Source organism: Nansenia antarctica (genome assembly GCF_963989245.1).
Source record: "Nansenia antarctica genome assembly, chromosome: 3".
In the NCBI taxonomy this organism is placed as follows: domain Eukaryota; kingdom Metazoa; phylum Chordata; class Actinopteri; order Argentiniformes; family Microstomatidae; genus Nansenia; species Nansenia antarctica.
The window spans coordinates 75,588,506-75,660,594 of NC_137688.1; the positions used below are offsets into that span (position 1 = coordinate 75,588,506).

At 44.7% G+C, this 72,089-nt stretch overlaps 1 protein-coding gene across 1 annotated transcript; it reads left to right on the forward strand.

Annotated features, from left to right (window-relative positions):
* Positions 1-11,075: 11,075 nt before the first annotated feature.
* On the forward strand, positions 11,076-46,018 carry LOC308154417 (hydroperoxide isomerase ALOXE3-like; the record flags this gene model as incomplete). The annotated part of the gene is made up of 14 exons (XM_080527579.1): positions 11,076-11,222; positions 24,821-25,025; positions 28,701-28,782; positions 29,211-29,333; positions 32,477-32,580; positions 33,011-33,183; positions 37,281-37,424; positions 40,797-41,000; positions 41,526-41,612; positions 42,653-42,819; positions 43,941-44,062; positions 44,655-44,755; positions 45,557-45,727; positions 45,839-46,018. The coding sequence occupies 14 exons, from the start codon at positions 11,076-11,078 to the stop codon at positions 46,016-46,018; spliced, it is 2,010 nt and encodes a 669-aa protein (XP_080383705.1).
* Between the last annotated feature and the right edge of the window lie 26,071 nt (positions 46,019-72,089).

The window sequence follows — 72,089 nt, forward strand, 5'->3', positions numbered from 1 at the left end:
CACCTAATCGCCGCCTTGCGTTCACTAGCAGTCATCCCAGTCGCCACATGCGTCCTGCGCACCGAGCTGCTCCAGCTACGCCAGGAGCGGGATGAGACATTCCGCGCCTTCACTGCCAGAGTACGGGGGAAAGCGGAGACATGCGCCTATGTTACAGTATGTGGGTGTGGCGAGGATGTGGACTATACCGACCACATCATCCGCGACGTTCTAGTCAATGGCATCTCTGATTCGGACATTCGCCGAGAGGTACTAGGGACGCCAGACATCCTTAAAATGCCAGGGAATGACGTGGTTGCACTCGTCGAAAATAAAGAGATGGCCCGCAACGCGCTCCCATCATCCGCCCTTTCGGCCATGTCGTCACTCCAGCGCTTGACAAAGAGTCCACAGGCGAGCCCCACCCCGACCCCAGGCCCAGCGGACGTGGCTAAACGAGCCCCGTGCCCAGAGTGTAAGAGAACCTTTAATGTCTTCACAGAGGGATCCCGCGGATGGAATACCAAGCCCCACCAGCTTTGTATCGACTGTTATAGGGCCCGCCGACGCAAGGGGCGACCGCAGCCATCTGCCAGCAGTCAACAGGCCGCCGTGGAGTCAGAACCGATCTCCCAGATCTCGTCGGTTCAGTCTGATGCCCGCCCTGGCCAACGTCGTGGGAGTCACCACCAACGCCACGCCCCCACGCCCATCAGACTTGAGCACCACATTTTCTCCAAGGGCGAATGGAGAAGGGCCAGGCTGAGAGACCATCCCCGAGCGCTGATCACTATCTTGGTTGACATGCCTGTCGGACCGAGTGCAAGCACCGGCGACCGTGGCTCGGTCAACGGGGCGAGGGTATCCGCCATCGCGGACACTGGTGCACAGTCGGACCTTTGGTCCCTAGAGGAGTTCATTGCCTGCGGATTCTCACGTGACGACCTGCGTCCCGTCCATCTCAGCATGTCGGCCGCCAACCGCTCCCCCATAGCTGTCGAAGGCGCATTCTTCGCTAGACTCTCGACAGCCTCCAGCAGCGGTGGAGTGGCGTCCTGCCGCTCCATGGTGTACGTGAGCAGCTCAGTCCGGGCCATGTACCTATCCTACGAGTCGCTGCTCAACCTCGGCCTCTTGTCTATGGACTTCCCATCAGGTGACATCGTAGGGGGGCCCAACGACGAGCGTGGGTCTTACACGCCAAACCAGCCCCTGTCCGTCAATGCTACGAGGTCCACCAACGGCGGCTGCGGCGACCCGAGTAACCCCCACAGCGCCCAGTGCTCATGTCCCCAGCGTACGGTCCCTCCGGAACGCCCTACGGCGCTACCTTTCCCTGTCACACCAGAGAACAACAGCCGGATGAAGGATTGGCTATTCGGGAGATACGCCTCATCCACATTCAACACTTGCCCTCATCGGGCGCTGCCGTGCATGGAATGGCCACCCATTGAAATGCATGTGGACCCCGCAGCCACGCCAAGAGCATGCCACACCGCGGCCGTTGTGCCTCTACACTGGCAGCAGAGAGTCCACGATGACCTTCTCCGGGATGAGGCCCTCGGTGTCATTGAACGTGTGCCATACGGCGAACCAGTGACATGGTGCCATCGTATGGTGGTCACTCGGAAGCACAATGGTTCCCCCCGCAGGACCGTGGACCTCTCACCTCTCAACAAGTTCTGCCTACGTGAGACTTTCGCCACCGAGTCCCCATTCCACCTCGCACGTCGTATCCCAAAGGACACCTGGAAGACTGTCACGGACGCCTGGAATGGCTACCACAGTGTGCCCCTGCGTGAATCGGATCGTCATCTGACCACATTCATCACGCCCTTTGGCCGCTGGCGTTACACCAGGGCGCCACAAGGTTTCCTATCGTCGGGGGATGGCTACAACCGCCGTTTCGACGCGGTCCTCTCGGACTATGAGCGTAAGGAACGTTGTGTGGATGACACCATCCACTATGACACCGACCTGGAGCAGCACTGGTGGAGGACCATCGACTTCCTTACTCGTGTCGGCCGGGCAGGCATCGTGTTGAACCCGGACAAGTTCCAGTTTGCGGAGAGGAACGTCGAGTTCGCTGGCTTCAGGGTGTCGGACACTACTATCGAGCCACTCCCCAAGTACTTGGACGCTATCCGAGACTTCCCCACCCCGGACTCCACGACGGATGTCAGGAGCTGGTTCGGCCTTGTCAACCAGGTGTCGAACTATGCCCAGCTGCGCGACACGATGGCTCCATTCAAGCCATTCCTCAGCCCACGCTGTAAATTCTTATGGTCACCCGAACTGGAGGAAGCCTTCCAAACGTCCAAAAGTGCTATTGTCGGGGCCATCCGTGAGGGCGTGGAGATCTACGACATGCAGAAGCGCACCTGCCTCCGCCCTGACTGGTCCAAGCGCGGTATTGGTTACTTCCTGCTCCAGCAACATTGTAGCTGTGCCTCGGGCATACCAGACTGCTGCCCGGGAGGATGGAGGATCACCCTCGCTGGTTCACGCTTCCTGTCCCCGGCCGAACAGCGCTATGCGGCCATCGAAGGAGAGGCCCTAGCCGTGGCCTGGGGTCTGGAGCAAGCACGGTACTTCACGCAGGGGAGCGACAACCTCGTCGTAGTTACAGACCATAAGCCCCTGGTGAAGATCTTTGGCGACCGTACGCTGGATGAGATAACGAACTCACGCCTGTTTAGACTCAAGCAGCGTACCCTCCCATGGCGCTTCGACATTGTGCACCTGCCTGGAAAGAGCAACTATGCCGCTGACGCAACCTCAAGACATCCGTCTCCATCAGGCTCAGCGAACGGCCTCTCACTGGGATTGCCGGACGTGCCTGACGCCGTGGAGTCAGCACTTATGGCTTCCATCCGCGCCGATGCACAAGAGCTCGGAGCCGTCTCTTGGACCGTCCTTGCACGAGAAACAGCAAGTGATGCATGCCTCAGCCACCTTCTGCACCTGATCGAACATGGGGACAGGGTTGATATGAACGACCCCGCCCTGGCGAGTCTATCACCAGTCTGTGAGTCCATTTACGCACAGGACGGCGTCCTGCTATATCATGACCGCGTCGTGGTCCCTACATCCCTCCGCGACAGCGTCCTTCGACACCTCCATGCCGCCCACCAAGGGATCTCGGCGATGGGGCAACAGGCCCGCGCCATAGTCTACTGGCCAGGGATGTCAGAGGACATCCGAGCCGCCAGGTACGGATGTGCGGACTGTAACCGGAACGCTCCGTCGCAAGCAGCCACGCCCCCCCTACCATCCTCGCCACCGTCCACCCCATTCGAGGCGGTGTTTGCTGACTTCTTTGACTATGGAGGTCATCACTACCTAGTTATCGGAGATCGACTATCGGGCTGGGTGGAGGTCCTATGCTCCACAGCAGGCACTGATATGGGAGGCTCAGCTGGGCTGGTTTGCCACCTCCGTGCGTTCTTTGGCTCCTTTGGCGTGCCGGAGGAACTTTCGAGCGACGGTGGTCCGGAGTTCACAGCAGGCCAGACACAGGACTTCCTCCGTTTGTGGGGCGTCAAACACCTGTGCTTTCCCACAGTCAAACGGAAGAGCGGAAGTTGCAGTGAAGTCTGCGAAGCGCCTCCTGATGTCCAACACTGGCCCGACTGGCAGTCTCGATCATGACCGCTTTCTGCGTGCCATGATACAGTTGCGCAACACGCCTGACCCCGACTGCAACCTCTCACCGGCGCAGATTATCTTCGGTCACCCCCTTCGAGGTTCGCTTTCCTTCGTCAACAGGCTTGAGAAGTTCTCGAACCCACATATCCGACCGCTCTGGCGCCAAGCATGGGCGGCAAAGGAGGATGCCCTTCGGACCCGGATGTCCCGTACCACTGAGTCCCTGCAGGCTCACTCGAAGCCACTCCGCCCATTGGCACTTGGTGAGAGGGTGTTCCTCCAGAACCAGCAGGGCCCTAGCCCTAACAAGTGGGACAGGTCAGGGGTGGTGGTGGAGTCGCGTGATCACGATCAGTATCGGGTTAAGGTTGATGGGTCTGGACGCCTGACTTTACGCAACCGGTGGTTCCTCCGTGGCTACACCCCCTATGCTCCTCAGCAGCCAGCTGCTATGTCCCCTCCACCTGCGTCCCTGGTACACCGCTCGCTACCTGTCCAACCGTGCCCGGTGGTGCCCCAGGGGATCGTCCAGCAGCTGGCGGATGGACCCTGTGGCGCGGCCCTGGGTTCCTCCTTGCCTGCGTCTGCTGGTGAGGCGGCCCCTGGCCTCGGGTCCCAGGGCGACCCTGTACCCACTGATGCCACCCCGAACGCTTCGCTTCTAGTGTCGCAGTCGCCACTGTCGCTGCCCCGTCCTACGCGGCCTAGCCGTACAAGGGAGCCACCCAAGCACTACGAGCCCGAAACAGGCCGTTGGACGCGGGACTGAGTCCGGTTACCTATTTCAGTTTATAGCTTTCCGGACTGGGGGGGATGAAGGGTATTCCGCCGTCCACTAGGTGGCAGTATCTCGTTTGTTATGCTGTCCGGCTCAGTCAGGAGTCGGCCATGTTATTATTTGTTTAGTTTCAGACGTTCATGTTACGGTGGCCGTCTATTGAGCTGTCCACCTAATTCCTGTAAGTTGGTTATTCAAATGTTTCTGGTTAAGTTATATATATTACATTTACCCTGCTTATACTTTATCTCAATTCATGCTTCTTTGTTTGTATTATTGCAGGGCGTTTTCATCTGTGTCATTAAATACTTCATTGACATTGAGGAGCGTATTTCTTCACACATCACTTTCATGGGACAGTCGTCTGCAGACAGACCTTCTGCTGTGTTCTTGGGTAAGTTATAGTGAGTTACATGTGTTGTATACTAGGATTTTGTGTTGTTTACTTAGGAAAGCCAAACAGTTATTTGTTGTTTTGTGAGTAAGGTACCGTAGATAGCGCTGTTGTTAGCATCAGTTATCAGACCACTGAAACTGCTCACCACAATTATGCCACCCCTCTACAAAACTAATGAGATGGTGGGAGGAAGAAATACGTTGTCAAAGATAAAACATAATGAATAAATACATTTGTTGCAGACCTACTAAACATGCAACATACTGTACAGTATGTTTCATGCACCATTTTAGTGTGTTTGTGTGTACCAGCTAGCCAAACAAGTGTTAGCTTGTTAGCTAGCTAGCTAGCTAGCTAGCTGTGTTAGAGATGTAATAGATTATAGAAAAAGTAAATGCTTTTGTAATGAACGGTAATCAGAGTTTTTCCTGCATAGAGAATTTTGAGGCTCAATCATATTTCTAGCAGCTCTCGACAAAACTCTGACAGTTGTATTTTCTACGGTGGATTTATGTCATTTCTAACTGCAATTGCGGCACTGCGCCGACGAGGTGGCGGGGGCGCTGTTTCGCAAATAAGTTAGCTTTCGTTTTTGCTAGCGAAATAGCTGATAGTTGATATTGACTGCTCAAGGAGAATACATATTTGAAAGTACAGAATGCCTGAGAGCCTTATATTGCATTATATTACATTATATTTTGATTGGTCATCTGGTGCCTGAATATTGTGTTTTCCTTTACATAAATAATGAAATTTCCACCATAAGTTGATGCAGAAAGGTCACAAATTGGTGCATATCAATTCACCAGAATGCAAGAAATTAAGTGTTTGATGCTCGTGGACCCCCAGACAGCCCCGCTTCATGGGTCCCCCCCGATGTCAAACACCACTGGTACCACCTCTGCCTCATTTTGAGCCAGGAAAAACCCTGGTAATGTTATGTGGAATCAAAAAGAATGATTAATTCATTGATATGTAGATTTGCTGTAGAATAATAATGTGAATTGAAATGATTTCACTAGCCTACAAGTACAGAATCAGAATCAGAATCAGAATCAGAAGACTTTATTGCCATGACATGTAAACATGTTAGGAATTTGGTTTGGGACAATGGAGCACGGTTTACAGGAGGACAGGTGCAAGACAGGACAAGACAGTGCAAACCAACATCAAAGTGCAAGAGTCATAATTAATATAAATATAAAGTGCAGAGATCAAGTGTTCAAGTGTTCATATCCAGACAGTCCAAAGCTCTCTGGGTGGGGGTGGAGGGAGGGTAGATAGATAGGAGTCAGGTCAGGGGGGGGGGGCCAGCGGCATTAAGGAGCCGGATGGCTGTGGGGAAAAAGCTGTGTGCATGTCGGGCCTTCATAGTTTTTAGGGACCGCACCCTCCTGCCTGAGGGGAGCGGGGCGAAGAGACCGTGTCCTGGGTGTGCGGGGTCAGCCATGATCTTCCTGGCCCTCCCCAAAGCCCTACTTTTAAACAGGGCCTCAAGGGGGGGGCAAAGGGCAGCCAATCACCCTCTCCGCCGAGCGTATCACCCGCTGCAGCTTGGCCTTGTCCTTGGCCGCTGCAGCGGGGAACCAGATGATGATGGCGGAGGTGACGATGGACTCAATGATGGCCGTGTAGAAGTTCACCAGCGTGGTCTTTGGTAGGTGGAATTTCCTGAGCTGCCTCAGGAAAAACAGTCTCTTCTGGGCCTTTTTTGTGAGGGCGTCGATGTTGGGCCCCCACTTCAAGTCCCGAGAGACTGTCACCCCAAGGAAGCGGCATGACTCTGTAACCGGCTCGGTCTGTCTCGAGTCGACTACCTGCGTTGTGTTCTGTGCTGACCGATGACAGGACGCTGATGTGTACTTTAGGCACTTTTAATCTGTACAATGCACACAAAAATAATGTTGGAATGAAACATCAAAACATGTAAGTGTCTTCTCAGCACGAGTCAACCTCTCTCCGTCTCATAGAATGCAGACTGAGCTCTAATAGTAATAATAATAATAATAAACAGAAAATATTTAGATTTGGGCTTTTACACTTTTCAACACCAAATAAACCACCCTCTCTTCACCAATCACCTTCCCCTCGCATACAGTGACATGCATGATACAAAATGCCCGCCCCACATCTAGCAGCTCAGTGCCACTGAACATCGAACAAAAGAAAACACCTCAACACATTACATTTTGAACCTGGTATTGGGAGTAGCAACATACCTGTACAATGCACACAAAAATAATGTTGGAATGAAACATCAAAACATGTAGGTGTCTTCTCAGCACGAGTCAACCTAGCACAAAAGAAACATTTCAGCTAACTGACACAGAGAACAGTGATGAACGCTAGCTGACACAGTGATGAGCGCTAGCATACAGAAAAATGAACCACGAGGTTAGCTAAATTAAAGTCTCTAAAACGCTCAAAACACCAATGTTTTTGATACAACATGACAGCATTTATGTGCACTCATCCTTAAATGCATGTACAACTTCTCATGTGCACTCAAATTAAAGTTATGATAGGTATGTTATAAGTTTCCATTGCACTGCTGTAGACACGTACCTCTCTCCGTCTCATAGAATGCAGACTGAGAGAGAAACGCGGAAAATGCAGACTATAGCCACCACTGTCCTCTAGGGGCGCAATTACACACAAATCTCCCAATACCTACAAACTACAATGAACAACACCAGATTTTGGTTAAATAAAACTTACCTAACCACAAAATATAAAATGAAAGGTTACAAAAACATTACTCATTCCTTAACCTGTTACAACTCCACTGTGGTGACTGGAGTGCCTCCCAGTATGATTGGAGAGGGAGGGGGTGGGTTCCTCCTGAAGTCCACTATCAGCTCCACTGTCTTAAGTAGGGGGGTGGTAGAGGGTGGTATAGGGTGGTAGGGGGTGATAGGGGGGTGGTATATGGTGGTATAGGGGGGTGGTAGAGGAGATGGGACCGCCCAGGACGCTAGAAAATTTCCCTTATTTTCAAATAAATCCAATGTTGACAGGTAAACATGCTTCAGCCTGTCACACACCGGAGAGGAGGAAACCAGACTTTCCCGCTAGGCTTGGTGTTGGACACAAACGTGTCATCACATCTGTTAGGCCTCAGGTGAGGTCTAAGGAGAGAGAGGCACCCTTGTCTTCTAAACGAACATGCGGTCTAAGAATATAAATAAAACTGGCCCTTTTTCGTTTCTATTTCCTAGTGGTTTTATTTTATTAAATCAAATCAAATGTATATATCAATTATTTTATTAAATCAAACCATTTTTTAAAAAAAATCGTTCATCCCTTTTTGACCATAAAAAAAAATGCCGTTGTTTTTTTTAATATACGTTTTTGAAAGCAAATTTCTGAAAAATTATGAATGACCAAGAGATACAACGAACCAAGACGCAATCTGATGCAATCAATTTGACTTTATATACTCAAGACACACTATATATACAGTACGAGTGAATAAATATACTGTACAACTTAGTGCAAAAACGTGAAGTGCAAGGTGCGATGATCAGGAGTTATCGATCACTTTGACCAGAGTGAGACTGTTATCCCTCTCTAATCTGGGGAATCTTTCTGACATTGCTGTTACATCAAATAGCATGGATGTGTTGAAATCCTTTCAACCATTTATGTTTGTGTTCTATCAGGTGCATACAAACGATGTAGGTTGAAATAGATACGAGTATTGGTATCATGAAGGAGCTGGGGAGCTTTATGACAGTGAGTAATGTCCACTGTCATGTAAACTCAACCACACGGGTCCAACACACACACAAACACACACACACACACACACACACACACACACACACACACACACACACACACACACACACACACACACTCCTTCTCAGAAGATGTTGAGGAATGCAAAGTCTGCCACATTTAAGTCAATACACATATGATTGGATGCTTTTAAACGAGGCCTTAAAACCTACCTTTTTAATAGAGCCTTTTTTTTGCCTTTTAATTGAAAATGTTTATTGTTTTATCTTATTGTTTTAATTGTAGCACTTTGAGATTCCCTATGTAAAGTGCTTTTACAAATAAAATGTATTATTATTATGCCCCGGATCTAGAGACTTTCTAGAAAACCCACTACTGTCATTAATAGGCTATACTGAGATGTTCCTGATGTGTTACATATAGTATGAATGTCTGTCTCTAAATGTGCGTGGTTATGAATGTTTGACGTCCTCCATGTTTATGTTGTTTGTTTATCTTGTTGTCCGTCTGTGTTCCATATCCCATATTCTCTCTGTTTTAGAGTCCGCGCCCAGGGCGCCCTAAACCGCTGTAGTTTTGTGCGTGTTTAAATAAACGGACTGTCTATGACTATGTAAATAACAGTGCAGTAATGTGTAAATGAAAATATGTAAGTGAGGTGTCAAGTAGTGTATAAATAAATGTGCTGAATTGATTACATTTCATGTATATAATGCAGAGATGTTCAAAGTAGGTATTCGCTTTCAACCAGGTATCTGATTCTGACCACCTGTAGCCTAATAGTCACTTACATAATGTAGGAACGAGTTAGCCACATTTTTGTTGCACTGAAAGGGGGTATCATGGACAGTGGGACGGCCCAGGGCCCTTAGGCTAATCCCACACCGACATGCCGCAGCCCGTCACACCAGATAGTCAAAGTCAAAAAGTCACTTTATTGTCCCATCACTGGGACATTTGTATTGGGCTTACACCCCAGCCAACAAAGAGCAACAGACAATACAGAATGTTAAAACACAAACAGAAGGCAGCCCTGATTAAGACAAGAGTGGAAATAAAACGATAAGCAAGATATGTTCACATTCATGGAGCAGTTTAAAAGTTTAACAGAAACCGATGATAGATGTGCGTATTGAGGATATCAGGAAGGATGACAGAGAAATAAGCATTCCTCCTGTCTGAGACATCTTCTGACCCTCACCACTACGTCTCCTAAAGACACCCGCTTTCCCCTCTACTGTGTCCCTAAGAACTTCTATTGCCCCCCTTGTACTGTTTCTCAGTTTCTCCAGAAAAAGAAAAAGAAAGTTTTAGAAGAAGGTGATAGGGAGAAGGGTTTTCCTTCTATCAGTGGCCCCGGGCCCGAGCTAGATTACTCTTCCTGCAACGAATGGTGGATTGCTGATTCACATGCTTAGTATTCAAATGTATTGATTGTAAGTCGCTTTGGAATAAGGCGTCTGCTAAATGCCAAAAATGTAAATGTAAATGTAAATGAGCAACCTGGAGTCAGATAACTATCAACAAAGCCCAACATTCAGTCTGTCAACACAGACAGGAGGAAACCAGAGATTCCTGCTAGGCTTGGGATATAAACGCGTCCTACGGGATTCTCTGTCAGTTCTCAGCTGAGGTCGAACGAGAGAGACAGAGAGACACGTTTGTGATAAAGGTATGTTCTACTACAGCCAAAACAATTGTGTATAGCAATATTTTAGAAAAGCTTGAACTGTTTGAAAACACGTGACGTTAGAATTATAAGGTTCTTGTAAAAATGTAGTTTTTTTTATAAGGTTCTTGTCAAAATTTAGTTTTTTTTTTACAGAATCTGATCCATTAGGTGTTTATTAATGCCTGTGTGGTGTTATTTTTTTAAATGTTTACATTTTTTAGTTAGTAATTAATAAAATACAAAGGTTCCATCTCACAAAACATAATGGAATGTAAAAACGTTGACGCTCAATATCTCTGAACTACCCTAGACGGAGATAGAACCTTATCATTCTAAATTAATTAATTTTAATTAATTAAAATTAATTAAATTAAATTAAACGGAGATAGAACCTTATCATTCTAAACGGAGATAGAACCTTATCATTCTAAAGTTAACGGAGATAGAACCTTATCATTCTAAACGGAGATAGAACCTTCTCATTCTAAACGGAGATAGAACCTTATCATTCTAAACGGAGATAGAACCTTATCATTCTAAACGGAGATAGAACCTTATCATTCTAAGGGGATTCTTCGTTTCAGGGATTAATTGACTGTACAAACAATACGTGTTGTATGGTAATGATGGTGTATTAATTATGAGGAGTGCTGTGATGGTTGATTATTATTGGGTTATTTTATTTAAAACATTTTTACTAATCAGCTGCATCCTTTTTAGACTCTGTTTCTCAATCATTGGGTGAATTCTTAAAAACATAATAACGTGACAACGCTATCAAATGACTAATAATCTTGTAAGAAAGAATCTTTATTGGTACTTTCTTTGTGATTTTTAAAGTGATTTGACACTAAACCGCCATGGCTGAGTACAAAGTGGAGGTGACTACAGGTGACATGTCCCTCGCGTGCACGTCTGACTACATCTACGTCACGCTGGTTGGAACCGAGGGAGAGAGCGAGCGCACCTGCCTGGACGGCTACGGCAGAGACTTCAGATCTGGGACGGTGAGATGATCTCTGCGGGGAATGAATGCGGGTTTAAATATAGTAGTTAGTAGTAGTAGTAGACTTATTATTTGATGAATGAATCACGCAGGGGCGTATAGTAGCTGGGGGAAAGGTGGACCTGACTACCCAGCAGGGAGAGGGGCCCTTGAAGATCCTGGAATTAAAGTTGTGTTTTGTTTGTAATGTTTTTTTAAATATATTTCGAATGAATTAGTGTCATAACTTATTTAAATTTGTTTGACTACATCAATTGAGAGAATTAACTTTGTGCAACAGTTCTCCCAAAATATTGGAAGATCTGTGAGACCCCTCTTGTGGTTGGTACTAAACAATGGTTTAGTCCAGGGGTGGCCAACCCACGTCCCGCGAGCCGTCCGCAGGCCTTGACCTGTCTGTGTGCGGCTCTTCAATCTATTCATCAAGGCCCAATCCCAATTCACCCCTAGCCCTTCGTTTTCACCCCTATGGCTCGATTTGCGCGTTCACGTTTAGGGCGAGGGCTGTCTCAATTCATATTTCGTCGAGGGCTAGGGGTAAGGGGGAGGGCTAACTATTACTTCGTTTCGAGGGATTTCAGGACCAGACTAGCTTCGAAGGGCTAACGGTACGCTACCCCTTGATACCAGGATGCATTGCGAATCATCTACAGAAATCTTATGTCGCTCTATTCAATGCGGAAATGTCATTTTAATTCTCTGTAATTACTTATTAATAAAGATTTGAAAAATTATGATAACCATCTTATTGTCTTAGTTTAATGTCATTACAATGCATTATAGACCTTTTATTTATAACACGCATAACCCAAAAATCGCTTTTATGTCGGTGCTGTGTCTAACGTTACAGTAACGCAACGCTGCATGACAGTCGAGCATTTCAGAGATGTACAGTCATAAATCAATTATTACCTGTGGCGTTTGACAGCGGATGATGGTACACATATGTAAAGTTATCTATCAAACGTTCGGCTGACTTGTACATGATGCGCATTTTGACCTATTTCCACCCGCAATCTAATCCGAGCAGTTGTTATTATGTAATATTATTAATGGGTTGTATCATTCATTTCAATGCATTATAGACCTTTTCTTTATAACAAGCACAACAACAACAAAACGTTATCATGCCGATGTGCTGTGTGTCTAACGTTACAAGCTGATTTGTGCATGACAGCCGCGCATTGACATTTCCATGTCTGATGTCTAATGTCTGTTGTACTAATGTCATTTCAATGCATTATAGACCTTTTCTTTATAACAAGCACAACAACAACAAAACGTTATTATGCCGATGTGCTGTGTGCTGTGTGTCTAACGTTACAAGCTGATTTGTGCATGACAGCCGCGCATTGACATATTTCCATGTCTAATGGCATATGACACGCGAAATGTAACTACAGTTAAGGATACGCGTAAAGGATGATGATATATCACCGTTCGACTCTACTGAGAAATGTTTCCGCTTATTTGTCATCTCTCCTTCACAGGCAAATGTGGCCGCGTCCCCAAGAGATCCTCTTTCTACGTTTTTGACCACCACTATGATGGATTGATTTTTGGATTCTAGACGACGAATTGTTCTGAGAAAGGCGCTTGGTAACGTGATTTTTGGACAACGCTTTATGACTATTGATGGACTGGTTGTTTTGGTTGGAGTCATTCATTGTCATTAAATTCATTGTCATTATTGCGATGTCCACAAAAAAGACATCGCTGACGGAAGAGACTAAAAAAGGAACGTCTAAACACTACAGTGTGTTGATAACAAACGAAAATAGATGCTTATAGCACACGCAACAGAAATAAACACAGCTGAAGAAGGCATTGCGAGATGTGAGAATTCGCCGGCAACACAACGCGTCAACCGTACCGCGTGATGACGTAGGCGCCGTGAAGGGTTGTCCCAATTCATAGGGCTTTGATTTCAAGGGGTAGGGCTTGTGACGTATTCGAAGGCCTTGCCTTCGAATCGAGTGACACTCGAAAACGAGCCATAGGGGTAGAAAAGAGAATCGGGATTGGGCCTAAATGTCTGTGGCTCGCTCTCTGTGACTCGATAGGTTTTGCTATGGTAATCTATGGCAGTGTTTCTCAACCCTCTCCTCGGGGTGCCCCAGCCGCACCACATTTGATCTGTTCCACCACCAGCTCACCTAATTCAACTAATCAAGTACAAAGCAATTATGGTTTGTTTATACTGTTGGTTCAAATGAATGAACAAGTCCATGTCGTGTTGTGTTAACAGAAACACATTTTATTTTAGTGACCTAACGTCACCCGCGATTGTGAAACTCTTAAGAAGCTAGTCTGAACAAGTAACTCTTAACGAACGTTAAAGGACAACAGCTAGTTTAAGTATGTCAACCATGTCTCTATTCTCAATAACTTCTGTATTAATTGTACCAAATTGGGGCCAGTAACATTAACTTGTGTGAGTAAGTTATATGTGTGTGCAAGCATGTTTTTGATATTGTCAAATCGTCTCACTTTTAATAGTTGAGCTGTAACACAAATATACCAGGGAAAAAAAGGAAAATGGACAGACCTTTTTTGGCCAAAGGGCAGCAGAGACAAGTACAGGAACACAGGTGAGGTCTCACAATACTAGCGTTTTAACAGTGCAGTTCATTTAGAGTTGAGAATAGCTGAATCTGTAATGTTTTTGTTTTTAATGAGATTGAACCAGGTCCACCTGATGGAAAGATGTAGATTACTACCTGAGATTTGTACCATGAGATTACTAACTGTAGATCACCTTTATTCATTACCTTAATGTCATGTAAGTCAATCGTATAGAAACAACTCACTAAAATTGACTATTGCACAACTGATTTGAAAAATAAATCCACCGAGGGGGGGGAACCCCCCTACTCGGTACCTTGCCATATCTTGGCTTTTGCTGAAATGACACCACTGGTCTCGTAGCCTATTGGAAATTGCTCTCCTATTTAAGAATAAATGTTCTATATCAATATATGCACGAGAGTTACGGGTCACAAGAGGAAGGTGGTCCACAGAGGTTGTTAATGTTTAGGGCCCACAATGTGGTGGCACGCCCCTGGAATCACGTCAGATTATCAACATTAAAAACGGGGTAACACTTGAATACTAGCATGGCAGGATGATGTGGACAGAGCAGGGGAGGCAGGCGTCGGAGGACGGTCTCAACGCATGGAAAGGAAACAGGACACTTTATTTGTTTATACTTTATTTGTTGTCAGCAACATTTCAGGTTTAACACACCACACAAACAGAGCAACATCATAAACAAACAAACAAACAACACAAGCTCGTGGGGCAGATGTCACGAGGTCGGGTTCGGGGAGCGGGATCATTGATGACGGTTAGACAGGTGCGGTTAGACAGGTGCGGTTAGACAGGTGCAGTTAGACAGGTGCAGTTAGACAGGTGCAGTTAGACAGGTGCGGTTAGACAGGTGCGGTTAGACAGGTGCAGTTAGACAGGTGCGGTTTGTTACGTGAGGTTTATGGCATGTTTGCCTAAGTGAGAGAAATAAAATGTATTTAAACAAAAAGAAAATGAATAACTACAATATATAATAATAATAAACTGTATTTGTATAGCGCTTTTCCTGCAAACGTTGCAGCTCAAAGTGCTTTAATCATTATATAATCTTAATTTAATTATTTTGTAATTTAAATGCAATATTAAAAGGATGAGTTTTTATAATCTTAATTTAATCATTTAAAGGCAATATTAAAAAGATGGGTTTTTAGTCTTGACTTGAACATATGTGCTGAGGTTGCATCCCTAATGTAAACTGGCAGTGAGACAAAATCTGGAGCATAAAATGAGAATGCAGCCTCACCAAATCTCTTCTCAAATTCTGGAGGTGCTCTGTGATGATCCTGGCTCTGTGGGGGCGAGCGTTGTCATCCTGGAGGATGGAGTTAGGTCCCAGATTCTGGAGATATGGGATCGCCACTGGCCCCAGAATATAATTCCTGTCAATTAGTCTGTGTGCGGCTCTTCAATCTATTCATTAAATGTCTGTGGCTCGCTCTCTGTGACTCGATAGGTTTTGCTATGGTAATCTATGGCAGTGTTTCTCAACCCTCTCCTCGGGGCGCCCCAGCCGCACCACATTTGATCTGTTCCACCACCAGCTCACCTGATTCAACTAATCAAGTACAAAGCATTTATGGTTTGTTTATACTGTTGGTTCAAATGAATGAACAAGTCCATGTCGTGTTGTGTTAACAGAAACACATTTTATTTTAGTGACCTATAACGTCACCCGCGATTGTGAAACTCTTAAGAAGCTAGTCTGAACAAGTAACTCTTAACGAACGTTAAAGGACAACAGCTAGTTTAAGTATGTCAACCATGTCTCTATTCTCAATAACTTCTGTATTAATTGTACCAAATTGGGGCCAGTAACAATAACTTGTGTGTGAGTAAGTTATATGTGTGTGCAAGCATGTTTTTGATATTGTCAAATCGTCTCACTTTTAATAGTTGAGCTGTAACACAAATATACCAGGGAAAAAAAGGAAAATGGACAGACCTTTTTTGGCCAAAGGGCAGCAGAGACAAGTACAGGAACACAGGTGAGGTCTCACAATACTAGCGTTTTAACAGTGCAGTTCATTTAGAGTTGAGAATAGCTGAATCTGTAATGTTTTTGTTTTTAATGAGATTGAACCAGGTCCACCTGATGGAAAGATGTAGATTACTACCTGAGATTTGTACCATGAGATTACTAACTGTAGATCACCTTTATTCATTACCTTAATGTCATGTAAGTCAATCGTATAGAAACAACTCACTAAAATTGACTATTGCACAACTGATTTGAAAAATAAATCCACCGAGGGGGGGGAACCCCCCTACTCGGTACCTTGCCATATCTTGGCTTTTGCTGAAATGACACCACTGGTCTCGTAGCCTATTGGAAATTGCTCTCCTATTTAAGAATAAATGTTCTATATCAATATATGCACGAGAGTTACGGGTCACAAGAGGAAGGTGGTCCACAGAGGTTGTTAATGTTTAGGGCCCACAATGTGGTGGCACGCCCCTGGAATCACGTCAGATTATCAACATTAAAAACGGGGTAACACTTGAATACTAGCATGGCAGGATGATGTGGACAGAGCAGGGGAGGCAGGCGTCGGAGGACGGTCTCAACGCATGGAAAGGAAACAGGACACTTTATTTGTTTATACTTTATTTGTTGTCAGCAACATTTCAGGTTTAACACACCACACAAACAGAGCAACATCATAAACAAACAAACAAACAACACAAGCTCGTGGGGCAGATGTCACGAGGTCGGGTTCGGGGAGCGGGATCATTGATGACGGTTAGACAGGTGCGGTTAGACAGGTGCGGTTAGACAGGTGCAGTTAGACAGGTGCAGTTAGACAGGTGCAGTTAGACAGGTGCGGTTAGACAGGTGCGGTTAGACAGGTGCAGTTAGACAGGTGCGGTTTGTTACGTGAGGTTTATGGCATGTTTGCCTAAGTGAGAGAAATAAAATGTATTTAAACAAAAAGAAAATGAATAACTACAATATATAATAATAATAAACTGTATTTGTATAGCGCTTTTCCTGCAAACGTTGCAGCTCAAAGTGCTTTAATCATTATATAATCTTAATTTAATTATTTTGTAATTTAAATGCAATATTAAAAGGATGAGTTTTTATAATCTTAATTTAATCATTTAAAGGCAATATTAAAAAGATGGGTTTTTAGTCTTGACTTGAACATATGTGCTGAGGTTGCATCCCTAATGTAAACTGGCAGTGAGACAAAATCTGGAGCATAAAATGAGAATGCAGCCTCACCAAATCTCTTCTCAAATTCTGGAGGTGCTCTGTGATGATCCTGGCTCTGTGGGGGCGAGCGTTGTCATCCTGGAGGATGGAGTTAGGTCCCAGATTCTGGAGATATGGGATCGCCACTGGCCCCAGAATATAATTCCTGTCAATTAGTCTGTGTGCGGCTCTTCAATCTATTCATTAAATGTCTGTGGCTCGCTCTCTGTGACTCGATAGGTTTTGCTATGGTAATCTATGGCAGTGTTTCTCAACCCTCTCCTCGGGGCGCCCCAGCCGCACCACATTTGATCTGTTCCACCACCAGCTCACCTGATTCAACTAATCAAGTACAAAGCATTTATGGTTTGTTTATACTGTTGGTTCAAATGAATGAACAAGTCCATGTCGTGTTGTGTTAACAGAAACACATTTTATTTTAGTGACCTATAACGTCACCCGCGATTGTGAAACTCTTAAGAAGCTAGTCTGAACAAGTAACTCTTAACGAACGTTAAAGGACAACAGCTAGTTTAAGTATGTCAACCATGTCTCTATTCTCAATAACTTCTGTATTAATTGTACCAAATTGGGGCCAGTAACAATAACTTGTGTGTGAGTAAGTTATATGTGTGTGCAAGCATGTTTTTGATATTGTCAAATCGTCTCACTTTTAATAGTTGAGCTGTAACACAAATATACCAGGGAAAAAAAGGAAAATGGACAGACCTTTTTTGGCCAAAGGGCAGCAGAGACAAGTACAGGAACACAGGTGAGGTCTCACAATACTAGCGTTTTAACAGTGCAGTTCATTTAGAGTTGAGAATAGCTGAATCTGTAATGTTTTTGTTTTTAATGAGATTGAACCAGGTCCACCTGATGGAAAGATGTAGATTACTACCTGAGATTTGTACCATGAGATTACTAACTGTAGATCACCTTTATTCATTACCTTAATGTCATGTAAGTCAATCGTATAGAAACAACCCACTAAAATTGACTATTGCACAACTGATTTGAAAAATAAATCCACCGAGGGGGGGGAACCCCCCCACTCGGTACCTTGCCATATCTTGGCTTTTGCTGAAATGACACCACTGGTCTCGTAGCCTATTGGAAATTGCTCTCCTATTTAAGAATAAATGTTCTATATCAATATATGCACGAGAGTTACGGGTCACAAGAGGAAGGTGGTCCACAGAGGTTGTTAATGTTTAGGGCCCACAATGTGGTGGCACGCCCCTGGAATCACGTCAGATTATCAACATTAAAAACGGGGTAACACTTGAATACTAGCATGGCAGGATGATGTGGACAGAGCAGGGGAGGCAGGTGTCGGAGGACGGTCTCAACGCATGGAAAGGAAACAGGACACTTTATTTGTTTATACTTTATTTGTTGTCAGCAACATTTCAGGTTTAACACGCCACACAAACAGAGCAACATCATAAACAAACAAACAAACACAAGCTCGTGGGGCAGATGTCACAAGGTCGGGTTCGGGGAGCGGGATCATTGATGACGGTTAGAGAGGTGCGGTTAGACAGGTGCAGTTAGACAGGTGCGGTTAGACAGGTGCAGTTAGACAGGTGCAGTTAGACAGGTGCAGTTAGACAGGTGCAGTTAGACAGGTGCAGTTAGACAGGTGCAGTTAGACAGGTGCAGTTAGACAGGTGCAGTTAGACAGGTGCAGTTAGACAGGTGCAGTTAGACAGGTGCGGTTAGACAGGTGCGGTTAGACAGGTGCAGTTTGTTACGTGAGGTTTATGGCATGTTTGCCTAAGTGAGAGAAATAAAATGTATTTAAACAAAAAGAAAATGACTAACTACAATATATACTAATAATAATAAACTGTATTTGTATAGCGCTTTTCCTGCAAACGTTGCAGCTCAAAGTGCTTTAATCATTATATAATCTTAATTTAATTATTTTGTAATTTAAATGCAATATTAAAAGGATGGGTTTTTATAATCTTAATTTAATCATTTAAAGGCAATATTAAAAAGATGGGTTTTTAGTCTTGACTTGAACATATGTGCTGAGGTTGCATCCCTAATGTAAACTGGCAGTGAGACACAATCTGGAGCATAACATGAGAATGCAGCCTCACCAAATCTCTTCTTTTGTACATGTGGTACACAGAGAAAACCAGCGTCAGAAGACCTGAGAGCTCTATTGGGCTGATATGCTAGCAAAAGGTCTTTCTATATATAGCTTTTTTGGTTGATTATTCCTCCCCTTTAATAATACCAATTGGTAGGAAAGCCTGATTAGTCACCTTTACAACGAGGTACAACTTGTAAGGATCATGCATTCGTGGAATGAGCAACACAGCTAAACGTGTGGGTAGCGGCCCAACAATATTTGCCCAAATCCCCTATATTCTTCTGTTGGTATTCACTCTCGTTTTGAGTTGCTTGGTGGATTGGATGATTGCACTCTCCCACAGTAATAAGGAAAAAACAATACATATTGGCCATTTTTACACTTTATTCATTTTACATTGTCAGGGACCTCAGTAGTGTGTGGAAGATCCATACGCTGTCACAACAGCTTGGCACCTCCTCCTCATGCTGGTCACCAGCCTGGTCACACTGCTGTGGGACGGCATCCCATTCCTCAACTATTTGCTGCAAGTCAGCCAACATGGTTGCGTTGGTCACTCTGGCACGTACAGCACGCCCAAGCTGATCCCACAAGTGTTCAATTGGGTTGAGGTCTGGACTCACGGCAGGCCATTCCACCCTCTCCACTCCCAAATTCTGGAGGTACTCTGTGATGATCCTGGCTCTGTGGGGGCGAGCGTTGTTATCCTGGAGGATGGAGTTAGGTCCCAGATTCTGGAGATATGGGATCGCCACTGGCCCCACAATTTCATTCCTGTCAATTAGGTGCCAGTCAGGTGGCAGTCACACACCTGTGACTGACATACACCTGCAGCACTTGAAGCTCAAAACGAGAGTGAATACCAACAGAAGAATATTGCAGGGGATTTTGGCAATTATTTTTGGGCCGCTACCCACACGTTTAGCTGTGTTACTCATTCCACGAATGCATGATCCTTACAAGTTGTACCTCGTTGTAAAGGTGACCAATCAGGCTTTCCAACGATATAAAATACAATACCAATTGGTATTATTAAAAGGGAGGAATAATCAACAAGAAAAGCGTTTCCGAACTTTTTTTGAGGGGTTTATATAAACCCTAATCAGTGTCCGTTTTCTTCAACAATCCCATTTTTCTCCTTCGTCTTTCTGCAGGCGTAGAGTGTGGGACATCTTTGAGTGTCTAGAAAAGCGCTATAAGTCTAATGTATTATTATTATTATTATATTTTCCATGGAGCGCACATTATAAACTGTTTTTGTAAAAAGGCCCACGTAGAGGGATTTCTCTGAAGCCAGCATTTGGTAACAGCTTTTTTGCATACAACCAGAATAAACCTTCAGGTAATACAGAAACAGAGAGGAAAAGGACATTGCAATGTTGACTGCCAGAATCTTAGACATTAAATCACTTTATGACACCCCCCCCCCCCCTCCTACTTATGGGAAACGGCTGTGTTATCACAAAAATGGTTTAAACAGAACAACATCAAAGTGTCTTCAAGTACTGTAAATATAGGCTCAGTAGACCAGTGTTTCTCAACCCTCTCCTCGGGGCGCTCCACATATTTGCCCCGAGGAGAGAGTTGAGAAACACTGCAGTAGACAAAAAGGCAAGTCAGACCCCGTAACTTCAATATAAATAATATCTGTTTTCGAAAATGTTTAGGGTTTCAACCACACAATAAACAACGAATGAACGAATGAAATTCAAAGGAATAATAAATTCACTTCACCCCTTCAGCAATAATAATAAACTGAATTTCTTAATAATTATAAAGTATGCCCTTCAAAATGAGTACAGGATTTTAGAATGTTTCTTTTTCACAGTCAATTAATTAAACAAAAAAAAGGTCCCAACCAAAGTCCCAAGTTCACTCCTCTAAAATGATTCGTTCAAGTCTGTTCCTTGAATCCCCGAGGCAAAAAGTAGAACCCCCGATAGTCAGTTCATTGAAAAAAGCGCTCGTCAGCTCTCAAACGAACACGCAGTGGATTGGCTCACCCGGTTGACGAGGTCCTCAGCGGCGCGGTGGGATCAACATAATATCCAGGGGTGCACATAACTGGTGCGCCAGTGCGCATGCGTCGCCAAAATGCATGCTGCGCGGCAGATCAGCCGCATGAGGGCGCTTTTGCGCACCCCAAAAAAAAAAAAAAAAAAACGTTCATCACAAAAAATATATCCTCTACCATGGTTGAAATTGAGGACAGTGATAATTTACAGCAGTCAAGAGAGCAGTGACGATGACGATTAAGCTTGTAGCATAAATAAATGCTTAGGCTGTAACTTTTTGTTGAAAAGTTGATTTCAGTGTTTACAGAACAGAGCAGTGCTTAAAGAGATGTCAGTTGATTTCATTGTGTTTAAAGGAGTCTGACAGACTTTCATGCTTAAAGAGCAGTCATTTGATTTTGCATTTGTTTATTTTGTTTTGCACACAATCATTTGTTCGTTCATCTTTATTTATGAATAAATGTCGTTTTGCTAATATAAGTTATCCATGTATCCCTTTTTCATCCATCCTGTGGGACGGGTCGTGACTCGCGAGCTCGGGGAGCACCAAACAGCATCCCTAGGTGCTCCTCTGAGCACTGGCCCCAAAAAGTTATGTGCACCCCTGATAATATCATCCACAGGGAACGTGTATCCCACAGCGTGAGTGCCGCTCTCTTCTCCAAAGCAATGCGCAAACACGGGAGTTTTACCGTTTTACAGACCCTTTCTTTTGTTCAAAACCGACAGCAAAACATTTACCGACTACAACAAAAACCTCTTCTCTAGCTCGTCCTCTCTCTCTCTGGTGAATGTTCACCTTCATTCATACAAGTGTCTTCACCTTCATTAATACAAGTGTCTTCACCTGCGCCAGAGCGCTTTGACGGGTACTTTAAAGAGACAGTCCCCCAAAACAAGAAGACATTATGGGCCCTATTATGCACTTCATCAATAAGACGAGGCGGTAGATCTAAACTTAAGACGTGGAGGCGTGGTCAAGGCCACTTTGCTATTATGCGTGCTGTAGTGGGCGCCTAAAACCCGGCGCTAAGCAAAGAAATTAGTCATGGGTGTGTTTTGGGCGTCTTCTCAATCAACCCAATCAGCGTGCCAGGTGCCATTCCCTTTAAGAACCGGCTGCGTTGAGTCATTAGCGCTATGCTATTATGGAAGTCCTGAGAAGGAGGTCAGCGCGCTTCTCTGCCTCTCCCTTCTGAAATAAAGCATTTATACTGTGACCGTAATTGACGTCTTGCCGTGGAGCCACGTGCGTGTTCATGTGTGCCCACATGCATGCGCAAACCGCGGAGGCGCGCTCGTGTTTCAAAACGTGCATGAAGTCTAAACTTAAGAACTTTTCAAACCACTTCTTAGCGCTAGGAGCAAAGTCAGATCGCATAATAGCAGGGGCGCCTAGTGCACTTCATTAACATATGAACACTCCCACAATGAGCAATATATGCACGGGAGTTTTACGTCTTATGTGTGGGCGCCTATCGACACCTGCATAATAGCAGTAGCGCGTATGAAGCGCATAATAAGGGTGGCGGTAGGTCTTAACCTGGCGGTGCGTCTTAATTAACACTTAAGACGGCAAGTTAAGAAGTGCATAATAGGGCCCTATGTATCACAAAACTAGGAAAATAATTATATAAAAACACTTCATGGCTTTCTCATTTTTCATACCAGTCATTGCTCATATTAACCAGGGTTAGGGTTATGGCTTATATTAACCAGGGTTAGGGTTATGGCTCATATTAACCAGGGTTAGGGTCATGGCTCATATTAACCAGGGTTAGGGTTATGGCTCATATTAACCAGGGTTAGGGTTATGGCTCATATTAACCAGGGTTAGGGTCATGGCTTATATTAACCAGGGTTAGGGTTATGGCTTATATTAACCAGGGTTAGGGTTATGGCTCATATTAACCAGGGTTAGGGTTATGGCTTATATTAACCAGGGTTAGGGTTATGGCTTATATTAGCAGCATGGGGAAAACACTGATAGATAGACTAATAAACCTCCATGTTTAGGGCTATTAGTGTCCAACACTTTGTGTTTTCTTTCTCAACACAGTACATCAATGTGGCTTTGTCACAACTTCTTTCCAAAAAGATTGAAAGCATGGACATAACCAGAACATGTGGGTGTGGTCAACTTGCATTGATCCACACTCCTATAGGTCCTCTTGCAGCTACTCACTGGTACCCAGAAGCGTGACCACGTAACCCCAATCCTAGCTTCACTCCACTGGCTCCCCGTCCGCTTCCGTATCGATTTTAAATGACTTTTGATTGTTTTTAAATCCCTGAACAGGCAGCAAGCACCTCCGTACTTGGCTGACCTATGGCACCACCACAGTCCATCCAGAGCCCTTAGGTCAGCTGACCAGCTGCTGCTGGAGGTCCCTAGGACCAGACTCAGAACCAGAGGGGACAGAGCCTTCTCTAAGGCCCCTAGGACCAGGCTCAGAACCAGAGGGGGTAGAGCCTTCTCTAAGGCCTCCCCTAGGACCAGACTCAGAACCAGAGGGGACAGAGCCTTCTCTATGGCCCCTAGGACCAGGCTCAGAACCAGAGGGGGTAGAGCCTTCTCTAAGGCCCCCAGGACCAGACTCAGAACCAGAGGGGGTAGAGCCTTCTCTAAGGCCTCCCCTAGGACCAGGCTCAGAACCAGAGGGGACAGAGCCTTCTCTAAGGCCCCCAGGACCAGGCTCAGAACCAGAGGGGACAGAGCCTTCTCTAAGGTCCCTAGGACCAGACTCAGAACCAGAGGGGGTAGAGCCTTCTCCAAAGCAGCCCCTAGGCTCTGGAATAGCCTCCCCCTCCACGTCAGATCCGCCCAGAGCATCGAGGCTTTTAAAAAACGAGCTAAAACACATCTCTTCTCCCTGGCCTTTGACCTGAGGTGAGCCTGCCTCCCGACACTGCACTCTTTGCAGTTTTATTTGTATTGCACCTTGTTTTTAGTGTATTTCATCTATTGTATCTGTTTTTTTATTATTAAATTATATCATCTCAGAAAGAAAGCGTGACTCAGTTTGACGCCGCCTGTTGTATGACGATGGGTAACAGCTTGTATTATACAGTATTATTGTGACATGACAACCATAACAGTGGCATCAAAGCGTAGTAGCAAATGTTTCGCCAAAACAACACACTGCCCCCTAGTGGCACTCCAGAGGACTTGTGGACACAGGCAAGGCAAAGTTATTAGTACAGCACATTTCATACAACAGGGCAATTCAAAGTGCTTTAATACATTATTTAAAAATACAGCAAGAGCAGCATAGTAAGAAAATAAAAATGACTGAGTAAAAGCAAATATAAGAAGTAAATAGATAAAACATTTAATAAGACAATAGTTGATGGATAAAATACATTGATAGAAGTGTCTGTGTTTAATCATAACTGATGCAAAACATGAAGGTTTTTAGCTTTTAGATTTAAATATTTTAAGGGTTCGGGCCTGTTTGATTTCTTCAGGGAGTTTGTTCCAGGAGCGAGTGGCAGCGTGACTGAAAGCTGCTGCACCGTGTTTTGTTTTTACTCTTGGAATGATTAGCTGATTAGTCTCAGCTGACCTTAGGGACCTTGCGGGAATATAGGGTGGGAGGAGATCTGATCTGAGATCTGTATTTTGGTCCAGGACCACTTTGTGATTTGTATGTGATTAGGAGGTAACTGCTTTGACTCCGTTCTCCACACAGACGGGGAGCTACACCGTCGCCGCCTCCTCCTCTCTAGGGCGCCTCCTGCTGGTCAAGCTGGAGAAGGAGCAGTACCTCCTGCTGCCAGAGGAGGAGTGGTTCTGCTGCCAGGTGGTGGTGACCACGCCCCTGGACGAGGTCACCCTCTTCCCCTGCCACAGATGGGTGTCCCGGGGGGAGCTGGTGGAGCTGAGGGGGGGGAGAGGTTTGTCCTTAGCCCAGTATGGCCCAGTATGGCCCAGTATGGCCCAGTATAGCCCAGTATGGCCCAGTATGGCCCAGTATGGCCCAGTATGGTCCAGTATGGCCCAGTATAGCCCAGTATAGCCCAGTATGGCCCAGTATGGCCCAGTATAGCCCAGTATGGTACAGTATAGCCAAGTATAGCCCAGTATGGTACAGTATAGCCCAGTATGACCCAGTATGGTACAGTATAGCCCAGTATAGCCCAGTATGGTACAGTATAGCCCAGTATGGCCCAGTATGGCCCAGTGTGGCCCAGTATGGTACAGTATGGCCCAGTATGGCCCAGTATAGCCCAGTATGGTACAGTATAGCCCAGTATAGCCCAGTATAGCCCAGTATGGCCCAGTATAGCCCAGTATGGCCTAGTATAGCCCAGTATGGTCCAGTATGGTACAGTATAGCCCAGTATAGCCCAGTATGGTCCAGTATGGCCCAGTATAGCCCAGTATGGTACAGTATGGCCCAGTATAGCCCAGTATGGCCCAGTATGGCCCAGTATAGCCCAGTATAGCCCAGTATGGTACAGTATAGCCCAGTATATCCCAGTATGGCCCAGTATAGCCCAGTATGGCCCAGTATAGTCCAGTATGGTACAGTATGGCCCAGTATGGTACAGTATGGCCCAGTATGGCCCAGTATGGTACAGTATAGCCCAGTATATCCCAGTATGGCCCAGTATAGCCCAGTATGGCCCAGTATAGCCCAGTATATCCCAGTATGGCCCAGTATAGCCCAGTATGGTACAGTATAGCCCAGTATGGCCCAGTATAGCCCAGTATGGCCCAGTATGGCCCAGTATAGCCCAGTATGGTACAGTATAGCCCAGTATAGCCCAGTATGGCCCAGTATGGTACAGTATGGCCCAGTATAGCCCAGTATGGTACAGTATGGCCCAGTATAGCCCAGTATGGTACAGTATAGCCCAGTATATATCCCAGTATGGCCCAGTATAGCCCAGTATGGCCCAGTATAGCCCAGTATATCCCAGTATGGCCCAGTATAGCACAGTATGGCCCAGTATAGCCCAGTATAGCCCAGTATGGCCCAGTATAGCCCAGTATGGCCCAGTATAGCCCAGTATGGTACAGTATGGCCCAGTATAGCCCAGTATAGCTCAGTATGGCCCAGTATAGCCCAGTATGGCCCAGTATAGCCCAGTATGGTACAGTATAGCCCAGTATGGCCCAGTATGGCCCAGTATGGTACAGTATGGCCCAGTATAGCCCAGTATGGCCCAGTATAGCCCAGTATGGTACAGTATAGCCCAGTATAGCCCAGTATGGCCCAGTATGGTACAGTATGGCCCAGTATAGCCCAGTATGGTACAGTATGGCCCAGTATAGCCCAGTATGGTACAGTATAGCCCAGTATATATCCCAGTATGGCCCAGTATAGCCCAGTATGGCCCAGTATAGCCCAGTATATCCCAGTATGGCCCAGTATAGCCCAGTATAGCACAGTATGGCCCAGTATAGCCCAGTATGGCCCAGTATAGCCCAGTATATCCCAGTATAGCCCAGTATGGCCCAGTATAGCCCAGTATAGCACAGTATGGCCCAGTATAGCCCAGTATGGCCCAGTATAGCCCAGTATATCCCAGTATAGCCCAGTATGGCCCAGTATAGCCCAGTATGGCCCAGTATAGCCCAGTATGGCCCAGTATAGCCCAGTATGGTACAGTATGGCCCAGTTTGGCCCAGTATAGTCCAGTATAGCTCAGTATGGCCCAGTATAGCCCAGTGTCCTTAGCCCAGTACAGCCCAGTATGGCCCAGTATAGCCCAGTATAGCCCAGTATAACCCAGTATAGCCCAGTATAGCCCAGTGTCCTTAGCCCAGTACAGCCCAGTATGGCCCAGTATAGCCCAGTATAGCCCAGTTTGGCCCAGTATAGCCCAGTATAGCCCAGTATAGCCCAGTATAGCCCAGTATGGTACAGTATGGCCCAGTATAGCCCAGTATGGTACAGTATGGCCCAGTATAGCCCAGTATAGACCAGTATGGTACAGTATAGCCCAGTATAGCCCAGTATAGTCCAGTATGGCCCAGTATAGCCCAGAATAGCACAGTATAGCCCAGTATAGCCCAGTATGGCCCAGTATAGCCCAGTATGGCCCAGTATAGCCCAGTATGGCCCAGTATAGCCCAGTATGGTACAGTATGGCCCAGTATGGCCCAGTATGGTACAGTATGGCCCAGTATAGCCCAGTATGGCCCAGTATGGTACAGTTTAGCCCAGTATGGTACAGTATGGCCCAGTATAGCTCAGTATGGCCCAGTATGGTACAGTATAGCCCAGTATAGCACAGTATGGTACAGTATGGCCCAGTATAGCCCAGTATGGTACAGTATAGCCCAGTATATCCCAGTATGGCCAAGTATTGCCCAGTATGGCCCAGTATGGCCCAGTATAGCCCAGTATGGCCAAGTATTGCCCAGTATGGCCCAGTATGGCCCAGTATATCCCAGTATGGCCAAGTATTGCCCAGTATGGCCCAGTATGGCCCAGTATAGCCCAGTGTCCTTAGCCCAGTACAGCCCAGTATGACCCAGTATAGCCCAGTATAGCCCAGTATGGCCCAATATAGCCCAGTATGGCCCAGTATAGCCCAGTATGGCCCAATATAGCCCAGTATAGCCCAGTATAGCCCAGTATAGCCCAGTATGGCCCAATATAGCCCAGTATGGCCCAGTATAGCCCAGTATGGCCCAATATAGCCCAGTATAGCCCAGTATAGCCCAGTATGGCCCAGTATGGCCCAATATAGCCCAGTATAGCCCAGTATAGCCCAGTATGACCCAATATAGCCCAGTATGGTACAGTATAGCCCAGTACACCCCAGTATAGCCCAGTATAGCCCAGTATGGCCCAATATAGCCCAGTATAGCCCAGTATAGCCCAGTATAGCCCAGTATAGCCCAGTATGGCCCAGTATGGTACAGTATGGCCCAATATGGCCCAGTATGGTACAGTATGGCCCAGTATAGCCCAGTATAGCCCAGTATGGCCCAGTATGGTACAGTATGGCCCAGTACAGCCCAGTATGACCCAGTATAGCCCAGTATAGCCCAGTATGGCCCAATATAGCCCAGTATGGCCCAGTATAGCCCAGAATGGCCCAGTATAGCCCAGTATAGCCCAGAATGGCCCAGTATAGCCCAGTGTCTTATCAGATGTGATGCATGTATGTCTATCTATCACATCTATGTCTATCTATCACATCTATGTCTATCTATCACATCTATGTCTATCCATCACATCTATATCTATCTATCTATCACATCTATGTCTATCTATATATCACATCTATGTCTATCTATCACATCTATGTCTATCTATGTCTATCTATCACATCTATGTCTATCTATCACATCTATGTCTATCTATCACATCTATGTCTATCTATGTCTATCTATCACATCTATGTCTATCTATCACATCTATATCTATCTATGTCTATCTATCACATCTATGTCTATCTATGTCTTTTTGGCTGTTTCATTCAAGTCTACGGCCTTACATAAACATAAGCAGCAGTTAGCAGAGAGGTCAAATTTCCATATGAAAATGAAACAAGTTTGGCCATTTTCTTCTCTGATGAGTCTTTGCTGTTGTGGCCTTCTTCACTGCACAGCCACCACGCCTTCTGACGATGAGCTCCCCCTGCTGGTGGAACACAGGATGAAGGAGGTGGAGCTTCGTAAGGAGCTGTACAGGTGAGTGGTGACTAGGAGTGGTGACTAGGTTAACTGTACTAGTGAGTGTTGACTAGGTTAACTGTACTAGTGAGAGGTGACTAGGTTAACTGTACTAGTGAGAGGTGTGTGTTTGTGATTGTGTGTGTGTGTGTGTGTGTGTGTGTGTGTGTGATTGTCTGTGTGTGTGTGTGTGTGTGTGTGTGATTGTGTGTGTGTGGTGTGTGTGTGTTTGTGTGTGTGTGTGATTGTCTGTCTGTGATTGTGTGTGTGTGTGTGTGTGTGTGTGTGTGTGATTGTCTGTCTGTGATTGTGTGTGATTGTCTGTCTGTGATTGTGTGTGATTGTGTGTGTGATTGTGTGTGTGATTGTGTGTGTTTGTGATTGTCTGTCTGTGATTGTGTGTGTGTGTGTGTGTGATTGTGTGCATGTGTGCCTCCTGCCCATAGGTGGGCTGAGTATTCGGAGGGGGCGCCTCATTGCATCGATGCCAAAGACACCGACAACCTTCCTTCAGAGGTCAACTTCTCCTTCTCCAAGATGGTGGAGTTCGTCTACACCAAGAACGTAGCGTGAGTTCATAGTAGACAGAGTTAACAACAGATAACATGAGCACATAGAACACAGAGTTAACAACAGATAACATGAGCACATAGAACACAGGGTTAACAACAGATAACATGAGCACATAGAACACAGAGTTAACAACAGATAACATGAGCACATAAAACACAGAGTTAACAACAGATAACATGAGCACATACAACACAGAGTTAACAAAAGATAACATGAGCACATAGAACACAGAGTTAACAACAGATAACATGAGCACATAGAACACAGAGTTAACAACAGATAACATGAGCACATAGAACACAGAGTTAACAACAGATAACATGAGCACATACAACACAGAGTTAACAACAGATAACATGAGCACATAGAACACAGAGTTAACAACAGATAACATGAGCACATAGAACACAGAGTTAACAACAGATAACATGAACACATAGAACACAGAGTTAACAACAGATAACATGAGACACATAGAACACAGAATTAACAACAGATAACATGGCACATAGAACACAGAGTTAACAACAGATAACATGAGCACATAGAACACAGAGTTAACAACAGATAACATGAGCCCATAGAACACAGAATTAACAACAGATAACATGGCACATAGAACACAGAGTTAACAACAGATAACATGAGCACATAGAACACAGAGTTAACAACAGATAACATGAGCACATAGAACACAGAGTTAACAACAGATAACATGAAACATAGAACACAGAGTTAACAACAGATAACATGAACACATAGAACACAGAGTTAACAACAGATAACATGAGCACAAAGAACACAGAGTTAACAACAGATAACATGAGACACATAGAACACAGAGTTAACAACAGATAACATGAGACATAGAACACAGAGTTAACAACAGATAACATGACACATGGAACACAGAGTTAACAACAGATAACATGAGCACATAGAACACAGAGTTAACAACAGATAACATGAGCACATAGAACACAGAGTTAACAACAGATAACATGAGCACATAGAACACAGAGTTAACAACAGATAACATGAGCCCATAGAACACAGAATTAACAACAGATAACATGGCACATAGAACACAGAGTTAACAACAGATAACATGAGCACATAAAACACAGAGTTAACAACAGATAACATGAGCACATACAACACAGAGTTAACAAAAGATAACATGAGCACATAGAACACAGAGTTAACAACAGATAACATGAGCACATAGAACACAGAGTTAACAACAGATAACATGAGCACATAGAACACAGAGTTAACAACAGATAACATGAGCACATACAACACAGAGTTAACAACAGATAACATGAGCACATAGAACACAGAGTTAACAACAGATAACATGAGCACATAGAACACAGAGTTAACAACAGATAACATGAACACATAGAACACAGAGTTAACAACAGATAACATGAGACACATAGAACACAGAATTAACAACAGATAACATGGCACATAGAACACAGAGTTAACAACAGATAACATGAGCACATAGAACACAGAGTTAACAACAGATAACATGAGCCCATAGAACACAGAATTAACAACAGATAACATGGCACATAGAACACAGAGTTAACAACAGATAACATGAGCACATAGAACACAGGGTTAACAACAGATAACATGAGCACATAGAACACAGAGTTAACAACAGATAACATGAAACATAGAACACAGAGTTAACAACAGATAACATGAACACATAGAACACAGAGTTAACAACAGATAACATGAGCACAAAGAACACAGAGTTAACACATAACATGAGACACATAGAACACAGAGTTAACAACAGATAACATGAGACATAGAACACAGAGTTAACAACAGATAACATGACACATGGAACACAGAGTTAACAACAGATAACATGAGCACAGAGAACACAGAGTTAACAACAGATAACATGAGCACATAGAACACAGAGTTAACAACAGATAACATGAGCACATAGAACACAGAGTTAACAACAGATAACATGAGCCCATAGAACACAGAATTAACAACAGATAACATGGCACATAGAACACAGAGTTAACAACAGATAACATGAGCACATAGAACACAGAGTTAACAACAGATAACATGAGCACATAGAACACAGAGTTAACAACAGATAACATGAAACATAGAACACAGAGTTAACAACAGATAACATGAACACATAGAACACAGAGTTAACAACAGATAACATGAGCACAAAGAACACAGAGTTAACAACAGATAACATGAGACACATAGAACACAGAGTTAACAACAGATAACATGAGACATAGAACACAGAGTTAACAACAGATAACATGACACATGGAACACAGAGTTAACAACAGATAACATGAGCACATAGAACACTGAGTTAACAACAGATAACATGAGCACATAGAACACAGAGTTAACAACAGATAACATGAGCACAAAGAACACAGAGTTAACGAACAGGCACAGGGAACAATTAACACTGCAATGTCCAGGGGGGGAGGGGGGTGGCAGGGTTAGGGGAGGTTGTATGCATGTCCAGGGGGGACAATAATAATAATAATAATGGTTAGGGGTAGGGGAGGTTGTATGCATGTCCAGGGGGGGAGGGGGGGGTGGCAGGGTTAGGGGAGATGGTTAGGGGTAGGGGAGGTTGTATGCATGGGAGAACAGGTAGGTTTTGAGGTGGGATTTAAAAGTGGAGAGTGAGGGAGAGTCTCTGAGTGGTTGAGGGAGAGAGTTCCAGAGTCTCTGAGTGGCTGAGGGAGAGAGTTCCAGAGTCTCTGAGTGGCTGAGGGAGAGAGTTCCAGAGTCTCTGAGTGGTTGAGGGAGAGAGTTCCAGAGTCTCTGAGTGGCTGAGGGAGAGAGTTCCAGAGTCTCTGAGTGGCTGAGGGAGAGAGTTCCAGAGGCGGGGTGGGGCAGCTCGTGAAAAGGCACGGTCTCCCAAGCCTTTGAGTTTGGAGGGTGGGACAGAGAGGGGAACAGTGGATGAGGATGGGAGGGTACGGGGAGGGCGGTGGGGGAGAAGGAGGTCAGTCAGGTAGGCTTAAGAATTCAACATACACATTTGAAATACAATGAATTTCCATTTCCATGACCAACAACCTTTTCCCCCTTTCCCCGGCTCTGTCCCCACTAGTATCGCTGAGCTCAACCTGAAGGGTTTGGCCGGATCCACCGAGAAGTGGAAAGACTTGGAGCAGCTTAAGGAAGTGTTCTGGTTCAACAGAACACCCATTTCAGGTACTGACATGAACATGGATATGCAAGACAGAACTATCCATTATTGATGTATAGTTTGTGTTTGCTTGTTCCATATTTGTCATGTATGCATAATACACGCACACACTTACATACATACATACATACATATATACACACACACACATACATACATACATACATACATACATGCATACATACATACATACATACATACCTTTTTGTTTCTTTTTATTATTACTACTCGATCTGTTCAGTTTGTAAAGTGTCTTTGAGTGTCTAGAAAAGCGCTTTATAAGTCTATTGTATTATTATTATTATGATTATAATTATGATTATGATTATGATTATGATTATTAATAATAATATCATAAAACTGAACATGGATATGCGAGACAGAACTATATTATGAACTACGTACCTACGTTATTGATGAGCGTCTCCCTCCTAGAGTACGTCTCTGAACACTGGAAGGAAGATGACTTTTTCGGGCCCCAGTTTCTGAACGGAACCAACCCCAACTTGATCCAGCGCTGCTCTGCGCTCCCTCACAACCTCCCCGTCACAGAGGACATGGTGCGGCCCTTCTTGGAGGGCGGGAGTTCCCTGGCAGCGGAGATGAAGGTATGTAAATAAACCCTTAGGAGCCCAGGCTAAAACCTCTAAATATATACTGGACGTTACGGGTTTTTGTTAAAGGGATATGATGCATCTGGGGTTAGGGCGACCCATTTTGCTTTGTAATGGACTGCACTTATACAGCGCCTTTATCCAAAGCGCTTCACAACGGCCTCTCATTCACCCGTTCACACACACATTCACACACCAATGGCGGCCAAGCTGCCATGCAAGGCGCCGGCCCGCTCACTGGGAGCAATTTAGGGTTCAGTGTCTTGGCCCAAGGACACTTCGACATGTGGCCAGCCGGGGCTCGAACCGCCGATCTGCCAAGCTTGCGATCAGGCTCTACCTCCTGAGACACGGCCTCTACCTCCTGAGACACAGCCTCTACCTCCTGCGCCACAGCCTCTACCTTCTGAGACACAGCCTCTACCTCCTGAGACACAGACTCTACCTCCTGAGACACAGCCTCTACCTCCTGCGCCACAGCCTCTACTTCCTGAGACACAGCCTCTACCTCCTGAGACACAGCCTCTACCTCCTGAGACACAGCCTCTACCTCCTCAGACACAGCCTCTACCTCCTGAGACACATCCTCTACCTCCACCAGCCTCTACCTCCTGAGACACAGCCTCTACCTCCTGAGACACAGCCTCTACCTCCTGAGACACAGCCTCTACCTCCTGAGACACAGCCTCTACCTCCTGAGACACAGCCTCTACCTCCTGAGACACAGCCTCTACCTCCTGAGACACAGCCTCTACATCCTGAGACACAGCCTCTACCTCCTGAGACACAGCCTCTACCTCCTGAGACACAGCCTCTACCTCCTGAGACACAGCCTCTACCTCCTGAGACACAGCCTCTACCTCCTGAGACATAGCCTCTACCTCCACCAGCCTCTACCTCCTGAGACACAGCCTCTACCTCCTGAGACACAGCCTCTACATCCTGAGACACAGCCTCTACCTCCTGAGACACAGCCTCTACCTCCTGAGACACAGCCTCTACCTCCACCAGCCTCTACCTCCTGAGACACAGCCTCCACCTCCACCAGCCTCTACCTCCTGAGACACAGCCTCTACCTCCTGAGACATAGCCTCTACCTCCACCAGCCTCTACCTCCTGAGACACAGCCTCTACCTCCTGAGACACAGCCTCTACCTCCTGAGACACAGCCTCTACCTCCTGAGACACAGCCTCTACCTCCTGAGACACAGCTTCTACCTCCTGAGACACAGCCTCTACCTCCTGAGACACAGCCTCTACCTCCTGAGATACAGCCTCTACCTCCTGAGACACAGCCTCTACCTCCCGAGACACAGCCTCTACCTCCTGAGACACAGCCTCTACCTCCACCAGCCTCTACCTCCTGAGACACAGCCTCTACCTCCTGAGACACAGCCTCTACCTCCTGAGACACAGCCTCTACCTCCTGAGACACAGCCTCTACCTCCTGAAACACAGCCGCCCTTTGTTCACTCCATATAATTCAGCCTGGATCTGCCAAGCTGGAGGCAGATCGTGACTATGTCAGTGGGGGGTTTAATGCAAAATAAATTAATCAGCAATTAGATTGTCCCGAACCAATCAGAGTCCTTTGACATAATTGGAAGCGCCACGTTCCACACATGGGTTAAAGTTCCACACATGGGTTAAAGTTCCACACATGGGTTAAAGTTCCACACATGGGTTAACGTTCCACACATGGGTTAACGTTCCACACATGGGTTAACGTTCCACACATGGGTTAAAGTTTCTGAAAAGATGCTGACTGGCAAGAATGGATTTCCATTTGGGGAGATCTCAGGGACGAAAGCACCAGACTTGAATCGCCAGAGAATAACAAGCGGGGAGAAGAGCAAGGGACCAACAATAGACCCCTGAGGGACCCCACATGTGATGTCAACATTATCAGAAGCAGAGTCTCCCAGGACAACAGAGAAATGCCTACCAGCTAGATAAGATTTAAACCACTCTAATACAAGTCCTGAGAGACCAATGATAACAACGTACACTACCGTTCAAAAGTTTGGGGTCACCCAGACAATTTCGTGTTTTCCATGAAAACTCACACTTTTATTTATCAAATGAGTTGCAAAATGAATAGAAAATTCAAGACATTGACAAGGTTAGAAATAATGATTTTTATTTGAAATGATAATTTTGTCCTTCAAACTTTGCTTTTGTCAAAGAATGCTCCCTTTGCAGCAATTACAGCATTGCAGACCTTTGGCATTCTAGCTGTTAATTTGTTGAGGTAATCTGAAGAAATGTCACCCCACGCATCCTGAAGCACCTCCCACAAGTTGGATTGGCTTGATGGGCACTTCTTGCGTACCATACGGTCAAGCTGCTCCCACCACAGCTCAATGGGGTTGAGATCTGGTGACTCCACTGGCCACTCCATTACAGACAGAATACTAGCTGCCTGCTTCTTCCCTAAATAGTTCTTGCATATTTTGGAGGTGTGCTTTGGGTCATTGTCCTGTTGTAGGAGGAAATTGGCTCCAATCAAGCGCTGTCCACAGGGTATGGCATGGCGTTGCAAAATTGAGTGATAGCCTTCCTTATTCAAAATCCCTTTTACCTTGTACAAATCTCCCACGTTACCAGCACCAAAGCAGCCCCAGACCATCACGTTACCTCCACCATGCTTGACAGATGGCGTCAGGCACTCTTCCAGCATCTTTTCACTTGTTCTGCGTCTCACAAATGTTCTTCTGTGTGATCCAAACACCTCAAACTTAGATTTGTCAACACTTCTCCTTCAATTCCTCTGTCCAATGTCTGTGTTCTTTTGCCCATATTAATCTTTTCCTTTTATTGGCCAGTCTCAGATATGGCTTTTTCTTTGCCACTCTGCCTAGAAGGCCAGCATCCCGGAGTCGCCTCTTCACTGTAGACGTTGACACTGGCGTTTTGTGGGTACCATTTAATGAAGCTGCCAGTTCAGGACCTGTGAGGCGTCTATTTCTCAAACTAGAGACTCTAATGTACTTGTCTTCTTGCTCAGTTGTGCACCGGGGCCTCCCACTTCTCTTTCTACTCTGGTTAGAGCCTGTTTGTGCTGTTCTCTGAAGGGAGTAGTACACACCGTTGTAGGAAATGTTCTGTTTCTTGGCAATTTCTCACATGGAATAGCCTTCATTTCTAAGAACAAGAATAGACTGTCGAGTTTCATATGAAAGTTCTCTTTTTCTGGCCATTTTGAGAGTATAATCAAACCCACAAATGTGATGCTCCAGATACTCAACTAACTCAAAGGACGGCCATTTGTATAGCTTCTCTAACCAGCAAAATCGTTTTCAGCTGTGCTAACGTAATTGCACAAGGGTTTTCAAGGTTTTTCTAATCATCCATTAGCTTTTTAACGCGATTAGCAAACACAATGTACCATTAGAACACTGGAGTGACAGTTGCTGGAAATGGGCCTCTATACACCTATGTAGATATTCCATTAAAAACCTGATATTTGCAGCTAGAATCGTCATTTTCCACATTAACAATGTGTAGAGTGTATTTCTGATTAATTGAATGTTATCTTCATTGAAAAAAACAGTGCTTTTTTTTCAAGGAAATTTCTAAGTGACCCCAAACTTTTGAACGGTAGTGTATTAGAATACTGTGATCTACTGTATCAAAAGCAGCACTCAAATCTAACCAAACCAGAACTGATACACCACCAGCATCTATGATAAGTCTGAGCAGAGTGCGTTAAGGAGGGGTTGCCAGGCGAATGCAGCAGGGGCTGACTAGACTAGGCAGATAGCTACTTTAAATGTGACATAAGAACTACAGATATCTACTTTAAATGTGACATAATAACTACAGATATCTACTTTAAATGTGACATAAGAACTACAGATATCTACTTTAAATGTGACATAAGAACTACAGATATCTACTTTAAATGTGACATAAGAACTACAGATATCTACTTTAAATGTGACATAAAAACTACAGATATCTACTTTAAATGTGACATAAGAACTACAGATATCTACTTTAAATGTGACATAAGAACTACAACTATCTACTTTAAATGTGACATAAGAACTACAGCATTTGTGGTCCGTCTGCTTTCGTCCTCTGTGCAGAAAGGAAACATCTTCCTCTGCGACTACAAGAGGCTTGAGGGTCTTCCCACCAACGCGGTGGACGGTGAACCACTGCCCCTGACTGCTGGTCTCTGCCTGTTCTACAAGAACCCAGAGGACAAGCTGCTGCCTATCGCCATCCAGGTACACTCAAGCACACTATCATGGACACACACACACACACACACACACACACACACACACACACACACACACACACACACACACACACACACCCACACCCACTCTCTCTCACCCCCCAGGACAGTATTACATGACATAAAGACAACAGGAACCTGTGTTTATTTGAACCACCGTTCCTGTTCTGCCTTTGATGTCTGAGTGAACATCCCAGTCCATCTGTTATAGTGAGCTGGGGCTGCATCTCATACATAGTCAACATCCCAGTCCATCTGTTATAGTGAGCTGGGGCTGCATCTCATACATAGTCAACGGCAAGGCAAGTTTATTTGTGTAGCACATTTCATACAACAAGGGCATTCAAAGTGCTTTACATGCATTGTTTACAAATACAGCAAGAGGAGCATAGTAAGATAATAAAAATGACAATGAATAAAAGCAAATATAAGAATATCTACTACCCCCCAGCACTGCGTCTCCTGAGACATCTACTATCCCCCTGTACTGTGTCTCCTGAGACATCTACTAGCCCCCATCACTGCGTCTCCTGAGACATCTACTACCCCCCAGCACTGTGTCTCCTGAGACATCTACTACCCCCCAGCACTGTGTCTCCTGAGACATCTACTACCCCCCAGCACTGTGTCTCCTGTGACATCTACTACCCCCCAGCACTGTGTCTCCTGAGACATCTACTGCCCCCCAGCACTGTGTCTCCTGAGACATCTACTACCCCCCAGCACTGTCTCCTGAGACATCTACTACCCCCCAGCACTGTGTCTCCTGAGACATCTACTACCCCCCAGCACTGCGTCTCCTGAGACATCTACTGCCCCCCAGCACTGCGTCTCCTGAGACATCTACTACCCCCCAGCACTGTGTCTCCTGAGACACCCGCTTTCCCCTCTACTGTGTCCCCCAAGTCTTCTATTGCCCCCCTGTACTGTTTCTCTGTTTCTCCAGTGTCTTTAGAAAAAATAAGAAAAAAAAGGCTTGATTTAGAAGAAGGTGATAGAAGAAGGTTTTTCCTTCTATCAATGGCCCCGGGCCTGAGCTGGATTACTCTTCCTGCTATGACTGGTGGATTGATGATTCACTTGCTTAGTCAAATGTATTGCTTGTAAGTCGCTTTGGAATAAGGCGTCTGCTAAATGCCAAAAATGTAAATGTGGAAGTAAATAGATAAAACGTTTAATAAGACAAAAGTTAATGGATAAAATACATTGATAGAAGTGTTTGCGTTTAATCATAACTGCTGCAAAACATTAAGGTTTTTAGCTTAGATTTAAATATTTTAAGGGTTTGGGCCTGTTTGATTTCTTCAGGGAGTTTGTTCCAGGAGCGAGCGGCAGCGTGACTGAAAGCTGCTGCACCGTGTTTTGTTTTCACTTGCAAAAAGTTAAGCTCAGCCCATCCAACCGTTCAATCAGATGTGACATGCATGACAAATAACTTCCTCTCTCTCTCTCTCTTCTCTCTACTATCTTGGTTTCTCTCTCTCTTCTCTCTACTATCTTGGTGTCTCTCTCTCTCTCTCTTCTCTCTACTATCTTGGTTTCTCTCTCTCTCTCTACTCTCTTGGTGTCTCTCTCTCTCTTCTCTCTACTATCTTGGTTTCTCTCTCTCTCTTCTCTTTACTATCTTGGTGTCTCTCTCTCTCTCTTCTCTCTACTATCTTGGTTTCTCTCTCTCTCTCTTCTCTCTACTATCTTGGTTTCTCTCTCTCTCTCTTCTCTCTACTATCTTGGTTTCTCTCTCTCTCTCTTCTCTCTACTATCTTGGTTTCTCTCTCTCTCTTCTCTCTACTATCTTGGTTTCTCTCTCTCTCTTCTCTCTACTATCTTGGTTTCTCTCTCTCTCTCTTCTCTCTACTATCTTGGTTTCTCTCTCTCTTCTCTCTTTACTATCTTGGTTTCTCTCTCTCTCTCTTCTCTCTACTATCTTGGTTTCTCTCTCTCTCTTCTCTCTACTATCTTGGTTTCTCTCTCTCTCTTCTCTCTTTACTATCTTGGTTTCTCTCTCTCTCTCTTCTCTCTACTATCTTGGTTTCTCTCTCTCTCTTCTCTCTACTATCTTGGTGTCTCTCTCTCTCTCTCTTCTCTCTACTATCTTGGTTTCTCTCTCTCTTCTCTCTACCATCTTGGTCTCTCTCTCTCTCTTCTCTCTACTATCTTGGTTTCTCTCTCTCTCTTCTCTCTACTATCTTGGTTTCTCTCTCTCTTCTCTCTACTATCTTGGTGTCTCTCTCTCTCTTCTCTACCATCTTGGTTTCTCTCTCCTCTCTGCTATCTTGGTTTCTCTCTCTCTCTTCTCTCTACTATCTTGGTTTCTCTCTCTCTCTTCTCTCTTTACTATCTTGGTCTCTCTCTCTCTCTTCTCTCTACTATCTTGGTTTCTCTCTCTCTCTTCTCTCTACTATCTTGGTGTCTCTCTCTCTCTCTTCTCTCTACTATCTTGGTTTCTCTCTCTCTCTTCTCTCTACTATCTTGGTGTCTCTCTCTCTCTCTTCTCTCTACTATCTTGGTTTCTCTCTACTATCTTGGTTCCTCTCTCTCTCTTCTCTCTACTATCTTGGTTTCTCTCTCTCTTCTCTCTACTATCTTGGTTTCTCTCTCTCTCTCTTCTCTCTACTATCTTGGTTTCTCTCTCTCTCTTCTCTCTACTATCTTGGTGTCTCTCTCTCTCTCTCTCTCTCTCTCTTCTCTCTACTATCTTGGTTTCTCTCTCTCTCTTCTCTCTTTACTATCTTGGTCTCTCTCTCTCTCTTCTCTCTACTATCTTGGTTTCTCTCTCTCTCTTCTCTCTACTATCTTGGTGTCTCTCTCTCTCTCTTCTCTCTACTATCTTGGTTTCTCTCTCTCTCTTCTCTCTACTATCTTGGTGTCTCTCTCTCTCTCTTCTCTCTACTATCTTGGTTTCTCTCTACTATCTTGGTTCCTCTCTCTCTCTTCTCTCTACTATCTTGGTTTCTCTCTCTCTTCTCTCTACTATCTTGGTTTCTCTCTCTCTCTTCTCTCTACTATCTTGGTTTCTCTCTCTCTCTTCTCTCTACTATCTTGGTGTCTCTCTCTCTCTCTCTCTCTCTCTCTCTACTATCTTGGTTTCTCTCTCTCTCTTCTCTCTACCATCTTGGTTTCTCTCTCTCTCTCTCTACTATCTTGGTTTCTCTCTCTCTCTCTTCTCTCTACTATCTTGGTTTCTCTCTCTCTCTCTTCTCTCTACTATCTTGGTTTCTCTCTCTCTCTTCTCTCTACTATCTTGGTGTCTCTCTCTCTCTCTTCTCTCTACTATCTTGGTTTCTCTCTCTCTCTTCTCTACCATCTTGGTTTCTCTCTCTCTCTTCTCTCTACTCTCTTGGTTTCTCTACCCTCTCAGCTTGGCCAGAAGCCCTCAGACCAGAACCCTATATTTCTGCCCAGTGACTCGGAGCACGACTGGCTCTTAGCCAAGATATTTCTGAGGCACGCAGATTTCCAAGAATACCAGATTAACTTCCATCTGCTGGCGACTCATCTGCTGGGCGAAGTCTTCACCATAGCAACCTTCCGCAACCTTCCTGCGATGCACCCCCTCTACAAGGTAGGATGACCTACAGTACACCCCCTCTACAAGGTAGGCTGACCTACAGTACACCCCCTCTACAAGGTAGGCTGACCTACAGTACAGTTATTAAATAAAAGTTATTATTATTATTATGGTCTGTCAAACTTGATGTTGTCAATATAGCAATGAAGTGTCTTTTTGTCTCTCCCTCCTCCTCTCTGTCTGTCCTGTTCCTCTCTCCCTCCTCCTCCTCCTCTCTCTCCCTCCTCCTCTCTGTCTGTCCTGTTCCTCTCTCCCTTCTCCTCCTCCTCCTCCTCTCTCTCCCTCCTCCTCTCTCTCCCTCCTCCTCTCTCTCCCTCCTCCTCCTCCTCCTCTCTCTCCCTCCTCCTCCTCTCTCTCCCTCCTCCTCTCTCTCCCCCTCCTCCTCTCTCTCCCTCCTCCTCCTCCTCTCTCTCCCTCCTCCTCCTCCTCTCTCTCCATCCTCCTCTCTCTCCCTCCTCCTCCTCTCTCTCCCTCCTCCTCTCTCTCCTTCCTCCTCCTCTCTGTCTGTCCTGCCTCCAGCTGTTGAAGCCTCACCTGCGGTACACCCTGCATATCAACATTCTGGCTCGTGAGAGGCTCATCGGTCCTGATGGAATCCTGACTAACGTATGAACCTTAACGTTAACATTCATTCTTCTAGCAAATTCTAAATCCATAACATTATGTCAAGTGTGAGGAGAGAGGCACACCCGGTAGGTCTAAAGATGAATAAACTAAAGCAGTCATACCGGAGAGCTGGATAGTTTCCTCAAACAGGATAGTTACCTCAAACAGTGTTTTTAAAAAAACGGCAGTTGACCTTGTAGATGAAGGAAGCAGCACCAGTTAGGGTAGATAAAGTTTGTCTTTACTGAGATAAAGGTTCTCTTTACTGAGATAAAGGGTGCGCAGGGTTTCTCTTTACTGAGATAAAGGTTCTCTTTACTGAGATAAACGGTGCGCAGGTTCAAACATTACAACTTCAAGCAGGAAAAACATAAAGTGGAGCAGTAGGGCTCAGCAACGTCTGCAACTAAACTATAAAACTGAAATCCTCAGTTTTATATAAAAAAAAAGGTTTTAGAAGAAGGTGATAGGAGAAGGTTTTTCCTTCTATCAATGGCCCTGGGCCTGAGCTAGATTACTCTTCCTGCTACGAATGGTGGACTGATGATTCACATGCTTAGCATTCAAATGTATTGATTGTATGTCGCTTTGGAATAAGGCGTCTGCTAAATGCCAAAAATGTAAATGTAAATGTAAATGAAATCGTAACAATGCACACGGAAAATAAAGTTGAGCAAATAGGCTCCAATGTAAGTACAAGGCTTAAATAAACTAAAACAATTAAAGACTCAAATAACGTCACGGGTACCTGATACGTGAAGCGGCAGTAAATACAAAGGCTTTCAAAGGTTTCTAACGTGTAATACAAGTGATCGACTGACAGGGGAACAGGGAAAAGGGACACACCTAATAGCCACATACAAACATACAACAGGTGACAGGCATTAGCAATTAGTCCAATAATGATGATAATCCAAGTCACCAGTTGGCGGTGTCGGTGAGTCGAGACTCCCCTAGTGACACTTGTTGGCTAGTTCCTGTACAGGCTGCCACTAGCAGGCTGCATCACAGCTAACCTGTAGGCCTGCTCATCTCCTCAGGGTACTTTGTCACCGGAGGCGTTCAAGGAACTCATCAAGAGGTGTCACGCAGACAGGACCTACAGCTCCCTCTGTCTGCCGGAGAACATCGCTGCACGAGGGCTGGAGTCAGTCCCTAACTTCTACTACAGGGACGACGGCATGAAGCTGTGGAACATCATCAACAGGTGGCGCTATCTTTTATTTTTAAATTTTATTCTACCTTTATTTAACCAGGTGAATACTCATTGAGATTTCAAATCTCTTTTCCAAGAGAGACCTGAGAGGCCAAGAGGGCAGCATATAAAGACAGATACATTTAGGTTTCAGACATACAGTCATAAAACACTGAACATAAGGCAGTATCAGGAATGCAGAGGCGGCTGCGTTAAGTACAGAGTCACTCTCTAGTACTTTCCCGTTCAAGGTCCTTCAAGATTCCACTAAAGGCATCGTATGAGATCAGTGTTTCCAGGTTTAAGTCTTTCTGGAGGTTCCAAGCAGAGGGGACAGCATATCAGAAGGCTTTTTTTCCCAGCTCTGTGCAACACGAGGAACAAGCAACTGCAGAACATCTTGAGAGCGCAGGTTATAATGATTTTGGCTTCTAGATAGACATGTACAGGTAGGTTGGGACCTACGGGGCTATAGTGCTGGACGTACTGTTCATCATGTTGGTTGAGAAGACAACGTCAGACACTACACATCACTAGTTTAATGTCTAGATAGCACCATACTATCTGCATGATATGAGTGATGAATGATACATTTTCCCCCCACACTGATGTAATTTCTTGAAGTATACAAGTGGAGGAAACACAATAGAAATGGTTGTATGTAGACCTCCACATTTGGCAAAGGGGCCAAATTCCAACCCTTCTTGAGGAGGGAAATCTTACCTCATGAAAAAGTCCTCACAGATTTGGGAAGTTGTTATGTGAAAATGTCAGGTAAAATATTATTTAAACACCAGAACAGCCGTGCCTTTTTTACCTACTAAAAGAGCCGCCCCTCTTTACAATGCTCAAGCTGCTATTTACACACAACGACCACTAGTTGGCCGCTTGTAAATTAACCTGCCTCCTACACAGAAAAACTGCAAAATAGCTTCATACTAGCTTATCCTGGTGTGATTTTGAAAATGTAAGGATACTGGGTGGTCGAACGCACATATCTAAGACAAGTCATGAAAGGAGGGTCCTGAAATGTGATCGAGTGCAAAGATAGAACATGTTTCTTTACTCACAAGCTGTTCTAGTGAATGAGCTATGAGACGTTTCAACGTTCTGTGCTGTGTTGTGGTGCCCAGCTTCGTCCAGTTGATGGTGCAGCATTATTACCCCTCCGATGGTGACGTGTCCCTGGACTCTGAGCTTCAGCAGTGGATCGGTGAGATCTTCACCCACGGGTTCCTCGGAAACAGCAGCACAGGTACAGGACTTATGAAACTGTGCCCTTAAAGGTACAATAATAAACTGTGCCCTTAAAGGTGCAATAATAAACTGTGCCCTTAAAGGTGCAATAATAAAACTGTGCCCTTAAAGGTGCAATAATAAACTGTGCCCTTAAAAGTGCAATAATAAAGGTGCAAGCTTTAAAACGGTTGTAATGGCTATGTTTAATCGGTAGTGATCAAGGAATTTCAATTCCCTTGAAATAAATATTTAACTATTTATGTATTGAACTTAAATATTTCACCTCGGTAGCCAGAGGTGGCAGATTTGCAACAGACTTTACATTTTTGGCATTTAGCAGACGCCTTATTCCAAAGCGACTTACAAACGATACATTTGACTAAGCAATTGAATCATCAGTCCACCAGTCGTAGCAGGATGAGTAATCTAGCTCAGGCCAGGGGCCACTGGCAGTCTCCGTGATAGAAGGAAAACGTTTTTTTCTTTATTTTTAATTTTTTAAATATATCCTTCCACACAGCTCCTTTAATGTGGGGCATGGAGACATGCTATTGGCTTCCTCCTCATCCACCAATGTTACCCCCCCCCCCCCCCTTACCCCCCTGCAGGATTCCCTCAGGCCTTCCGCACCGTGGAGGAGGTTGTCAGGTTCGTTACCGTGGTGATCTTCACCGTGTCAGCTCAACATAACGCCGTCAATATGGGGCAGGTGAGATGACGTGGAAAACAACACTGGTAGAAACCTGCTAGCTACTGCTACACACAGGGAGCGCCCTGCTACTGCTACATACAGGGAGCGCCCTGCATGAGTATGGGAAAGAGGATGAGAAGGATTGATGACTAAATACTAAAACCACGAGTCCTTTATTTGGACCTTATACGATTTTTTACAATACTTTTGGAGCCCTGAAATAGGGGGAGTATGCTTCAGAAGAGTTGTAATTGCTATAAATGGTGAAACCAATTTGAAAGAGAGACACATAAAATATATATAACACTGAGAATCTCTAGTCTGACCCCACAGTAACTGTTTGAGTAACACTAGAACAGCCGTGTGTGTGTTACCTACTATAAGAGCCGCCTCGGGGGTCAAATGACCATAGTCTTTACAATGGGAAGCTGCTATTTACACACAACGACCACTAGTTGGCCGGCTTGTAAATTAGCCTGCCTCCTATACAGAAAAACTGCAAAATAGCTTTATACTAGCTTATCCTGATGTGATTTTGAAAATGTAAGGATACTGGGTGGTAGAACGCACATATCTAGGACAAGTCATGAAAGGAGGGTCCTGAAATGTCATTAACTGCAAAGGTATAAAGAAAATGTTGCACCCATGGCTGTTCTAGTGTTAAAATCCAAACTGTTGCAGTACAGGGTTACAAGAAGACAACATGCTTCCTCTTTCCAATACTTATGGAGGCCAGTATATTAGGTTCCCCATGATCAGCAACATCTTGAACGTGTTACCATCGCCTTTTACATTACCGTCTCTCTCTCTCTCTTCTAGTTTGACTATGGCAGCTGGATACCCAACCACCCCTTAGTTCTGCACAAAGCTCCTCCAACCACTAAGGGGCGCTCTAGTATGGAAACCATTTTGGAGACGCTGCCAAACATCGGAGCCTCAACCGAAAACATGGCGTCTGTGTGGCTGCTTAGCAAGCAGCTATCCGACTTTGTGAGTTTGTTGTAGCCAATGTTCCTCTTGTTTATCCACCATGGGTCCATCTGCATGCATGGTGAGTTTCTGTCCTTACAAAGGCTAACGTTATGGTTTTACCCTCCTCAGATTCCTCTCGGTGCTTACCCTGACGAGTACTTTGACGAGCCTGCCCCCAGGCGGATGATGAAGACATTTCAGGCAGAGTTGTCACTCCTCAGCAGGTTCATCACAGAGAGGAACACCAAGCTGGCGCTGCCATATCCCTACCTGAACCCCGCCACCATGGAGAACAGCGTGACCATATAACTGAGCTTGAACATGTGTCTGTCTGCTCCTCACAGTTACACATCTTTTATGTTAACACTAGAACAGCCGTGCCCTTTTTACTACTGAAAGAGCCGCCCCTCTTTACAATGCTCAAGCTGCTATTTACACACAACGGCCACTAGATGGCCGCTTGTAAATTAGCCTGCTTCCTACACAGAAAAACAGCCAAAAAGTTTTATACTAGCTTATCCTGATGTGATTTTGAAAATGTAAGGATACTGGGTGGTAGAACGCACATATCTAGGACAAGTCATGAAAGGAGGGTCCTGAAATTTGATCGAGTGCAAAGATAGAACACTTGTCTTTACTCACAAATGACCCCTCACGGCTGTTCTAGTGTTTCACCTGTGGCAAAAAAAAATCTAACTTTCTAACTGAACAATGTGACAACGTAACACTGTTTTTACCCGATCGAGGTGTTATCGTGACACTCTGCGGTCACCGAGATTGGACTTCCGCCAAGGAACATTGGACATCCACCCCCCCCCCTGCCCACAGTGGCAGCACAGATTAGATTAGACACACCATTTGCTATACGAGGCAGTAAAGTGATGTTGTTATTAGCTTGCAAAGTAGATGTTATACAAGTTATACAAGTTATTATTAGTTATACAAGTTATTATTAGTTGTACAAGTTATTATTAGTGTAAGCTTGATGTAGTTATACAAGTTATTATTAGTGTTATTGATGTAACCCCTCCCACCCCTCCCTTCCTGTTGTCTCGTGTCCCCTCCCCCCCATCTCTGTAATCTTGTTTTCAATCATTGTAAAGAGCTTTGAGTTGCATCCGTGTACGAAAGGCGCTATATAAATAAAGTTTCACTTCACTTCACTTTATTTGTATTTAGCTCTGATCGAACCTCAGAAGCTAGCGACCTGGGGGGTTGTGGTCCAGAGGGGTCAGGGGTCATATGTGATCTGTGTCTCAGTGATACGGTTTAAATATCCTACAAAGGGATCAGATATCTGACCACTGACATCATCAGATAGTAAATGAACGTAATCAACTATACTAAGTATTGATTGTTTATTAACCAGTATCATGTTTTTACTAACCAGTTTTTACAACAAAGTAACCATAATCAAAGTAATCAAATACGTCTAACAAAATGTACTTAACAATGAATAATGTTGAAATGTATTTAATGTTTAATGTTCATTAAAGGGATAGTTGTTTTGGGGGTTTTCTTAATTACTGTGAGCATGAAATATGTCTTCTTGATTTGGAGTTTGCATTAAATGTCGACTAATGTTTAAATGTAACCAAGACTTAGGGAAAGTACAGAGAACTAGACTCGTGAGCTGAGGTTCGTTGAGGACAATGCTGTTTAGCTGAGGTTAACTGAGGACAGTTGTTCACTAGAACTACAAATATGGTGAGGACTACAAGTCCGAAGAACAACAAACTAGAAATAACTAAAAATATCAAAAGCTCCAAGTCTATCAGAGCCAGAGGTAGTTGGGGCGGCTGTGGCGCAGGAGGTAGAGCAGGCGTCGAATGATCGCAAGGTCGGCAGATCGGTGGTTCAAACCCCGGCTAGCCACATGTCAAGGTGTCCTTGGGCAAGACACTGAACCCCAAATTGCTCCCAGTGAGCGGGCCGGCTCCTTGCATGGTAGCTTGGCCGCCATTGGTGTGTGAATGTGTGTGTGAATGGGTGAATGAGAGGCCGTTGTAAAGCACTTTGGAATAAGGCGCTATAGAAGTGCAGTCCATTTACCATTTATGGCACCATGTGGCCAGCCGGGGCTCGAACCGCCGATCTGCCAACCTTGCGATCATTAGACGGCGGCTCGACCTCATGCGCCACAGCCTCTACCTCCTGCGCCACAGCCTCTACCTCCTGCACCAGTCTCTACCTCCTGAGACACAGCCTCTACCTCCTGCACCACAGTCTCTACCTCCTGCACCACAGCCTCTACCTCCTGAGACACAGCCTCTACCTCCTGAGACACAGCCTCTACCTCCTGCGCCACAGCCTCTACCTCCTGAGACACAGCCTCTACCTCCTGAGACACAGCCTCTACCTCCTGAGCCACAGCCTCTACCTCCTGAGACACAGCCTCTACCTCCTGAGCCACAGCCTCTACCTCCTGAGACACAACCTCTACCTCCTGAGACACATCCTCTACCTCCTGAGCCACAGCCTCTACCTCCTGAGACACAGCCTCTACCTCCTGCGCCACAGCCTCTACCTCCTGAGACACAGCCTCTACCTCCTGAGACACAGCCTCTACCTCCTGAGACACAACCTCTACCTCCTGAGACACATCCTCTACCTCCTGAGACACAGCCTCTACCTCCTGAGACAGAGCCTCTACCTCCTGAGACACAGCCTCTACCTCCTGCGCCACAGCCTCTACCTCCTAAGACACAGCCTCTACCTCCTGAGACACAGCCTCTACCTCCTGAGACACAGCCTCTACCTCCTGAAACACAGCCTCTACCTCCTGAGACACAGCCTCTACCTCCTGAGACACAGCCTCTACCTCCTGAAACACAGCCTCTACCTCCTGAGATACAGCCTCTACCTCCTGAGACACAACCTCTACCTCCTGAGACACAGCCTCTACCTCCTGAGACACAGCCTCTACCTCCTGAGACACATCCTCTACCTCCTGAGATACAGCCTCTACCTCCCGAGACACAGCCTCTACCTCCTGAGACACAGCCTCTACCTCCTGAGCCACAGCCTCTACCTCCTGAGACACAGCCTCTACCTCCTGAGACACAGCCTCTACCTCCTGGGAGCCAGATAAGGGCCGCCGAAACGCCAGCTAGTCTGTGTAACCATGGCAACTGCAGGGCAGTGTACTACCACATAGATTATAGTTAAGAAATACACTGATATCTCACAGCTCCAACCAGTGGTGTAGTCTAGTTTTTTCTAGTGGGTATATATACTGTGATTTTTCCCTCCCAGCCTCATATCGTTCATTTCGGAACACCATAAAAATACATCTGCGCTCCCTGTCTAACGTTATATATATATATATACACACTGCGTTCCAAATTATTATGCAAATGATATTTTTCTCAGATTTTCCTAAATAGTCGATGCAAATGACAATCAGTATAATTTTAAAGTCATCAACCGTTAGAGTATAATTCAAATTGTATTGAACAAACCTCCCAATGATGACAGTATTTTTTTTTTAAATAAAAAACTCAAAATGCACTGTTCCAAATTATTATGCACAACAGAGTTTCAAAACATGTTATAGGTTGTAAAGAACTAAAAATGGTAATTTGATGAATTTAGGGTTAGGAGGTCATATTAGGAGGTCATATTTACTGAAATCAAAAGCTATTTCAAACAAAAACATCTTAACAGGTCAAGTTACATGTTAACATAGGACCCCTTCTTTGATATCACCTTCACAATTCTTGCATCCATTGAACTTGTGAGTTTTTGGACAGTTTCTGCTTGAATTTCTTTGCAGGATGCCAGAATAGCCTCCCAGAGCTGCTGTTTTGATGTGAACTGCCTCCCACCCTCATATATATTTTGCTTGAGGATGCTCCAAAGGTTCTCAATAGGGTTGAGGTCAGGGGAAGATGGGGGCCACACCATGAGTTTCTCTCCTTTTATGCCTATAGCAGCCAATGACACAGAGGTATTCTTTGCAGCATGACATGGTGCATTGTCATGCATGAAGATGATTTTGCTACGGAAGGCACGGTTCTTCTTTTTGTACCACGGAAGAAAGTGGTCAGTCAGAAACTCTACATACTTTGCCGAGGTCATTTTCACACCTTCAGGGACCTTAAAAGGGCCTACCAGCTCTCTCCCCATGATTCCGGCCCAAAACATGACTCCGCCACCTCCTTGCTGACGTTGCAGCCTTGTTGGGACATGGTGGCCATCCACCAACCATCCACTACTCCATCCATCTGGACCATCCAGGGTTGCACGGCACTCATCAGTAAACAAGACTGTTTGGAAATTAGTCTTCATGTATTTCTGAGCCCACTGTCATGCTGCAAAGAATACCTCTGTGTCATTGGCTGCTATAGGCATAAAAGGAGAGAAACTCATGGTGTGGCCCCCATCTTCCCCTGACCTCAACCCTATTGAGAACCTTTGGAGCATCCTCAAGCAAAATATATATGAGGGTGGGAGGCAGTTCACATCAAAACAGCAGCTCTGGGAGGCTATTCTGGCATCCTGCAAAGAAATTCAAGCAGAAACTGTCCAAAAACTCACAAGTTCAATGGATGCAAGAATTGTGAAGGTGATATCAAAGAAGGGGTCCTATGTTAACATGTAACTTGACCTGTTAAGATGTTTTTGTTTGAAATAGCTTTTGATTTCAGTAAATATGACCTCCTAATATGACCTCCTAACCCTAAATTCATCAAATTACCATTTTTAGTTCTTTACAACCTATAAAATGTTTTGAAACTCTGTTGTGCATAATAATTTGGAACAGTGCATTTTGAGTTTTTTATTTTTTTAAAAAATACTGTCATCATTGGGAGGTTTGTTCAATACAATTTGAATTATACTCTAACGGTTGATGACTTTAAAATTATACTGATTGTCATTTGCATCAACTATTTAGGAAAATCTGAGAAAAATATCATTTGCATAATAATTTGGAACGCAGTGTATATATATACATATATATAACATGACATGTTATAGAGCATTCAGCTCTAGGTTGTTCCGGGTGCACCAGGAGACCACCAAGTCAATCTCGCTCCTGTAAGCAGATTCATCCCCCCTGGAGATGAGCCCTACCAGGGTGGTATCGTCCGCGAACTTGAGGAGCTTGACCGACTGGTGGCTGGAGGTACAGCAGTTGGTGTAGAGGGAAAACAGGAGGGGAGACAGGACGCAGCCCTGCGGGGAACCGGTGCTGATGGTCCTCAGCTCAGAGATGGACATCCCGAGCTTCACCCGCTGGGTCCTGTTGGACAGAAAGTTCGTGATCCACCTGCACGTGTAGTCAGGCACCTGCAGTGCAGAGAGCCCACACTCCAGTATGGGTGGCAAGATAGTGTTGAACGCCGAACTGAAGTCAACGAACAGGATTCTGGCGTAGGTCCCGGCCGTGTCCAGATGTTCCAGGACATGGTGTAGAGCCATGTTGACCGCGTCCTCCACGGACCTGTTGGCTCTATACGCGAACTGCAGGGGGTCTAGGAGAGGGTCTGTGATGGACTTCAGGTGGGCAAGGACGAGGCATTCAAAGACCTTCATGACTACAGAGGTCAGGGCAACGGGTCTGTAGTCATTCAGGCCTGTGATCCTCGACTTTTTGGGGACAGGGATAATGGTGGAGGTCTTGAAGCAGGCTGGTACCTGACAGCACTCCAGGGAGGAGTTGAAGATGTTGCTGAACACAGGGGACAGCTGGTCAGCGCAGAACTTCAACATGGAGGGTGAGACAGCATCCGGACCGGCCGCCTTCCGGGGGTTCTGTCTCTTGAACAGGCGGTTCACCTCTCTCTCTGAGACAGAGAGGTGTGGGCGGGCAGAGGGGGTGGGGCTCAGGGAAGAGAAGGGAGGAGGAGGGGAGGTTGGGGAGAGGGGGGGAGGGGGGGCAGTAGCAGAGGGGGCAGACTGTAGTTCGAATCTGCAGTAAAACTTGTTCAGTTCATTTGCAAGGAGAGTGCTTTCTGTGGTCTGAGGGGGTTTTGGTTTATAGTTGGTGATTTGTTTTAGACCCTTCCAGACAGAGGCAGCGTTGTCATCTGAGAATTGTTGTTGCAGTTTCTCAGAGTAGCAATGTTTTGCTTGCTTAACAGCTCCCTCGAACTTGTACCTGGCGTCTCTAAACCTGTTCTTGTCACCCCTCTGCCAGGCATCCTCCTTCTCCTTAGCCTCGCTGTTCCATGTTCTGAACGACTTAACTACAGGTTTTGACACTTTTAGTCTCTGCCTGTAGGATGGGATCAGATGGACAATGTCGTGGTCAGATTTACCCAGCGCAGCTCGGGAAACAGCGTGGTAGGCGTTCCTGATGGTACAGTAGCAGTGGTCTAGCGTCCTCTCCCCCCGAGTGGGGCATTTGACCTGCTGCCGATAGTTGGGCAGAGCCCGGCTCAGATTTGCTTTATTAAAATCCCCCAACACAATCACAGTACACTGAGTCTATGGAAAACCTACACTAGAGAAGTGTCCACACCTCTGACCTGAAATTTGTGTTACAGAATGAGGAGGTGAGAGGTTCTGAGAGATGACACCTTGATGAGAGTCACCAGCACTTTGTCATATTTTTGTCATTGTCATTGTCATTGTATAAGCAATTCTATTTTATAAAGATAGTAGTAGGCTATTTCGTAAAAGTGGTGTTGGTAACAGTGGGCAATCATTTGAAATGCACTGTCTTCTTTTTTTATTACAGCTTTGATGCCCAGATGGGATGGGAAGGAACTACGCCGAAGTCCCACTAATGCTTTATGGACTATAATGATAAATGCATGCACACGGACAACATTATTATTTTTTGCCATTCTATTATTGTATTGCTCAATTGTATCTTGCCTCATTTTTTCCATTGCCATGAATTTTACTCTCTTGTACTTGTAATGGGACGTAATAAACTTTTGGCACACATGGCAATAAAATTATGATGAATCATGAATCTTGAATTATTATTATTATTATTATTCAGCTATTTAAACGTGTCAGCCATGCAATTTTGCTTCCTGAGGGTTAGCTGACAACCCCACTGACAGATGACAGGTAGGTAATGACAGGTAGTGTAATGGGGGAGTGGTTGTCTTGAGGGTGTGGTTGTCTTGAGGGAGTGATTAGGGTGGAGTTAACCAGCTATTGTTCCCACCCATTACCTCTGTGAAAAACGTCTCTGAAGAAGTTTGAGGCTAGATATCTCAGTACGGTGGTTCAGGGGGTATCACGATTAAACTATCCATGACTATTTCAATGTATGACACATTATTTTAAAGCTTACAATCTACCCTTTCATAATCCGGATAAAACAGAAAAAAGATTTTGCCCTAGTTGAGGACTTTTTAACCATGCCCTGTCACGTGTGTGTGTGTGTGTGTGTGTGTGTGTGTGTGTGTGTGTGTGTGTGTGTGTGTGTGTGTAAAGAAAATAAGAAAACAAGAAAAAAAAGAGAAAACAAACACAAAATGAAGAAAAAGTTAATTGTGTGTGTGTTTTTGTTTATGGGGGGAGGAATGTCACAATCCAACTGTTCCTAGTTGTCATGGTAAGCTCAGGGGGTGTTGATTGGCTACCCAGGGTACATGGGGGAGTGGCTTGCCTGTTGGCGGGTCTCTCGAAAGGTATAGTGACAGGTGCTCATTTGCTACCTGGAGAGTCGAGAGAGTTGAGAGTGGAGTTAAGTGAGAAGAGAAATACTGATTGAGACGCCTTATCTAGAAGAGAACCCTTGGACAATTATTATCAAGACTATTACCGTGTGGAATATTGGATTACCCCCGAGGTTGTGTTGTGTCGTGTCCGGTTTTGTTTGTCCTGTTATATGTCAATACTGAATGGGAAGGAACACCCCACTGAACGAACGTGCGGGCTGTTCGGTATCCCCGCGGACCACGCCACGATACATCGGAGCCAGGTAAGCCATTTCCCCTTAAACATCTACCTGGGTGCTGTCAGCTAACCCTGAGCTAATCTACCTGTGTCTGGCCTCGGCCCTGTGTGGGAACGAGCCCATTGACTATCAATGTACGCACATTGCTGTTGGGTCGTGACATTACAAAATAATTAAATTAAGATTATATAATGATTAAAGCACTTTGAGCTGCAACGTTTGCAGGAAAAGCGCTATACAAATAAAGTTATTATTATTATTATTCACAGGATCGGTCCCAGCTGCCTTCAAGATAGCCAGAGTCAAGCCTCTCCTCAAGAAACCTACCCTTGACCCGTCCTCTGTCCACAACTACAGACCGGTATCCCTCCTCTCCTTCCTTTCCAAAACCCTTGAACGTGCTGCATCTAAGCAACTGACTGACTATCTCTGGAAGATGTAACATCTGGACCCCCCACTGAGACTGCTCTCCTTGTTGTCACGGAGGCCCTCTACTCTGCTCAAGCTTCCTCTCTCTCCTCTGTTCTCATTCTCCTGGACCTGTCTGCTGCCTTCCACACAGTAAACCACCAGATCTTTCTCTCCATCCTCTCAGAACTGGGCATCTCTGGCACCGCACACTCCTGGTTTGCTTCCTACCTGGCGGGTCGCTCCTACCAGGTGTACAACATGAACGATGATTACGACGTAAATGCTGTACCGTCCCTAGTGATATGAATGAATGGTCTTTATTGTCATTAATAAAGTACAGGTACCATACAACGAAATTTAGGAGGGGGGGCTCCCCTGGTGCTTGGAAAAAAGACTAAAAACAAGAGCCAAAGATAAAACAAAAAAGAGAAAAGAGCTGGTTGGCATAAATAAGGCTATGTACACTATCTACTATACTATACTACTCTACTATACAATAAAACACTGTGCTGTACACTATGCTATAAATATCCTAACTTTTTCCTATATCTGAACCTTATGTACACATGGGTTGTCATATTGCACATAATATTTGTTGCACATTCATTAAAGTGTCGCAGTTAGCAGGTTTAGAATGTTCACAGTTGTATTACAATATTGCACTTATGTTTACAATCTAGTAGCTGCCATCAAATTGTCTAGATTGTCCAGGGCCTAGAACCTAGGTCTTTGCTGTGTTCAGGGCCTGAATGGCCCTAGGGTAGAAGCTGAGCTTCAGTCTGTTTGTCCGTGCGAACATGGTCCTGAACCGCCTGCCTGAGCGCAGCCGAACAAAGTGTTCGTTCCCCGGTCTCTGGAGATCTTGGAGGCCTTCCTGAGGCAGCGTGTGTTGCACAGCTCTTACAGAGAGGGGAGGGGGGGGCGCCGATGATCTTCTGGGCCGATCTCACGACTCTCTGTAGAAGGTCACAAGCAGCTCCTGTCTGAGGTGGTAGTTCCTGAGGACTCTCAGGAAGTAGAGCCGCTGTTGTGCCTTCTTGATGATGGCTGCTGTGTTGGTCCTCCAGGACAGGTCCTCCTGTATGTGCACCCCCAGGAATCGGAGAGTTGAGACTCTCTCCACGCTCCCTCCATCGATGAGCAGTAGCTGGACCTCAGATTTTTTCCTCCTGAAGTCCACGATGATTTCCTGGGTCTTTAGCTGGTTCAGCAGCAGGTTGTTGACCTTGCACAGCTTGCCCAGCTGCTCTACCTCATCCCTGTACGCTGTCTCGTCCCCCCCCCGAGATGCAGCCCACCACGGTGGTGTCGTCTGCAAACTTGATGATGGAGTTGCTGGGGTGGACGGGGGTGAAGTCGTGGGTGTAGAGGTTGTAGAGGATGGGGCTCAGCACGCAGCCCTGGGGGGACCCAGTGCTGAGTCTGAGGGCTGTGGAGGTGTGGGAGCCCACCCGCACCCTCTGGGGGCGGTCAGACAGGAAGTCCTTGATCCATGTGCAGATGGAGTGTGATAGTCCCAGGTCTAGTAGTTTGGTCACTAGCCTGTCTGGAAGGATAGTGTTAAAAGCAGAGCTGAAGTCCACAAAGAGCAGTCTCACGTAGCTGTTCCCCCCCTCCTGGTGGGATAGAGTGGAGTGGAGAGTCGTCGCGATGGCGTCCTCTGTGGACCTGTGGGCCCTGTAGGCGAACTGGTATGGATCCAGGCTGGGCGGGAGGAATGTGACTATGTGGGCCTGGACCAGTTTCTCGAAGCACTTCATGATGATTGGTGTGAGTGCCACCGGGCGGTAGTCGTTTAGGCAGCTCACCGTGCTTTTCTTCGGGACTGGGATGATTGTTGACGTTTTCAGGCAGGGTGGGATGGTGGCCTGGGACAGGGACTGGTTGAAGATCTTGGTGAAAACCCCGGCCAGCTGGTCCGCGCAGTCCCTCAGCACCCGTCCCAGGACGCCGTCCGGCGCCGAGGCTTTTCTGGGGTCCACCGCCTTCAGCACGCGTCTCACCTCATGCTCTGTGAGGGTGAGGCTGCTGAGAGCTGGAGAGACTGGTGTTTGTGTTGTGGTTACCTCCGTTCGCCCCTCGTCGAACCGGGCGTAGAAGGAGTTCAGCTCTTCCGCCAGCGGCGGAGAGAAGTTTGTCATGTGCTGAACCCCCTGCCACACCCGCCTGGAGTCGTTGCTCAGGAAGCATTCCTCAATCTTCTCTCTGTGGTCTGCCTTGGCTACTTTAGGTTGTTATATTCAAGAATATTACTTCACAACTAGTTCATGTTTGTTGTACTAGGGTTGTCATTGCTAAATGGTGAAAATGAAAACATTGAATTAAAGCTGAGAATCTATACTTTAACCCAAACTGTTGGGAGTATGGCGCTAAAAGACAACTAAATGTTTTCCCTTTCCATAAACGTATGGAGGGCGCTCTATATGACTTAACTAGTTCATGTTACCTGTATATGGCTTAACTAGTTCATGTTACCTGTATATGGCTTAACTAGTTCATGTTACCTGTATATGGCTTAACAACTAGTTCATGTTACCCTGTATATGGCTTAACAACTAGTTCATGTTACCCTGTATATGGCTTAACTAGTTCATTTTACCCTGTATATGGCTTAACAACTAGTTAATGTTACCTGGAATAAGAGTGCCAAACACTTCCACTTAATAATAATAACTTTATTTGTATAGTGCTTTTCCTGCAAACGTTGCAGCTCAAAGTGCTTTAATCATTATATAATCTTAATTTAATTATTTTGTAACTTAAATGCAATATTAAAAGGATGGGTTTTTATAATCTTAATTTAATTATTTAGTCATTTAAAGGCAATATTAAAAAGATGGGTTTTTAGTCTTGACTTGAACATATTTGCTGAGGTTGCATCCCTAATGTAAACTGGCAGTGCATTCCACAATTTGGGTGCATGAAATGAGAATGCATCCTCACCAAATCTCTTCTTTTGTACATGTGGTATACAGAGAAAACCAGCATCAGAAGACCTGAGAGCTCTATTGGGCTGATATGCAAAAGGTCTTTATGCATGTATCTGTGTATATGCATGCATGTATCTGTCTAGCATTAGCCACAAATGCACAGTGGTGCAGTTACTAGAGAAACACGCTTACCCACTAAAGTGAAGAGAAACAGACCCCACTGCATGGCTTGTTGTGGCATCACTGAACCGCCTGTTTTCATCCTGTATCTCCTCTTTAAAAATTAGATCATAAGTTCAACAGTGCTGCCTCCCATGCACTGCAAACACAATGCTCTTCAACCTCACATTTGCTAAAACTATAGGATGGAGGTCAGTTTGATATTACATCCAAGAGTCATGGATAGCCACAGTAGTTTAGAGACTGCTACATGTGGATACTTCCTGGAACCCTTTCCACAGAAGATTCTTCATGTGGCCCATTTTGAAACCATGTTTCCCAAGAGTGTAGGTCAAGGACAGTTCACTATTACAGAAGTAGAGGACTCCACCTTCAGTGAAAACAGATACAACTAATTCCCAAGCTAGTAAAACCAATAATCCTCAGTACTCAAGTACTGGTTCTTCAGTGTTGATCTTCTCAATGAACAGCAAACAAGCTTCTTCAAGTGGTGAAACGCTACCCCCTCTCTACTCAGCTGCTCCTTATATACAATGATTTCTAGTCACATGACCAGGAATTGAGGGAACTGAGATTGGTTTGATGAAGAACTACACATATTTGGGTTCTGTGTTTGATAATAGGTTGTGTTTTCAGGGCTAATGCAGATGCAGATCTCTAAGAAGATAGAACAACATTCTGTTTTATGTTTAATTCGTTATTTTAATGGTGGACCAGAATGATGACTCTGTTCTACAGACCCTTTATTGAGTCAGTGCTTCTTCTTGCATTGTGGCTTTGTGGTTTGGGAACCTGAATCTGGCCAATCAGAATAGGCTTGGTCAGAGTGGCCAGTAAGGTTAATGTGGTGACCTTTGAGATCGGCAGGTAAGGAAGGCCCCTACCATATTGGACAGTACCGACCACCCCCTGTAGAGGGAGTTTGAGCTTCTACCTCCAGGTAGATGAGAGGTCATAGGACTAAAACATTCCTCCAAAAATTCCAACTAATAGGACTAATGAGTAATGAAATCAACTTAATGGATAGAAGGCATAGATAGAGTGTTAGTGTTTAACCATAACTGCTGCAGAACATAGGTTTTTAGCTTAGTTTAAAATATCTGTAGGGTTTGGGCCTGTTTGATTTCTTCTGGGAGTTTGTTCCAGGAGCATGCAGCAGTGTGACTGAATGCTGCTTTACCGTGTTTTGTTCTCACTCTTGGAACGATTAGCTGATTAGTCTCAGCTGACCTTAGGGGCCTTGCTGGAATATCGGGTGGGAGAAGATCTGATATGTATTTCGGTCCAAGACCATTTTGTGATTTGTATGTATTTCCTCTTCACCATTTACATGCTCCCCCTCGGCCAGATCCTCTGTCATCACAGCCTAAATTTCCACTGCTATGCTGACGATACCCAGATTTAGCTCCACCCTATCCTCTAAACTCCCCCCCCAGTCCCTTGTCAACTGCATTTTTGTCTTGAAACCATATTATTGTCCATATTTTTACTGTTGAATGTGGGTGGTGATGAGCAACTGTATTCACGTGCTGCTCTTCCTGATAGGGCGTGTGAGACTGCAGGTGCTGCGTCTGTGTTTAGCTGCTATCTTGCGCGATACGGTGTGTGAGATCGCAGTGTAAGATGATACGGTGTGTGAGATCGCAGTGTAAGATGACACGGTGTGTGAGATCGCAGTGTAAGATGATACGGTGTGTGAGATCGCAGTGTAAGATGATACGGTGTGTGAGGTCGCAGTGTAAGATGATACGGTGTGTGAGGTCGCAGTGTAAGATGATACGGTGTGTGAGATCGCAGTGTAAGATGATACGGTGTGTGAGATCGCAGTGTAAGATGATACGGTGTGTGAGGTCGCAGTGTAAGATGATACGGTGTGTGAGGTCGCAGTGTAAGATGATACGGTGTGTGAGATCGCAGTGTAAGATGATACGGTGTGTGAGATCGCAGTGTAAGATGATACGGTGTGTGAGGTCGCAGTGTAAGATGATACGGTGTGTGAGATCGCAGTGTAAGATGATACGGTGTGTGAGGTCGCAGTGTAAGATGATACGGTGTGTGAGATCGCAGTGTAAGATGATACGGTGTGTGAGATCGCAGTGTAAGATGATACGGTGTGTGAGATCGCAGTGTAAGATGATACGGTGTGTGAGATCGCAGTGTAAGATGACACGGTGTGTGAGGTCGCAGTGTAAGATGACACGTTTGATACTGCATCTGTGTTCAACCGCTATCCTGCCTGGTACAGTGTGTGAGGTCGCAGTGTAAAATGACACGTGCAAACACATTTAGCCGATATTTGCAGCGAATTTTTAGCACTTGGATTATGGATAGTAAAACTCATAACTGCTGCAGGTATAAGTAATAAAAAGATAAAAACAAGAAAAAAAAACTTAATGTTAATGGATAGAATGCATAGAGTATTCATGTTTCAGGGATCTCATGATTGGTGTAATGTGTTCCAACTTTGTTTTTCAGCATCTAGAATTACCGGTACACGATTTTACCTTTTTTTTTGTTTGAAGAGAGAGAATCCAGTTTTGCACTGACTTTCAATCTTTTGTTAGGTGCACTGAATACAATTATCTTTATTTTATTTTATTGGAGGATGTCATCCAGGTGTTTTTTTACTCAATGCAATTACAGATTGTCAAAGGGACTCTGGTCGTTCGGTGAGAGGGCTGTGTGGATTTGAGTGTCATCCGCATAGTTGTGGTAGGCAATTTTGTTCTTTTTTTATGATGCGTCCCAATGGAAGCATGTAGAGATTGAATAGAAGGGGGCCAAGGATTGACCCTCGGGGAACCCCACATGTCATTTTAATTTGGTCAGATACAAAGTTGCCAATGGAGACATAGTAGCTTCTGTCCTGTAGGTAGGATCTCAACCAGTTTAGGGCAGTGCCTGAAAGTCCTACCCAGGTGTTGTCTATTAGAATGTCATGGTCTACTCTACAGTGTCAAAGGCAGCACTAAGATCTAATAGATCAATGTGTAGATACAGTTCAGTAGAATAAGATGAGCTGGAATTACACTTAACTATCATTACTACTTTGGACCTTTTACAGATGCATTGCCATCAATGCCTGTTAACATGTACAGAAAGTCATTGTCTTGACAGATGTTGTAAACAATAGTTTAAACATATGAAGACATCGCATGCAAACAATGACGTGATAACCTTATATATTTGGGTTTGACAAGGTAAGACAATAGAACTGAACTCATTATGCAATTATTTATTAGGCAAATAAAGCATATTTTAGATCCATCCAATAAATAATCAATTGCAAGTAGTCGTCAGAAGTCATCTCTTCCTCCTGGTCTTAGTCAGCTCATCTTTCTCCCTTTTCTAATGATCTGGAATAAATAACAAAACAAGGGTCCTATATTACAAGAGATATTTAGGGCTACTTTAGGTGGTTATATTCAAGAATATGACTTCACAACTAGTTCATGTTTGTTGTACTAGGGTTGTCACTGCTAAATGGTGACAATGAAAACATTGAATTAAAGCTGAGAATCTATACTTTAACCCAAACTGTTGGAGTATGGCGCTAAAAGACAACCATAAACTTATGGAGGGCGCTGTATATGGCTTAACTAGTTCATGTTACCTGGTCTAAGAGTGCCAAATACTTCCACTTCACACAGAGTAAGTTGTTTTTTCTTGCCAGGGAGGACCACATTGACATAGCGACCACTCATGTCGTCACACTGGAAGGAGTAGGTGTTTTCTGCTGAGATGGTGATGTTACCGCAACTGAGAGAGAGACAGAGAATAGAGATCAATTGTCAATGGGACCATAGTCGTTCAGTGAGAGGGCTATGTGGATTTGAGTGTCATCCGCATAGTTGTGGTAGGCAATTTTGATCTTTTTTATGATGCGTCCCAATGGCAGCAACTAGAGATTGAATAGAAGGGGGCCAAGGATTGACCCTTGGGGAACCCCACATGTAATTTTAATTTTGTCAGATACAAAGTTGCCAATGAGACACAGTAGCTTCTGTCCTGCTTGGCTTTGTTGATTTTAATGTTTTGATATGTGGTTTTAAACTGTCTTGTAAGGTGTCCTTGAGAGCCTCGAAAGGCACCCATAAATAAAATGTATTATTATCAATGTCTGTTCAACAATGTAACAAATCCATCAAAAATGCACTGGCATGGATAAGATAACAAGAGACGTCTTCAAATAGTTGAATTTAACCCCAACCCCAACCCTAAATGAAAGTGTGAAGTGTTCAGCTCTGGGCAGGGGGAAATGTTGCATGAGTCACCTGGGATTGTCGTTGCCGTTGTTCAGCAGTGAGCTGCCGATACGAATCTCAGCACCTTCAAGCCTCCCAGCACAGCAGTCTGCTCTATTGGTGATGGACACATAAGAGACTCTGTACACACCGAACAGGTCCACTCTCCACCAGGGGTTGGTGGTGGTCTCAGTATGGGTGCAGGATTTTCTGCGATAGTCTGGGTTTGTGTCCCCATCAATGGCGAGGAGAGCAGGACCATTAAAATCCAGTGAAGACTGAACAGCCTCTCCTTTCAACGCCACGTTTTCTGGAGTGAAACACAGAAGAGAAGCCATGAATTGTGATCCCTGAGAGTCCACATTAAGGCCTAGAGGGGCTCTAGCTTGATATTCCCATTGTTCCAAAAATATTTGGTTTCAAAAAGGTGCTTTGTATGAGGACCTTAGAAATAATTGCTGCTTTCTTTTGTAAGTATATGGCTTAACACAGTTAACTTTCTGATTCAATTTTGACTGAGTACAAAGACAACGAAACACAGTTTGGCATCTGTTATGTTACCTGGAGTGCCAAACACCTCCACTTCACACAGAGTAAGGAATTCTGTCCTGCCAGGGATGACCACATTGACATAGCGACCCTCCATGTTACACTGGAAGGTGAAGGTGCCTTCTGTTGAGATGTCGGTGATGCTACCGCACCTGAGACAGAGGAATGTCAGTTCAACAAAGTAACTCCATAAAAAAATGCACTGGCATGGATAGGAAAAGAGGTCTTCAAATAGTTGAATTAAATGAAAGTGTGAAGTGTTCTGCACTTGGCAGGGGGAAATGTTGCATGAGTCACCTGGGATTGTTGTTGCCGTTGTTCACCAGTGAGTTACCGATACGAATCTCAGCACCTTTAAGCCTTTGAGCACAGCGGCCTGCTCTATTGGTGATGGTCACAGAAGTGATGTTGAACACACCCAGCAAGTCCACTCTCCACCAGGGGTTGGTCTCCTTCTTAGTGTGGGTGCAGGATCCTTTACGATAGGTTGGGTTTGTGTCCCCATCAATGGCCTTGAAAGCAGTACCTTTACAAGCCAGTGAAGACTGAACAGCCTCTCCTTTCAATGCCACGTTTTCTGGAGTGAAACACAGAAGAGAAGCCATGAATTGTGACCCCTGAGAGTCCACATTAAGGCCTAGAGGGGCTCTAGCTTGATATTGTTGCTTCTTTCCCTTTGGTTATGAATCAACGAACAGATATTGAGTTTTAAGACAATTTAATCAGTTACAGGCAGATATATACATTACGTCTGTTCCCCGTGGACCCTGGGCTGGAAGAGCACGCTCTCTCTCTCTCTCTCCCCGTTCCGCTCCAGAGGGGAGGGGCCAGCGCGTATGTGTGTCCCTGCCCAACCCCCAAAGGTCCCTGCTGGTCATCTGGTTGCCATAGAACCCCCATTGTTAGAGGGCATCATGTCCCTGCATGCCCTGGCATGTGTGTGTGTCCAAAATATACTACATATTCATACATAGATCATACATACTACAGAAATATACGACACATCCCCCCTCGGACCACCCAGAGGGTGTTCCGAAACTAAACTACCATAAAACAAAAACAAAAACACAAAACCCCACAAAACATCCCCCAAAATTTTTTTTTTTCAAATAAAATTAAAAATTAAAAAATAAACAACAACAGACAGAAAAACTACACCAACACACAACACAAGAAGCACAATAACACAGACCAACCCAGGACCAGTATTAGGAACCAAAGATATCATAAACAAAAAATAGAAAACAACCAATAATAAAAAGAATTTTGAAAATAACAATCACAATTAAACTAAACACAGTTCATCATGCACAAATCAATACAGAAACTTCCAACGACCGATGTTTTCTTTGTCCTTGAAGCGTCAGGGTCAGAGGTTACTAGCACTTGTACCCAGTTGGAGAACAGCCTTTACCGCTGTCTCAGATTGATAACACTTTCATAGTCAGGAGCTTTCCATTTTCGTTGCGCTAGGAACAGAACCTCTCTCCTAGCTTTGTATAACCACCACATCACTTCTCAACTGACCTCAATCACATACGATATAGAAATAAACAAACAATACACAAATAATGACATTCAGTTATCATAACACATAATTCTCCAACAGTAAGCATAGGACAAAGGGAATGCATTAATGCATAGATCTTCACCTCAGGTGAGGACTAGTCTTCTGAAAAGTTCATTAACGTGGACTGAGTGACTGATTTTCCAAAAACAGTCAATGAGGCCCTGCCTCCTAAGAAAGTCAAAAATCATGTCTGCTATAATAGGTGCTCCTATCTTAGCAAAATAAGTTTCCCATGCCCCTAAGACCGTTTCCAGCCATGCTATCATCTGCTGTCCATTCCCGTCGTTCCCTTTGATCTGCTGCTTCACTACCCTATTCATAGTCTTTAATATTTTCCTAACTGGTCGTCGTCCGTCAGTGTCATTGAGGTTCAGGCAGCCGCCTGGTCCCCTCCCACGCTGATTAAGGTCTGGGGAGTCGCCCTCAGCATCATCTGAAGCATGGTGCAGGCACTCGCCAGCATCCCCAGTAGCACAGGTGTCCAGGCTTTGGACACCCCCAGGCTGGACCTCCAGACTGTCAACACTCTCTGCTTCGTTGGTTTCTGGTTCATTGGCATCTGGACAGCTTTCCGCTGTCCCCTCGGTTTCAGGCACTGCCGGTAATGTCACTGGCTGTAACACTGGCATTGCCACTGGCTCTGGCAACACCACAGCATCTCCTCGTAGCTCCTCCTTCTCAGGTTCTCTGGGGACCTCGGCACCTGTTGGCACAACATCCTGCCTACTCTGTACATCCACCCCCCTGTCCACCACCCGTGGCCCTATTGGGGTAGGGATATGCCCAGACACCACTGGTGTACCCACTCTGATGTTGTTTCTCCAACAGACCCCACATTGACCTAAAGCATGGTCAATCTGTTCCATCAAATATGGACTCCAAAACCCATATTTCTTGGTGATCTTGCGTCTTACCTCCCCCCTAGCCACATGTGCTAATCCATGAGCTTCCTGTATTAACATGCCTAATAAATCTGAGGGTGCTACAACCAACCCCTCATGATTCCTCCATAGACCTGTGTCATCCTGACTTGCCCCCCTTGCTAGCCAAACGTTCTTGTCTAACGTAGTTACTCTACTCTGTAACATCAATAAATCCTCAAGTGCGACCATGCCCTGTAATTGCTTTTCATGTGTGACCAGAAGACCTTTACCTGCCTTGTCTGCTCCTGTAATGGCTTTGGCTGCATCTTCTGCAGCCCTGTTACCTTGTGTGACATGTGATGAGTCAGACCTGTGTGTGGCACACTTCACTATGGCTAATTCCTTTGGCTTCATCATGGCTTGTAACAGCTTCATGATCTGTGCGTGATGCTGTATAGGCGTACCATCAGTTCTCTTAAAACCCCGCCCCCTCCATACAGCTCCATTAAAATGACAAACATTATGTGCATAGGCAGAGTCGGTGTACACTGTCACTCTCCGTCCGGTTCCCAAGTTGCATGCTTCTGTGAGGGCAATCAATTCAGCCAACTGAGCCGAGCAAGGCTGAGGAACTGCCTCAGCCTGTTCTACAATAAACTTTGAATTTTGTGCTTTAACTAAGGAATACCCAGCGCACAAAGTTTCTCCTACCCCGTAACAAGACCCATCAACCCAATATTCTATATCAGCTCCCTTTAAAGGCAAAGCTTGTAGGTCTGTTCTATGCTTAATCACTCTGGCTGTCGATGGAACCTGAGCACCGGATGGCATCGTCACCTGACAGCCGTCAGGTGTGCATTTTACTGTACAGTTCAATTGGCATAGAGCATCTCTCCCTAGCAGCCCTGTTGGCGTGTGTTCTGACACAAGTGTTGACAGAGTTGCTCTCTGTCCCTTGTACTCTAAGTCTACAAGCTCAGTTGTAGGAATCAGCTGTTTAATTCCCTCAAATCCGATTGTCTTCACATATTCTCTAGACATAGGGAGGTGCGTGGCGCCTTCAGGCTTCTGTGTCACCACCAGCTGGCACCTCCCACTCGGATCTTCCGGGCACCCCTATAGGCCAGCTGCTGGGCCTCCGTAAGGGTTCATCACTCCTGGAGCAGGTGTAGTAGGGGGCCAATATCCTCCTCCTTGGCTCCCCCCTGCGCCCCCCTGGGGCCTGTTGCAGCAGGCACAGGCTAGATGTCCATTCTGGTCGCATTGGCATGGTTCTAGCATCTCCTTCCCTGCTGCTGTCCATCCCCCTGGTGGTGGTCCTTGGCCAGGCTGTGTGTACATTTGGTATGGAACCGCTTGCACCCCTGGTGGCCCTTGTGGGTATGGATACCCCCCTTGTGGCCCCTGTGGGTAGGACTGGTAAGTAGCAGGATACCCCCCTTGTGGCCCCTGTGAGTAGGACTGGTAAGTAGCAGTCTGCACTCCAGGTGGCTGTTGCTGTGGGGCTAAAGCCTGCACTCCCTCTATGTTCCTCTCGCTTTCAGTCAATTGCAAATGAGTCAATATTCTGAGGGATTCTTCGTCTCGTGCCTTCTGTATCTGAATGTTCTTTCGATATAACTCAACTTGATGAGCTACGTGGTCTATATAAACAGCTTTGTTCATGTGTCGTAGCCCCACCACTTCTGCTAGCTTATCCTTAACTGGGGTAGGAAGCCCTTCTTGTATTTTTTCCCTGATTATGGATTTTTCTAAGGGGTTATCTTCAGCGTCTTTCCCTGTCACACTTCTCCATTGAGAGTGCACACGGGCAACATAACCCCTGGGATTCTCATCCCCCCCCAGTGGCTTCACAATGATATTGTCTGGGTGAATGTGAGTAGGGTAGGTCTCTCTGATTGCTTTCCACAGCCTGCCTCTGTTTGCTGCGAAGAGCTCTGGATCATAAACTGATGTATTGATATATCTATGAAGTCCTGCCTTCATCAATATTTCCTGCATTGTATCCAATCCTGCAATAAAAGCTAAGAGTCTTTTCAGGTCTCCCATCGCGGCCTGCGTTCCTGTCAGTATCACGTCGACCTCTCGCGTCCACGAATGTCCTCCCTCTTGAAGAACTGGGAGTTTCTCGATCACTTCAGACAAATCTGTATGATGCCACGGATGATATTCCATCTTGTTACCCCGAATCAGCACTGGACAGTTCTTTAATGTATTTGATGACATTCGGTGACAATCTCCCTCTTTCTCCGGGCGTCTTCTCCCACCTTTCCTTTCGGCTGTGGCTATCATCTTCCTGACCTGCGCGTTGTAGCCTCCATCTGCATTGTCGTCATCACTTGAGTCTTCACTGCCATCTTCGCTGTCATCTTCCTCGTCACTCCTGTCGTCCCCTTTTCCCCTTGGCTCCTTCTTCTTCTTCTGGGAATGATCCTCCAGTGCCTTAGCATATGGAGGGGGACTGGGGGCAGGACACAGGTCTGGGGATGAAATGTTCAATTTCTGTTCCAGTGTTCTGGCCAATTCTTTTTTCTTTTCCGGTTCCATCTGAGCTATTTTCTGTCCCTCTACCTTAAATAGATCTAAAATAGCTAACTCTAACTTGCGTTTCTCTGATCTAATCTTTCCTCTTTGATGTGCTTTGTGCCCATTGATAAGTATCTCCAATGTTGCAATTAATTGTAAATTAAGGCTGCCCTCTTTCGGCCACGGCTGTTCAATGTATGCCCAACGGCTATTCCATTTCGTAGACATTTTGCTAATTTCCCTAACAAGAGGATTCATTTTTTCCACTACAGCCATAGGGGATAACGTAGCCAACATTCCACGATGTTCACTAATATCTTTTAACAGCTTCGTGGAATTCGACCCCATTCTACTTGCTCAATATGCTGACAATATTCTATATTAGATAAGGTGTACGCTTCTTACAACCCACCTTCCTATTGTCTTGTTTGCTAAACAAATGCTAGTCCAATATAACTGTATTAACCGTCCACACAAAACCACTACAACCCAGAACAACAGATTTGCCTCTTGTGTATGTCAGTGCAGTATTAACTTAAATCTAATCACTTTGTAAGTACTTTATACTTAAATGTGTTTCCTAATTGTTTATGAATATGTGTCACTTGATTACTCATTCAATACTAATTACAGTTCTGGTCAACACAATTATTAAATCACAAAAGCTGGTCACACCTAAGTATTCACTGATCCACAAAAACCCTTTTACTGCTCAACTATCAAATATGTACTATTCTGCTATTCCTTAATCAAACACTGTGGAAATGACCTAACTAAAATAAAAGATGTAAATTACAAATATTAATTATAACCTGTAAAGAAATCGACTTGTTATTTGGAAAAGAATGAATGATTAATTATTAATTACAATCTGTAAAGAAATCGACTATTATCGACACAAAGAAATGGTTATTATTAGATTATCACAAAACAATTGATCAAAGTTCTGTGAAACAGAAAATGAAATGATCTGAATAATTAATTCAATCAATTAGTAATTAATTAAATTAATTAAAGTAATATCTAACAATCATCTACAAACATCATCAATGAAGGAGGGTTGTATTTCATCAATTTACAGAGAGCCAATGTTTTAAAAATGTCTTGTAACTTTTTTGTCCAGCAGGTGGAGCTGTGCTCCGGCTAACGCGCATCGATTGCGCATGCGCCAACTCTTCCATGTAAAATGGAGGCTATGAATGTTTTAACCGTAACTCTAAACTATTTAAAATACCCCGCTGATCAATTCACTTTATCTCTCTATGTAATGCAACAATCACACGCAACCCCCCCTACGTGTCTGAAGCCTAAAGGCCAGAGGCAGAAAGCAGGCGGCTCAATTTAACAACCATTTGTCCTTGAAAAACCACCGCGTGTTTGTAGCCTGCTTTAAAACAGCCTCTTTAACACAATTTTTTTTTTTTTTTACAATAATGTTATTTTCACGACACAGCAATTTCAAGATTATCTTTCAATGTAGTTAAACTATTAGTTTCCAATCCAAATCTTTCTCATATGTTTTTCACTGTTCCTCTAGAAGGTCTGTGTGTGTCCTGCGCGTCTGCGCGCGTGTCCTTTCACACAGACAAAGAGTAATGGAGTCTACAGTTCCGCTCATATGTTTTTCACTGCTACAATAATGCTCTTTCACATATCTTACAAAATAGACTTCATAATCCAGTTATACTTTATCAAATTACAATTTTACACACATCAGACTCTTTTCTGATCTAATATACTTACAATCAATAATATATACCAGTCCACTTCAAATTGCCTTTATCAGTTTGTTGCTGGCAGTCTACACTTTTTCATATAGACACTATTAGAGTCCGTCTTCCTCTAATACCGAATTTTACACAGACACACACTCACGATATTCCGTAATACCGCTATTAGTTACACAACTAATATCTTAACATAAAAAAGCGAATTAACAAATTCAGCCCTATATCACCAATATACCAATCTAATCGTATATTTACAAAAACGGACTTCAAAATCCGGCTCTCACCAACCCCAGCTTAAAGACTATGAAAGATGTGTTTCAAGTTACTTTACTTTAAACCTTAAAGTTGAAGGTTGTTTTAGTCTCAAAGAAAATGTTTGAAAACCCAGCTGTTGCACACGCGCCCCTAGCGGTTTAAACAGAAAATAGCGCTATTTTAATTCTTACCGTCTTTAGAGCTGTGGCTTCAGCTTAAGTTTTCAAACGTAGATTTCCTTTTTTGGACTCCGTGCTAGGCTCGCCATGTGTTGCTTCTTTCCCTTTGGTTATGAATCAACGAACAGATATTGAGTTTTAAGACAATTTAATCAGTTACAGGCAGATATATACATTACGTCTGTTCCCCGTGGACCCTGGGCTGGAAGAGCACGCTCTCTCTCTCTCTCTCCCCGTTCCGCTCCAGAGGGGAGGGGCCAGCGCGTATGTGTGTCCCTGCCCAACCCCCAAAGGTCCCTGCTGGTCATCTGGTTGCCATAGAACCCCCATTGTTAGAGGGCATCATGTCCCTGCATGCCCTGGCATGTGTGTGTGTCCAAAATATACTACATATTCATACATAGATCATACATACTACAGAAATATACGACAATATTCACACGAGTCAGTTGACAATTCAAACAGTTACATCTCAAAAGGTTACAAGTCATAATACAACAGTCAAATGACAGACTGTATATAACATCTAAAGAACATATGACTGTAACAGTCACTAATGTTGTATTCTTACCTATTGGGGGAGGGGTTGGTAGCACAACTCCTGTGGAAATATTAACATTATTAAATTATTATTAATTAATTAAATATCCATATCATTACAATGTATTACAAGATGTTTGTCACTCAGGTTATACAAGTACAATCGTGTGAGATACTGTCGCTGGGGGGGGCTCCATTTAGGGTGCATACGAGACAGAATATAATATCAAAATATAAGAGGCAAAAGTGTTGAAGTGGTGGTGGAGGGGCGATAGATGGGAGACATGAGGTGACTTGATTAGGATCCATTAGCTGATGCGAAGCATCATCAACTCTATGGGGTCCACACAAAACATAACACAGAAGAAAACACACCAAATAACAGAAATAAAATTCTACATTAGAGGGCAATATGCTAAATAACCCATGCATGCATCTGTCTAGCATTAGCCACACATGCAGTTACTCAACACACTTACCCACTAAAGTGAAGAGAAACAGACCCCACTGCATGGCTTTTTGTGGCATCACTGAACCGCCTGTATCTCCTCTGTAAAAATGAGATCACAAGTTCAACAGTGCTGCCTCCCATGCACTGCAAACACAATGCTCTTCAACCTCACATTTGCTAAAACTATAAGATGGATGTCAGTTTGATATTACATCCAAGAGGCATGGATAGCCACAGTAGTTTAGAGACTGCTACATGTGGATACTTGTCGAACCCTTTCCACAGAAGATTCTTCATGTGGCCCATTTTGGAACCGTTTGTTTCAAGAGTGTAGATGAAGGACAGTTCACTATTACAGAAGTAGAGGACTCCACCTTCAGTGAAAGCAGATACAACTAATTCCCAAGTTAGTAAAACCAATAATCCTCAGTACTCACAAGTCTAGTACACCTTACTGAGCTCCTTGTTCTTCAGTGTCGACCTTCTCAATGAACAGCAAACAAGCTTCTTCAAGTGGTGAAACGCTACCCCCTCTCTACTCAGCTGCTCCTTATATACAATGATTTCTAGTCACATGACCAGGAATTGAGGGAACTGAGATTGGTTTGGTGAAGAACTACACATATTTGGGTTCTGTGTTTGATAATAGGTTGTGTTTTCAGGGCTAATGCAGATGCTGGGGGTCATTCCACTAAAGGTGGATCAGTTTAGCTGCGATATAAATAAATGCGGCGCTCAGGAAACTCGAGATTGTTATTCAAGCCTCAGGTGATTCCTCGAACAAGGATCAGCCTTGTGTCATCAGTGTTCACAGAAGACAGGCTTACAAATCTTCGATATGGGCGCGTGCACGCAGACATAAAAAGCCCTGAAGTGTCGATCTGTCGAAATGAAGATACTCCACTCTGCAGGGGTACTACATTTGCGCAGCATTCCGAATTATTGATTTTTATGAAGACGGAAAAATAAGATAGTGCAATACTGCCGCAATTAACAAGGCGAGGGAAATGGTTTGGCAAGAAATTGCTGACCGATTAAATGCGTAGGTCATACTAGCCCCAGTTATTGTTATATGTTCATATTTTAATAAATGAATATTACTACTGTGGTGATATCCGCAGCAGGCTACAAACCGTCATATCGCCACAATGGCCTAGTGGTATTGACTGCTGCCATAGGATTTATTCGTCATTTTATATCAGTGGTTCGAATCCCTCTTCAGAAGCACTTTTTACTGCATTTCGTTGTCTGAATCTAATCTAAAATCTCATCTAAAAAAGTATTGTAGGCTATAAAATTATGGTGCAGGCTAATTTACAAGAACTGACACGATTACAATGGTGTTTGAAACCTTTGCATGAAATCTTCGGTTAAATGTAAAAAAAAATAAAAATGAATGACTTAGTCAAGTCTCGAACTCGCAACCTTTGGAACTCGAGTCCGCAGCCTTAACCACTACGCCAGCCAGACTGCAGAAATGCAAGTTGAGACAATTACTTTTTTTTTTTTTTTTACACTCTTTTCTTTATTGATCTATCGATCTATCTATCACACTTTCAAAATATCAAGTTATCTATCACACAATCAAACTATCTATCGATCGATCACACTTTCAAAATATCAAATTATCTATCTATCACACAGTCAAACTATCTAATCAAACTATCTAATCTATCTATCTCATGTGAAGTGGGAACTAATATTTCCTAAAAGACACATGAGGAACTTTCGTTCAGGGTTTAGTTTCCGCCTGTGAGCCTTTTTTGACGCACGGATGACTATAGCCTGTGTTTTAGCCTGGTCGGGACCAGGCTAATTATATCTGACTCAGAAGGAGCTCAACCAAGCAGCGAATTATTTGAGCCACATTGATGGCACCGAACGCAAGCTAACATTTTCGAGGCTTAGAACTTTATCGAGGCTTAGAACTCTATCGAGCTTTGTGGAATAGGGCCCAGATCTCTAAGAAGGTAGAACAACATGTTTACTTCTGTTTTATGAATGTTTTATGTTTAATGAATTTATTAAAATGTATTAAAATGTATTATTTTAAAGGAGCTGTTCGTAAATTGCAGCTCATCCAAAATG